Raw genomic sequence first — 72,089 nt, 5'->3', positions numbered from 1 at the left:
GCGACCCGTGCCGAGGATCTGTCAGGCTGGGGGCCCTTTTCAAAAATAACTCAGTCGTAAACGGAGCTTACGGATACCTGGCGCCCTCCGTAATAGCTAGCCTTACCTACGTACCTGGAGCTATGCGTAGGCGGACTTCTCCTTCTCCAACACTCGTGGGTCCAAAATGAATATTGGCAATTTTAAAAATAAAAATCTTATGGAGACCGGTTCCTCCGCTAAAGGACCGGAAGGAGCTTCCAGCTCTGCAAAAAGGGCAGCGTCCTTGACGAGCCTCTCTTCAGCCCCAGTTGCGACTGAGGCCAAGCCTAGTCAAAACTCGGTGGCTAACAAATCTACGGCTGGTAATTTGGTCCAGCCAAACAAACAATTGTTGCGACAGCCGAAAGTTGGTCGTCAAGCTGAGGTGACTGCGACCTCAGTCAGCGCTAAAAGCAGTTCTCAGGTCCAGAAATGGCCAACAATAAAAATTTCCGACCCGTCAAAAGCTGGGTACCAGGAAAGGCGCAATGCGGCCAGGTTACTCACTAGGGTACACTCAACGCCACCAGCTGGGGAAGAACTCACTAAGGAGTTGCAAGAGGCGATCGATTGGGCGAAGGCGGTACTACCCAATTTCCAAATTGAGCGTCCGGTGCATCCGGACATATCTAAGCGTCAGAGGTCAGCCGAGGGGGACAGCTCGCAGGCAAAGAAAATAAGGTTGCACAATGTCACGCCACACAAGTCTTTTGCGGAGGTTGCAAAAAACCGCATCATAATAGGCGTTGTAGACGAAAACGACCCTGAAGGAAAAATCCCCAAGAACCAGTGGAAATGGGTGAATGCTGCGCTGACGAAAGTAGCGATGGAGGTTATGACCAGCAACCCTGGGCCTCCTCCTTCCTGTACAGATGCAGGGTGGTATCAGGGTCAAATAAAGATAGTTGCTTGCGACGACGAAAGGTCGGTGCAGCTTTACAAGATTGCCATCTCCAAAGTTGGCGAAGTATATCCCGGTGCCAAGCTGGCGGTGGTCGAGAAGAAGGATATTCCGTCTCGTCCAAGAGCAAGAGTTTGGTTACCAACTACTCCATCAGAGCCTGAGGATATCATGCAGCTGTTAAGGGCATGCAATCCTAACCTTCCAGCTGACAAATGGAAATTTGTCAAGTCTTTTGAGGAGAAGTCAACCACCGAGGTGGAGTCGAAAAGAGCCACTATGCAAGTCATGTTACTGCTGACTGAGGACTCACTAGAGCCATTGGCGAAGAGCGATGGCGAAGTCAATTATGGCTTCGGTAAGATTAGAATAAGGACATACAGAAGCGACACGTTAGGCCAGCTTGCTGACGATGAAGATTCGTCTAGCGAGATGGACGTTCACGAAAAGGAATCTATAGGCGATGTCGACAGTATTGGACACGCTTCTTCTGGGGCGGATTTGACAGAAGACTTTGCCAACCTATTGTCGGAGAAAGAGCTCTTGGGTGAGGTAGACGCAGATGTAACCAATGAGGCTCCTTCAAATAAATCTGCACCACAGTAAAGCAGCTACAGCAGCCCTTGTTGAACTAATGGCGGCGGAAGATCCTGATATTGTCCTCATTCAGGAGCCATGGGTGAGACAAGGGCGCATATGCGGATTGAGGGCTCCGCACTATAAGCTTTACGCTGCCAGCTGTACAGGTAAAAGTAGGACATGCGTATTAGCTAAATCTAAACTTAACGTTTTCTTAATCCCAAAATATAGCAATGAAGACTTCACGACGGTAAGCTGGGAAGCAGGTGACATCGAATTTCGTATGGCATCGATGTACTTGGCCCACGAAGAGCCCGTACCACCACAACTGTTAGTGGATTTGATATCGGACAGCGAAGCCTCCAAAAGCAGAGTAATACTGGGTGGTGACGTGAATGCACACCACACAGTATGGGGAAGCTCGGATATCAACGAACGTGGTGAGTTACTTTTCAATTACATTTTATGTACTAAATTGCTGTTATGTAATCGTGGGAACGATCCTACTTTTATAATCAGGAATCGTCAGGAAGTTCTTGACATCACCCTAGTCTCAGATTGTTTAATAGATAAGGTGGTTCAATGGCGAGTATTAGAGAAGCACTCCTTCTCAGACCATCGCTACATTGAATTAATATTAGAAGAAGAAATCCCTCAACCAACTAGTTTTAGGAACTACAGGAGGACCAACTGGCAGCTGTATAATTACGAGTTGGAGAGTAATCTTCCTGAAATTCCCCCTTATTATCCAGAAAACGAGGAAGAATTAGATAAGCTAGTCAATTTGTTTGCCGGAACATGTTGTAAAGCGCTAAATAAGTCTTGCCCTCTTGTCAGGCACAAGGGGAAGACAAAACCCCCATGGTGGTCCTCAGAACTTAGCCTTCATAAGACTGTATGTAGAACACTATTTAATAAGGCGAAATACTCTAAGTCGGAAGACGATTGGGACTTCTATTATGAGCAACTCAAAGTCTATAAAAAAGAGCTGAGGAAAGCAAAAAGATCTTCATGGAGGTCGTTCTGTGAGGATATAGAAACTACAGCGGAAGCTTCTCGCTTAAGAAAGGTCTTGGCCAGATCAACGACATCTATTGGCTTTTTACAGAAGCCAGACAACGGCTGGACGACTTCTACCAAGGAGTCGCTAAGTTTACTACTAGATACCCACTTTCCGGGGAGCTCTGAAGTCTATAACTCGGGTCCTACCCGAACTTGCAACCCCAGAGTATCAGAATTTGAGATCAGCTCAGATATCTCAGACATAATCAATGAAACTAATATTACTTGGGCTATAGGAAATTTTAAGCCGTATAAATCGCCAGGCCCTGATGGGATAATACCGGCACAACTTCAGCAGCCTCTGGCTCATATCACAAGGTGGTTAGTTACCATTTTCAAAAGTACTCTTCAGTTAAATCACATTCCCTCGGCATGGAGGGAGGTTAAGGTCATCTTTATCCCGAAGGCAGGTAGAAGCTCGCATACCAAACCTAAGGACTTCAGACCGATTAGTCTATCATCTTTTCTACTGAAAACATTAGAAAAGCTGATTGACTCGGTCATCAGGAACAGCATACCCCAATCACGTATGTCCCAATCCCAGCATGCCTACTGTAAAGGAAAATCTACAGAGACGGCCCTAAACTCACTGGTCACATCAATTGAAAGCTCATTTGAAGTTAAAGATTATTCACTGGCAGCCTTTTTAGATATCGAAGGAGCTTTTAACAATATCCTGCCTAGGGTCATAACGAACACGCTGTCAGACCTGCGCATTTCCGGAACCTTTGTGAATTTAATTGAGCAGTTGCTTACAAGCAGGTTCGTGAATTCGACGTTGGGCTCTTCGGTGATGCGCAGATCTGTCTGTAGAGGTACTCCTCAAGGCGGGGTACTTTCTCCTCTTCTGTGGAATCTAGCAATGAACAAGTTGTTGTTGGATCTGGAGGAGAGGAGAATTAAGGTTGTGGCCTACGCGGACGATGTTGCTATATTAATAAGGGGGAAGTTTCCAGACACCCTCTGCAGTCTAATGCAAAGAACCTTAAAATATGTGGATACTTGGGCCAAAACATGTGGTTTGAGCCTGAATGCGGCCAAAACAGAACTAGTGTTGTTTACAAGGAAATATAAAATTCCCGACTGTCGGCCTCTGACACTCAACGGAACTCTTTTGCTGGTCGGTGAAAAGGCCAGGTACTTAGGTTTAACCCTTGACAGGAAACTTTCATGGAAGCTGAATGTTCAGGAAAGAATAAAGAAGGCTGCTACGGCGCTTTATTCCTGTAAGAGAACTGTAGGCTTAAAATGGGGATTAGCCCCCAAAATAGTTCACTGGCTATATACGGCCATTGTCAGACCAATTATGACCTACGGAGTCCTGGTCTGGTGGCCATCCCTGGATAAGAAAACTTCCATTAAGCAACTAGATAGTATTCAGAGGGCGGCAAGCCTCAGTATTACTGGGGCGCTCAAAACAACGCCAACCTCGGCTCTAAGCGTTATGTTGCATCTACTACCAATTGACCTATATTGTAGACAACTGGCCGCCAAAGCGGCCCTAAGATTGAGGGAATCATCGATGCTCAAGACAAACAATTGGGGACACTCGCGCATACTTGGGATGTTCCCAGGTATTCCTAATACCACCGACTTTTGTGACTCGGTGAATACATACCTAGACAGGCCTTATACAGTCCATTTTCCATCCAGAGACGACTGGGTGAATGGGTTAACAAACAACGAAAGCGGGGTTAGTATATATACGGACGGCTCAAAACTCAATGATCAAGTGGGAGGTGGTGTTTATTCGGAAACTATTTTCGCCAATTTATCCTTTCGCTTGCCTGATCATTGTAGCGTATTCCAGGCCGAAATCCTGGCAATCTCAGAAAGCCTTTTAATGCTAAATAAAAGTGTGGTCACTGTTAGAGATATCTTCATTTATTCCGATAGTCAGGCAGCTCTGAAATCGCTTCTATCAAGCAAACACTCGTCTAAGACAGTAAAGGAGTGTTACAAATTATTAACAACACTTGCACAGTACTTTTCTATTAATCTACTCTGGGTGCCGGGACACAGTAACATTACAGGTAACTGTAAGGCAGATGAGTTAGCCAGATTAGGCTCCTCGCTCCAAATTAGTCAGGACAGGCTTGACATACCTATGCCCTTGGCAACATGTAAACTTTTGATAGACAGATACACCATCAGTGCTGCTAACTCCAACTGGAGGCAGTTAAACACCTGCGCTATAAGTAGGCTAGCGTGGCCCGAATGGAACATGGGTCGCACTAAGAGTCTACTTAAGTTAGGCAGGAGGGATCTAAGGATTGTAGTAGGTGTCCTATCTGGGCACTGTCTAATAGGAAGACATGCCAGTAGATTAGGGGCACCATCTAATGACTACTGTAGAAGCTGTCAGGATATAGAGGAGGTAGAGTCAATCGAACACCTACTATGCGGGTGCATGGCTCTGTGTAGTAGGCGGTGGAGATTGCTCGGTTTCCCTTTTCTGGACAGCATTGCAGAGGTTGCAAATCTCAAACTATCTAGTATAGCTAGCTTTTTAAAGGCCACACAATGGTTTAGAGAGGACCAAGTTGAGTAGGATAGGACAGTTCCGGTGGTATCACAAGGGGCCTCTAACTGGCCTAGGTGCGTCGTAGGACAGCCACTTCACCTAACCTAACCTAGCCTAACTGTTAAGATCGCTGTCAACTGTCACAGATAAATTGGCATATGTATTCATTATAGTTTACTATTTCATGATGAAAAGACTCACTTGTCACCTTAGTTTTAGAATTATTAAAAGTCGTCAAAAAAAATTAATATGAAAATATTAAATTTTATTTCGAAAATATTTTCTTTCGATTTGGTACGACTAACTGGCCTGCTGGATTATGTGAATTAACCCTTGGGTTAGTGTAATCATAGGCCTTAGCTTTTTCTACGATATTCCTCCGGGTCTCTCTGTATCTTGCTAGATATTTCCAGTTGGCTATTTCGAGCGTTAGTAAGTATTCTTCTATGCAGTCCATTAGTCGCCTAAGCAGGCGCTCTTACTTCTCGTTAGCTCTGCATTCTTAGAACATGTCCATTCCACTTTAGCCTTTGCACTTTGATGAATTTGACAACATCCTCGCGGACCATAAATTGGTGTAACTCTTCGTTGGTTCGTATTATGTAATCACCTATTTCGTTTATCCTGGGGATTCAAGACCTTTCTGAAGGACTCTATAGAGAATTCAGCACAGATGTGACTTAATACCAACGAATTATTTCCTGTGTCCATTCCGCACTGCCAATTGCTGTTAAATGCTTTTTGCGTCTTTGGGGCGCTGATCAATGCATTGATTTCATCCGATTTAATTTTCATCACCTTTGAGCACCATGGTGTTGGACTGTCGGACGCTGTAGGCACATGCTTGTAAAGAAAACACGTAAAAATTGAGATTCTTTTATGTCTCACTACTTTTATTCAAAATATGCCTCTTAACAACATTATGTGAAAAAATATATGTCACAACATTTAAATGTCCACCATGCGCACGTCTTGTATAGTCGATGTTGAAGGTTGTACCGCCACACTTTGTGCAACAACACAATATTCTCAACAGATGGTCCAGTTTTTTTTCTGCCAGTTCTTTTCATATCCTCGGGAGATCCAGTTTTTTGAAATCTCTTCACCAATCTTTGAGTTAACGACTCATTTGAATGATTATTTACATTAAGAGAATCATGAATTTTGCGATAAGGTTTTCTGAAAGATCGATCATTTTCATAATCAGTTTCAAACATTTTAACGCGTTGCCCTGTCGTGTAAGATTGTGCAACTGACTACTTGAAAAATGTCAAAGATAGCAATAGAAAAGGTACGGTCTAGGAACTATACGCTACTAACATCTGAGCGTCGCTTTCGAAATACCCTTCATATTAAAGTTATGATTTTTTGGTTAAGCAAATTTCACTTAAAATTTCTTTGAAGAAAAATTATGATAGCGCACTAACGAATTAAGGCCTTGAGCTTTACTGAAGGTCATTTATATCATACATAAGAAAGTAAAACCCACTACCGATACTATCAGCGATATTTTGACAGCTTCACTAGGTACTAGACACAGCTGAACAGAAAAATTTTTCGGAATTTACTTTTTCAAAAGCTTTGCATTATATTTAACCCTTGTCTAGAATTTTAGAGTTCAAGTAGTTTTCTGTTGTATTTGTTATCCGCTAAATCGATTGATAGAGATCAAAATATATTTATTTTCATTTTATATTCAAATTTTATTTCAGCCATAAAAAGAAACCACTTTCAAATAACGGTATCTTATTACGTTCAGGGCAGAAATAATTGCTGTCGAAAGTGTTCTGCTCTGACATAAATATTTATTTTACCATGCGTGGTCTTGTTTGTTTTCTGCTGATATTGTTTGTTTTGGTCAATAGTAGCAATCGTACAGTGTTTGACGCACTGACGATAAGGTGAAAAGAAGACATGCTATGTAAAAGTTATGACAGAGGCAGAACTGTTTAATATTCTCGAAGGCATTCATGCATTTTATTCAAATGCTTGATTAACAAGCAGTTCTTTTATAAGAAAAAAATAATATCTTCTAATAGCGGTCGCGCTTCGGCAGGCAATGACAAACTTACGAGTGCATTTCGCATGAAAAAGTCCTCATAGAAAATCATTTGCCGTTCGGAGTCGGCCACGCTGCAAATAAGAACTCGACCAAACACCCAAAAAAGGATGCAAGCGCCATATATTTTTTATAAAATTGACTAGGTGGATATCAACAACTCTACTCCATTAGTTTTATAAATATTTTCGAGATCCTACATTCACTAGCTTTTTGAGATAAAAACTCTTAATCCGTATTTGCTCTACTTGTCATAAGGAGCCAAATATAAGTACTTTATTTTATCAAGTAATTTTTTCTGCGTTACTATTTAATTCATGTTCTGGCACACTCGTCCATGCCAAATTTGGCAAAATGTAGGACATCCCCGCGACACCGACTTGCTTTTACGGCAACAAACATTACCAATGCCGAAGTTAAGTGGAAATTATGCCACCAAATGAGGCAGTATGCTAATAATGTCGACTAATGCGTACCGGGATGAATCGGCAACAAAGGGAAAAAGCACTGTTGACAGCATTTTCCTGTTTATTAGGCTACATATATGCGCACGTACGTATGTAAATTCAGGTATGTTTGTGAATCTTTTTGCATAAACACATACACACACACATACATATGCCCATTCGAAAGTATGAAAATAGTAAATGAGTGCGCATATCTACATTCACACGAACAAATAATGCGTATTGTAGTAGACGCTTATGCTCTGCTATGCAAACAAACGTCCCCTTCTGTTCACACTACAGCCAGAGCTGAAGCTCCTGCCAATGCTTAGTGGCAAACTGTGAGTTCAGTGCATACGAATGGGGTATAAAATCCAAAGCAAACAAAAAACATTCGCGAATGTCTATCTGTGTATGTGTGTGCATACTTGTAAATATATTTGTACGTATGTGGTAGTGATAAATTTAACAAGAAAGTGCCTCATCTTATTATTCAAATTTGATTCATTTGAATGCAGACTGTTTTTTATTTGTGTGCACTCCGCTGGTGCTTATGAATGTGAATGGCACTTGATTGGCTAACCACGCGCCTCTCACATCCGGTCGAAGGATCCTAACCACTTATCACTGAATTTTCGCAACCGTTGTGCGTACTTAGCACTTCCTTTCCTACAAAATCTACACCGCACAATTTCGTTTATCTTTTTAGATCGTCCTTGCGCATTGAGTGCTGAGCGTACATACACAAATGAACAGGGTGATTCAAAAAGACCGCAGATCTTCTTTTGTAAATAAAACACAACAATATTTGTCGAAATGATTTTATTTTTGTTCATAATGTTTTTTATTGCGTACTTGGCCGAGCTCCTCCTCGTATTTGCCATTGCCTGCCGAGGCTCGACGGCTATTAGAAAACAATTTTTCTATCATTTTGGTGTTTCATGCTCGGAGAATCGAATTTAAGCACTTCCAACTGGTAGTCACGCAGGATCCCATTAGACTACAGTGGCTGCGTTACCTTGCAGTGGCATGATTCGTGTTCATTAAATTTGAGATTCGCTCTATGCGACGCAGACGTCCAAGACAAATCATATGCCATTTAAGTATAGGGTGGGCCATGTAAAATTTGCTTTTTGAATCGGCTATAAAAAAAACTAATCAATATTATTTCAAATTTTTGTTTTTATTTTGAAGATTGAACATTGTCATTTATGAATGAAAAATAATATCGTTCAAATGACTGCCACGACTGGCTTTACACTAGGCCATTCGATCAACCCAATTTTTAAGCACATTTTCGATTGCTTGGGCTCCAATTTCATAATGGCAACTTCGATTTCGTGTTTTAAAGCATCAATTGTGTCTGGATGGTTTGCATAGCATTTGTCCTTAACGGCTCCCCACAAAAAATAGTCCAACGGGCTTAAACCGATGTGAAAATGAGCTTCATCAGAAAAGAGGATTTTTCGGTAAAAATGTTCATCTTCGGTCAAACGATTTTCTGCCCAATGAGCGAATCTAAAACGCATTGGATGGTCATTAGGCTTCAGTTCTTGCACCAATTGAACTTTGTAAGCCTTCATACCGAGGTCTTTATGCAAAATTCTCCCCAAAGAAGTGCGTGAAATGTTCAATTCTTGAGAGCGATGACGAGTTTAGGTTGTTGGATGTTCACGCACATTTTCGGCTACAGCAGCAATGTTTTCGGGTGTACGCACTGTAGGAGCACGTTCACGTGTTGTTTTATCCATTAACGATGCACTTTCACGAACACGATTAACAAATTTATCCACAAACTGTCTTGTTGGCAAATCTTTTTTTGTAATTTTTTTTTCGAATTTCTCACAGTTTGAGTAGAAGACTCAACACTTTGGAAATAGGTTTTCAATATTTGCCAATTTTGTTCAAGCGTATAGCGTCCCATTTCGTAAATGTCGAACCTTTAAGTAAATTATAAACACATTTGACATGTCCTTTGTGTTACCATTCTCAAAAATATAGGTAGTTCAAAAAGCAAACGCTATATGGCCCACCCTGTATGAAACATAAAGTCTGTTGAATGCCATAACGACTCCTCTGGGAACACAGAATGCGTGTATGCAAATTTCCCATGTCTTTTTAGCATAGTTCAGGCTGTACATCATTTCTTAGAACTAGAATAGTCTCGGGCTTATTTATGGCTTATTTATACAGACTCTACTTCTGGTATTGTCTCAGAGATAGTAGTCCAATGGCAACGAATCGCAAGATCTCGGCGGTCATTCTACCTCGTTGTTTTGTGAAATAATGCCTGCTGGGAGCTTCGTACGCCATTCGTTCGGGCCTTTGTTTCTTTCGCTGTATGGCAAGTGGTGTCATGTCGTTGAAATCACTTATTATTCAACTCCATGACATCAAATTCAGGCCGTCAAAAGTGTTTTATCATATCACCATATTTTATCATTTACCGTAACATACTTACTGGCTTCATTTTTGAAGAAGGATTGTATCAGCTAAGACTCCAATAGTCCGAAAAGCACAGTGACTTGACTTGTGGAATTTCTCTACTAGAAACATGGAAGTTTGCTTGTTGGTGCTAAATATACAGAGATTAACTTAGGCAGGAACTTCCGGAATGAGCGAATTGCTATTCTGAGCGATAGTCAGGCGGCACTCAAGGCTCTGTCTATGAGCTTAAGTCCGCGCTGGTTCTGGAGTGTTTCCAGAAACGGAATTTAATAAGAACGCTCAAACGCGTCCGACTAATTTGGGCCACCATAACACATTGATACAACTGGGAACGAAGTAGTGAACACATTGGCAATAGAGACGGCGGCCTCGTTATTAAGAGGACTCAAACCCTTTCTGGGTGTGACACAACACAGCGTAAATAAGAAGCTTAGGAGTGAAGAGCTAAGGCTATGGAGCTACGCTAACCGAAATCAGAAAAACAAGTGATGTTTATAAACTTATAACTCTCCCCAAGTGTAAGCAGAAAATGCTCGCTGTCAATCTCACAGATCTTTGCAGACTGCGCAGTCATTTGCACATGATCGGGATATGGCCCACTGATTCTTGTCGTTTCTGTGACCAATCCCAGCAGACTCCAATATACCTTCTCCTTGAAGCCGGCGCTATAGCGCGGAGAGGGTTGAGACATCTCGGCTATTTGCAGCCAGAAGAAAGGCACATAAACTCAGTCCAACCCAGCTCTAATTTTAATAAGAGAAGTGGGTCTGGATGAGGTATTGTGATGAATATAGGGCACACAAGACAATTAAAGCGAAGTACAAACCTCAAATGTATCAAAATCTAAAACCTGTTTAGATGAAAATGTGCCTCATCGTTGGACCATTTCTATAAAATGTTTGGATCAGTTTTTCGCGTTGCTCAACCGTTCATCATTCCATGACTAAATTTGCCAAGCTTGTGTCATGAGCTGTCTCAAAAAACCATAAGCAATTAACACATCACAATTGCCGTCGAATATCTGCATCACAATTGAATCACCCTGTACGTGCGTATGTCTGCGTTCGCAAGCCTGTCTGCGCGTGTGTCGGCGGCCAATGAGTGAGCGCTGCGAATGTGTTGGCATTTTAAAGTTCGCCATAAATTATGCTTATTAGCTAATTTATTTTGGCTGACATCTTTATGTCCTATTTGCACAATGAATTTCATTTCACTCCATTTCATTTGCTTGGCCGCGTTCATTTGATCCTCAACCCAACTATGCGCCTAGCCAAATGTGCGTACATATGCTTGCACGTTGTGTATGTGGTATACTTAATTAATACATTTTGCCGAATTGGTAAAGCGGTTGCATTTGATTTCCGTTCTTTGCGGCATTCATCCATTCGTTCATTCAATTTAAAATATATTATTTCATTTCCGGTGTGGGCAACTTTGCTGGGCTATGAATTTTGATGACATATTTTGTTTGCATAAATTATTTGATTAATTATACAATGCACGAAACCCGTTATTTATTACACGAAAATATAAGAGCGACGAAAGAGTTATTTTGCTAAGTGAAGGTATGGGGGTGGGGAGATAAGGAGAACGTACCCATGAGGATGGTTGCTATGAATTGTATGCTATTTTATTATTGGAGAAAGATTCGCAGATTTTTTCATTGTCCCTGTATATTCTGAACTTATGAGCCTCGTCTATAGCCAAAATACACTTACCAATTAATACAGTTTATTTCTAAAACAACAATAACTGTGATACATTTGTTTTCGTGTCCACTTACCTAAAAAAGAGAAGAGAAAAGAAATACTTTTAGAAGCGTATTTTTATTAATTTGTTTTCCAATCTATAAATTACATTACAGACTAGTCAGAAACATAAAATATTGAAATACCTTATCAGTCAGAAACATAAAATATTGAAATACCCACAGTTTTATCTGGATAAAACAAAATCAAGCAGGTGTGAATTTAATAAAACATTAATTTCCTGAAGTGCGCGAGCGATAAGTGTGTACTCGCAAGCTTAGTCTTAGCTTATGGTATCGTTTATGGGGTAACATTGCAAACACTTTTTTGTGGAATATTAAAGCTTATCCGCTCAAGTGAAACGTGTCCCGGAGTATCATTCGCCGTAAGTGAAGGGATCGCCCGCTTCATTTCTAGAGGATATGTGCAGGTCAATTAACTTTCGGTAGACACACCCATATTTTTTTTTACACGTAAATGACACCCTGGGCTAAGTTTCACCCTAAATCATAAACTTTTTCCCACAAAGTTAAAGTTTTTCTTTACACCTTTTTTTTACAAACCTTTCTTTCTCGTGCTTATTGGCACCAATTAGACATACCAAGTGATCTTTTGAGCGCAGTTATTCCAGCTGGGACCACGTCCCATACTCTCAGAGTCGAATTGTTTGTATCTATCCGGATGGTATGACCCACACAAGGGGGCCGCTTGTACTTTATTCATTTTTTATTTTATCACGATACTCGCCGCAACCAATTCCGGGATTGTAGGTAATAATAAACACAGACAAAGCCTCGGATGAGAACTTCCAACATTGATGACTACCCCTGCAAACGAGCTAAGGACTTTGATTTGAGGGCATGCACCTGGAATGTCCGGTCCCTTAATGGGGAAGGAGCCTCTACCCAGCTGGTTGATGTCCTCGTGAGAGTAAAGGCTGACATCACTGCCACCCAAGAGATGCGATGGACGGGGCAAGGCATGAAAACCATAGGACCTTGCGACGTCTACTACAGCTGCCATGAAAAGGAGCGCAAATTCGGGGTCGGGTTTGTTGTGGGAGAGATACTTCGTTGCCAAGTACTGGCGTTCAGTCCGGTGGACGAGCGTTTCGCAATAATCCGCATTAAAGCGCGATTTTTTTACATCTCGCTAATTTGCGCCCACGCCCCGACGGAAGAGAAGGACGATGCGACCAAATATTCCTTCTATGAGCGCTTGGAACGTTCCTATTAGCGGTGCCCCCGCCACGACATAAAAATCGTGCTTGGCAACTTCAACGCCAGGGTGGGCAAGGAGGGAATTTTTGGTCCCACAGTCGGAAAATTCAGCCTGCACAACGAAACATCCGGTAACGGACAGAGGCTGATCGACTTCGCCGGGGCCCGAAATATGGAAGTCTGTACAAAGTCTAAAGATACACCAAGCTACCTGGCTATCTCATGATCGGAAAACGCGAAGCCAAATCGATCATGTTGTGATAAATGGAAGACACGCTTCCAGTGTTTTAGATTCGACTCGGATCATTGCCTTGTTGCAGCCAAACTACGCACACGCCTCTGTGCAGTAAAAAACGTACATCTACCTCCGCAAATAATGTTCAACATCGAAAAGCTGCAATCACAATAGACAGCCAGAAGATTCGCCACTCGACTCTCACTTCTGCTTTCGGATAGTTCTGCCCAACAAACCGGCATGCACGAGCAATGAAGCAACACTTCTCGTTCTTTATTTACCGCCGCCGAGAAAGAAATCGGATTCCTGCGAGCCCGAAAAAACAGTTGGTACGACCCACCGTCAACCAACTGATTGGACCCTATTAGTTGGACTTTAGACCTAGAAAGTCTACCATCGACCAAATATTCACAAAACGCCAAATCTTGAAAAATACCCATGTACCATCTTTTCGTCGACTTCAAAGCTGCATTCGACAGTACGAAAAGGAGTTTCTTATATGCCGCGATGTCTGAATTTGGTATCCCCGCAAAAATAATACGGCTATGCAAGATTACGTGGCTCTACACCAGCAGCGCCGTCAGAATTGCAGCGCAGCAGCGCCGTTTGATACCAAACGAGGTCTCAGACAGGGTGACTCGCTGTCGTGTGACTTTTTTAACCTAATGTTGGAGAGGATCGTGCGAGCGTACAATTGTTGGCGTATGCCGATGATATTGACATCATCGGCCTTAACAACTGCGCTGTTAGTTCTGCCTTCTCCAAAGCGAATGGTTCTGTGGGTGAACGAGGAGAAAACGAAGTATCGCGTATCGGCACCCACGTCACTGTTGATAGTTATGATTTCGAGGTTGTAAAAGCCGCCTTAATACAGATAACAATGTTAGCCTTGAAATCCAAATAGAATCTCGAATGTCGAATGTAGGTAGCCCGTGAAATTTTAAACCTTCACCTTATTTTTTGAACATACCTCGTATATTTGCTTTCTTATACTCGTATATAAAAGTAAAGATTTGTTTGTTTGTACGAATTTTCAAAGCTGCCAAACCAATCATCGGATTGAAGTGAAACTTCATTAAGCTATTGCCTGTAATTGCCGGAAGGATATAGGCATAGTAAAATTTATTTAAAATAAGGGAGCGTAGCACCGTCCATACAAACCAATTTTTAAATATTGTATTCAATAATAATGTCTTGATATTACCGAAAAGCCATCGAAAATTGATAAAGTGAGCACCACAAACAAAAAGTAAGTACTGAAAGAATATAACCCAACAATATTTAGTTTCAACATGCACGCTACCCTACCGATATGCGATTTCAAACGACGTCCCCTTTCGACTTGCGTTTTCTTCTTGCGTTCACTAGAAATAGTTTTTCTACGACAGCGACGCGTCGTATAATATGTAAGCCAATGGCCCTTTCCAACATACGAGCTATTAATTTTTTAGAAGTTTGTTAGTATAGCGAACGATAGGTGGCGTATCGCACGCATCTACGGAATCACCAGACAATTGCCGCCATATATACCATATTGCCATAATATTCAGAATTATGATAACTTTTGCAACCAGTTAAATGATTTATAGACAATTTCATAGTTCATAAGGGAGAAAATTTAATTTTAATAAAAAATCTTGTGGCTGACACTTTCTCATGACTGTTTGTGCAAACGAATACAAAGTATTTTGCTTCCCGTTAAAACCACAATTTTGAACACTTTCAAAGAAAGTATACCAATGTGTATTCAGGCCCGCAATATCGTGATCATCATCAAGTCAACAATTTATTAAAAATAAATAAATAAAAATTGGCGTGTACACTAGTTAGGTGTTTGACCGAAGTGATCCTCCAATTTGCGGCGTGCATCTCTCTGATGTTCCACAAATGGAGGGACAGTTTTAAGCCGACTCCCAGCGCCAAATGGTTTTTTAGGAGGAGCTTTTTCATGGAAGAGGTTTGCTATCGCCTGCCAAGAGGTTACAGCTATTAGTAAAACTGTTTTCTATAATTTTGCGGTTTCATGCACAGAGGTTTCAACCCACGTACCCCCGATTGTTAGTCGCGCACCAACCCAATCGGCTAAGGCGGCCGCAATTTACTAGTGCTTATGAAATGATGTCACAGAAAAAATTATATAGACAACATTTTTTAATATATTTTGTAGTTTTTATATCTAACATAGAAAATAAGCCTTTTCAGTCAAACTAAATGAAATGTTGGTAGGCTAAAAAAAATGTTTTTTTTTGATATTTGCGCGACCTTTCGACCATCGTCCTTGAAATAACCCAACTTTGTCAACACTTTTTTTTAGGAGACAGGCGACTTAAATTTCTTTACCCACATCTCTGTCAAACTGAGCTGATTAACTTTCAAAGAGAGTTGTATGCTTAAAATTCATGTTTAAAATTTATTTAAAATTCACTAATAAAAGCAACCCTTTTCATGGTGTTCGTTAAAAGGGTTTATGAGTAAATAATGTAATATTTTTTAAATGAAAGCAGTGACTTAATAAAATAAGTACGCAATTTAAAAGAAAGAAAGTGCCCTTGAATACTGATTCCTGTGGCGTCTGCACAGAAATGAATTTGTCTAGCCTCTTTATCAATGAGTGGAAAAATAACCAGTAGTAGTCATAATATGCGAGTAAAAATACAGGAAAAATATTTATTTATTTATTCATATGCAAGATAACCAGCACCAAAGGCTATCGGCTCACGAATATAGTTTCTCCATCACAAACAAACAAATACCGCCATAATTGCTGACCGGAATATTTATTGCTGTCTTAGCCTTTCCGGCACCCAGACGCAACACACCACCAATTGCTACATATTTATTTATGAAAACCTGTGTCTATTTAAGTTTCTTTAATATGAAAACGATTTAGATTTAAATCTCATTGAAATAGATTAAGGATTAGCAGAAAATGGTACACAAATCAAAATATTCTATTTTCGGGTTATGGGTTATGACCGGCAGCCCCCCTTTGGTGCGTATTTGTATCTATCTACCTACACATATAAATATACAAATACATATACAGCCACAAGAATGAACCTAAAATAAATAGCAAATATAAATTTGGCTCCATCAACGATAACGTATCGCTCAACTACGTGTTGCTGCTGAACAATCAATACTAGCCACAATCACACTCGCCCATATGCACTTATCTGTGTATGTATATGTGAGCTTACACACCCAAGCTTCCAGCATCTCTGAACAACGAAAAAAGCAAAAACCAAACTGAATGCTTACGCCCCACTGCGCTGCTCACAAAAGAGTACAACTGCAACTCCTCCCAACACCCCCCGCACACGACAAGTGCAAACACTTAAAATAATATTTGTCACTGGACTATTTGACCCCTTGCACAGTGAGGCAAGGAAATTGAATTTTGAATTGAATTTAAAATTAAAATTAAAATAAAGAAGAAAATGTTGTACAAAATCCCTTGCCTGGGAAAACTCGGTACTATTTATCGCCACGAAAAAATATAAGACCAAGGTGTTACAGGTGAATGGATTGCGCTATCGTGAGACGATTTTTATGGCCGGAATTGGATGGTATTGATCTAGACAACATTTATTTTAACATTGATCTTTTCACGGGAAAAGTTTTTCTCGAATAGGTGATCACAATTGACCACCGAGATCTTGTGACTTGTGATTTAACACCTTGTGACTTTTTTCTATGGGGCCACGTGAAAGAGAAGGTCTACGCCAACAGCCCAGGGTCGATTCAAGACCTCAAAGATGGAATTCGTGAGGCTATCGAGGACGTAGGGCAGCCACTTTGCTATTCGGTTATAGAAAATTTCATGAAAAGGTTATTGTCCTGTAAGCGTGGTCGTGGTGGTCATTTGCCTGATGTTATTTTCCACTATCAATGGCATACCTTCCCTTTATAATGAAATAAACATCCGATCATTTATATTAAGAAAATAGTATTTTTCTTTGAATAACAAAATAACTCCTCTTTTTGGAAAACCCTTTATTTTTATTATCGGTTTAGGCCAAACAATTTTTGTTTTTAATATTTAAACTAAATGTTTTCAAAATATCCCCAAATTACCACACATTTCACGAAACTTAAACTAATTATTAATAGGACTATGAATAAGTTCGTGCGGTTTTTTTTCGAAATTTGAAACTTTATTGACGTAAAATGGTTACAAATTTAATATTCAAAGTATTGTCCATCGCTTACTACTACTTTTTCCCATCTTTCTGGCAATTCACGGATTCCCTTTGTGAAAAATTCGGTCGGTTTTGCCGCAATCCACGAATCGATCCATTTTTTGACTTCATCGTAATTACGGAAGTGCTGGTCAGCCAGGCCATGTTGCATCGATCGGAAGAGATAGTAATCGGATGGCGCAAGGTCTGGACTATACGGCGGGTGGGGTAGGACATCCCATTTGAGCGTTTCTAAGTATGTTTTGACCACTTGTGCAACATGTGGCCGAGCATTGTCATGTTGCAAAATAACTTTGTCGTGTCTATCGGCGTATTGCGGCCGTTTTTCTCGCAGTGCTCGGCTCAAACGCATCAATTGTCGTCGGTAGACATCCCCCGTAATCGTTTCATTCGGTTTCAGTAGCTCATAATACACAACACCCAGCTGGTCCCACCAGATACACAGCATAACCTTCAGGCCATGAATATTCTGCGCCGACGTCGATGTTGAAGCATGGCCAGGGTATCCATACGTTGCCCGACGTTTTGGATTGTCGTAATGGATCCACTTTTCATCGCCAGTCACAATTCGATGCAAAAAACCCTTTCTTTTGTGCCGTTGAAGCAGTTGTTCGCATGCCATAAAACGGCGTTCAACGTCTCTTGGCTTCAATTCATACGGCACCCAATGGCCTACCTTTCGGATCATTCCCATGGCTTTTAAACGTTTGGAAATGGTTGATTGATCAACTCCCAAAGTTTTTGCAACCTCTTCTTGCGTTTGAGCCGGATCTTGATCGAGCAATTCCTCCAATTCGGTATCCATGAACTTTGGCGGCGCACCCTCGCGTTCTTCGTCTTCCAAGCCAAAATCACCACTTTTAAAGCGTGCAAACCACTTCTGGCACGTTCGCTCAGCTAGAGCATGCTCACCATAATATTCCACCAAGATACGATGACTTTCGGCTGCTTTTTTCTTCATATTAAAATAATGAAGAAGAATTCCCCGCAAAAACACATTATTTGGCACGAAGTTCGACATTTTCAAGTGTGGTAAAAATATTGTTGTTTACGCTTCAAATAAAAAACTTATACTGACGTTTGTGCCTTACGACAGTAGCTCTCCAATGAATGTTTGGAAATGTGGATCGATGGAATAATAATCAAGTGACGCCATCTGTTGTAAAACCGCACGAACTTATTCATAGTCCTATTAACAAAAGTAAAATCTATATAATAAGAAAAGTATGCCAATACATTTGGGAACCATCTGGTCCGTCCAGATTGAATATTTTTCCATCAGAAAAAATTATTCTTTCTCATTAATATTTTCCATCAAAATCACAGTTTTTTTCTTCTTAATTTTGAAGCAATATTTCGCTTCTACCTCTTCAGTCACATGAACATTTCGAAAACGAAGAAGTTTTCTTAACTTTTAATAATTGAAGAATTCCATGCTGCTGACGCTGAACAAACATACTTCCAATGCATGCGTTGGGAACAAGAAAGTCGAACGCTGGAGAATGCGGTCGGTCAAGTAACCACCGAAAATGTAATCGATAAGATGCTACGTCGCGAGGAAGCGTGGGATACCATCAGGAAAATGGAAAACCATCCTGAAGTATTGTGAAAGCGGTTTCATGGCAATTCACAACGAGGGGCACTTTTTAGTCTCCGAACATACCATTGTTGCGACGGCGGCTTTGATGATGCATTAGGCATTTTAAACCCCTTCATCACACAAAAAAATTTATTCGGCTATGGTGATCTCTTAGGTTAATAGGAACCTAAAACTATTGTTGGCAACTAAGCAATTTCGGATTTCACTCATACATGGCTCCAGTTGAGTTTTAGGTTCGCAGACGTAGTACAAATGTAAAACACATTTTGTTATTTGATAGTTGGCAATTCAGCTGTCAATCAGTTTTTGATCGGTTGCGTACTTTTCGTTTGGCGTTCGTTGGAAAATGGAAAATCAAAAGGAAAATTTTCGTCATATTTTGCTTTTTTATTTCCGCAAAGGGACAACCGCATCGCAAGCTCATAAAAAGTTGTGTGCTGTTTATGGTGATGAAGCCTTAAAAGAACGGCAGAGTAAAAAAATTTGGTTTGCCAAATTTTTTTCTGGTGATTTTTCACTCAAAGATGAAAAACTCTCTGGTCGTCCAGTTGAAGTTGATGACGCCCTAATCAAAGCAATAATCGATTCGGATTCGTGAGATTGCAGAGAAGCTTCATGTATTACATACAAGCATTGAAAATCACTTAAAAATACTTGGCTATGTTCAAAAACTCGATACATGGGTTTCTCTCGAACTGAAAGAAACGCATTAACAGCTGCGATTTGCTAAAGAAACTTAATGAATATGATCCTTTTTTAAAACGACTGTTAACTGGCGATGAAAAATGGGTTGTTTACAACGATATCAAGTGGAAAAAATCGTGGATCAGGCCAGGTGAATCAACTCAAACAACATCAAAAGCTGAAATTCATCAGAAGAAGGTTTAGTTCTCCGGTTTGTGGGATTAAAAATTGTCTACTTTGAACTCCTACCACCCAACCGAACGATCAATTCTGATGTCTGCATTGAACAACTAATGAAATTAAAAAATGCAGTTGAAGAAAAGCGGCTCGAATTGACAAATTGATTGACAAAAAGTATTATATGGAAAAATGTCAATAATGATGATGATCTCAAATTCAGTTTTTGCTAATAAAAACTAGAAGTTTTATGAACGTGGGATTATGATGCTGCCTGAAAGATGGCAAGCGGTCATTGATCAAAATGGGCAATACATTACAGAATAAAGTTATTTAGTTCCATGAAAAAATTGTCTTTGATTTTCTAAAAAAATCCGTAATACAATATACGTAAAATTTACTTACGTATTTGGACTGAAAGTACGATTGAAGCAAACATCCAAACAAAAGATTAATTTTAATGTGACCGAAACACTGTGGCAACCAGCCGGTATGCCGTGCATATGCGATTACTAGCCAACCAATTTCCTTTTTATCAGATTCGCACGTGTTGTGGCACAAGCTCTTAGTAAGCGAACGATGAATCCAGTTGCATGCTCATTTTATTTCATTTTGCAATTTCCATCCTAATGACACAAAAATGGCAAATGCTTAAACGCCGCCACAAAATACTTGTCGAGTATCACCTTCACATACAAATACATTCTTTTCGCAGAATAGCGTTTAACTACCCAGTAGAAAAAACACCTGAAATTGCGATACACTTACACATACTTATGTGACCAGTAGAGATATTTCAGTTCGGAGTGTTTTTTTTTTGGCCTGAAGGAGGTTTAAATCAAAACGTCAGAAACATTTCAACGGTGCCGTCACACAAATAGCCTGTGGGTCACGCTCCCACTAATACTATAATAATCCTGCCACTTCGGTTAAATTCTACCCTGGGACCTCAAAAGTATAACATCTGGGTGGAGCCGCGCTTTTGTCGGAAGACACAACATGTAACTGCTGTGAAAGTTCTTCTTCTGCTGACTTATAAAGGCTACATGCCTTCGATAGTCCCAATTACTCCCACTGTGTTCATGGGTTGTTGTAAAGTAAAACAAACGTCGGAAAAGTTGCAATATTGTTTTATTAACCCCCTACCGTCTTATCTTCTGTGCGATATTGCAGTTAGTGTTTCACTCATAAGTCTGTGATTATCGTCGGTTGGCTATAAACCGTTCGCCTTCACTACTGCTGCCATTTCCACGACAGTCGGTTCTACGTTACCGAAACGATCCGGATTTATATCCAGCCAAGGAGTGTCATGATTTAACTGCGAATGTTTGGGCTGCCTTCCGCTTACAGCTGGTTGCGCACAAATCTCGTATAAGGGCGCTGGGGGATGGTTCATGACCCAGAACTTGTTCGAGAATAGCTCGTTCCTCTCTGAAGCGGTCGCAATGAAAAATCAAGTGCCTGCCAGTTTAAAACGTTGCAAATATTCCCGAAAACAGCCATGCCCGCTGATCAAATGCAAAAAGGGAAAGCCGGTGTATCCATATTTTCTTCCTAACCACTAATGAACAAGTGAAGTGTAGTCTCAAAAAGAATGTAAACTTAAAAATTGCATTAAAAATTAGTTTTTCATATTTGGAGGCAATAAATATTAAAATTCGCAAAGGTCATATTAAACACATGGGCATAATCTTCGATTCAGGACAGACGTTCTCAAAACATGTTGATTACATTGTCTCCAATTTCTCCCTTTTTATGATTGGACTTTTTCGTCGTAAAACGAAAGATGAAATTCTGATCCATTGTCCTGGAGAGCACTCAACGTCTCCTTACTTCGCAGCCGACTATACAATGTAATCATTTAGAACAAGACTACAACTAACTATGCCTTCAATGAAGCAATGGTGAGATGCATTAGATTCTGAAACAACTATTCTAACCCCGATTTTAGTCTAGGTGGTGGGGGTGCTGGAGTTGTTGTCTGAGTGACACAGCATACACCCAATTAGCACAAAAGATGCCATTTTGATACATCACCTGTAGAGCCACTGCTTTTTATTATTGGCACCATCTTGATTGGACTATAAACCTGCCTGTGTCGACTATTTTATTTTCTACAATTCCTTTCAAGTTAACCGCCGAGAATTCCCCAGCATTCTTGGGCACTCACTCACAGATAGTGAAATACTGTTTCCTTAGTTTCTGCTTGATTACATCTTCTACATCTATCGCTCTACGGTCATCCCATCTTCCTGGAATGGCTTCCCAAAGGCCGATTATTGTTGACGTAATTCTAACCCTCGTGTCTTAACCAACAACTACCAGAATGTGCGCCAATGCTCCATTCTATCCATTATAATGATAGCGAAGACAGCGGCACTTCTCCTAGAAGTTAAGTGTCCAATTTATTACTGGTTTAAAGCTATCGCGAAAATAATGAAATACCTGCTAAATCTTATCTGTAGAATTTAGGGCGAGATGTAGTTCACAAATTACCAAAGAATGGCACACAGCGGTGGACTATTCACGTCTCCTTTAACATCACAATGAAAATTTCGAGTGGAATTCCCTGCAGGGCGATAAAGAACGGAGACCTATCCATATATATATATATATATATGTGTGTGTGTGTCTGCTTACCCCATTGTTGGTGACATTGCGGTGTAAAATGCTCATTTATTATTTTACGCTGTAGAATTCGTTACTTCAATGCATTGAAATATTTTTGGTTCTGACCCTTTGGTGATAAATTTATTGTTGGCCATTAAGTTATTTTGCTGCTTTCACGAGTTTGCTGAGTTTGTGCATTGTTGCTTGTTACGAGTAGAACAGAGAATGGAAGAGGGCTTAGAAAATTGCTTTTACTTGCTTTTACTTACCTCGCAAATTTGCTATTTACACTTGCAAGTTATTATTTCATTTATCCCTTTTTGTGGCATGCGAGTATTATTGCGGTTGCACGTAGCTTTCGACTAAATTACACACACACTTGTATGCGTGTATCTGTGCGTGAAGGATTTATTCGTGTTTATTTTCGCAATCAGCAATTTAATTGAGTAATAGGCGAAATTTAGTTTTACAAAACGTATTAACCAAAACCACAAAAAACAAAGAATGGTAAATATTGGGTGGTGCGAGCGGCGAACAGGAGCTGCTTAACATTCTACTCTACCTCTTTAAAAAAGTTGTTGTTATACGAATTAGAGATATGGGTGAGTTATCACTTGCTTCAGGGATGTTTGTCTTTGAGCGACAGATGAAGAATTAGTTTTATGCATTCATAGAGAAAAAAATGTGGATAATTAAAATCAAAAACAAAACATTTTTATGAAGCTTCATAGGTAGCGAACCGTACGATAGCTTTACCACTTTATTAAAACGGTACAACACAAAAACAAAATAAAAAGAAAAAAGAACACAAAAAGGTTCCGACAATGGATTCAGGATAGAGAAGACCAGAAATAGAAATGTGTTGGTGACTTGAAGGTTTGACTTACTTAAGACGTTAAAGAAGTTTTGAGCTTACAAATAGACAAATAGACTAACAACTGAATTTTATGGCAAATATTTGTACATTTTAGCTTATTATAATTCTCTCTATTAGTATTTTTACCCTTGAACATAAAAGAGACAAAAAATGCTCATATAATGTGAAGTTAGAGAGTTAAAATGTTCAACAAAAATGTTCTTCGTGTTCTGCTTCATAGTTTCGAGCGTCGATTTACCATAAAAATGTGCTTAAGGATGAAAACTGAGCTAAGAATCATAGTAAACTGTCAAGTACTTTTGCTTTATTGTATTAATAATCGAACGTGAATGCAGTGCAGCTGATCCGCATACACTGGTTCATCTAGTCAGTAATAACGCAGATTGCTAATCAACAAAGCAAATGTCATCAACATGGCTAACTCCAGTGCGAAAATCTTCATCCTCCCCTAAAACTCCCCTTACGACTGCATCAGCGGTATTTGATAGGTTGGAGAAGAAATAGGAGCAGCAGAGAAACTTGATAATTGAACAGTTGACTGTAGTAATGAAAAATACAGAAGAGAGGGTTATGTTTGAGATTGATGAGCTACCTGCTGAAGAGTTACAGCCATTAAGAAGAGAGTCACTGTAGTTGAGAATGCGTGTACTGCTGTTCTCACTATTCGCAGTGAATTGCTCGCTGCTAAGGCTCAGCTCGGCGCTCTCGAAAGCAGCGCAGTTTCGACTGATATGATTATCCAAGAGACTCCTCAAGTAGCTGGTGAGGCTTTGCCTGAGATTTTTCCAAAGGTTTGGAGTGCAGCTCAGTACAAATCTCCGCCCTTGCGTAATGCTTTCCTTTGGAGAGGACAGAATATCCTTGAAATTTGTGAAACTTGTGCTACCATTTATTCTAGGTGCTCGAACACATATTATTAATCACTGCTTCACAACTTCATGTTTTCCAATTGAGTGAGAAAAGGTTATCATCACTACTAGCCGAAAAGAGTTTTGCTACTAGCCTTAGTAAATTTCATCATGTATTTGTAGTTTATATTCATAATATTAATAATTTTTATTTATAATTTATTTATTCATAATTTATTGTTCCCACTTCAGTCTGGATTTAGACCTATGCATATCTGCCTTACGGCTATGATATGATCTCTTCTTTGCCATCCTGAATTTCTCTAAGGCATTTGATTCGGGAAATCTTGACGTCTGTTGGAAAAAGCTTAAACACTTGTTTGGATTTTTTGATAGCTTATGGTCAGCTACCTTTCAAAAAGAACTCAATAGGTAATGTGCAAAGCTGACTCTTCTACGTCCTGTTTTTTAGCTCCGGTGTGCCGCAGTGTTCTGTTCTTAATCCCTTTTACCAAATATATACGTATGAAATGAGACTTGCCACTATTAGTCCATATATGTCGCTAGAAGTATTTTTAAACCTTCCCAAGTGACTTGTTTTTTTCGTCAGTCATCTGTTAACAATATTCAGTTCATTGTTTCTTACGTTTCATACAACAATGCATTTTTGTCGCTCTTAAAAATGTCGAATTTCGTGCCTTCAAACTACAATTTGCGGACATCGTTGATTTTCTGTTATCAATTGAAGAAAAACGCTTCTCAAGCTCATCAAATGCTTATAGAAGCTTATGGTGGACATGCTCTAAGTAGAGCACAGTGCTTCGGGTGGTATGAAAAATTCCGAAGTGGTGATTTTAGCGTGGAGAACGAGGACCGTGGTCGGCCACCGAAAAAGTTTGAGGACGCCGAAGTGAAAGCATTGCTTGCGACCCGGGAATTGGTGGAGACGTACGATTGGGAGCCGCTGGTGCATGCGGCTTACTCATTAGACTTGGCGCCTTCCGATTATCATTTGTTTGCATCGATTGGCCATGCACTTTGCGAGCAGCGCTTCAATTCTCGAAGCCAAAAAATAGCTCGATGACTGGTTTGCGGCCAAAGACGGCCAATTTGTAGTTTAGTCTTTTGTGAGTGATGTATTTTCTATGTGTCAGTAAACCAATGCCTATGCTTATACTGTTGATATTCAGTATTTGTTCTGTAAAATTGGTCTATTTAGGGATTTGTGTTGTAAAACTAATAGTAACCTGTCCTCAATATCAGTATTTATTTATTTTTTCACTGCTTTGTATTTATTTTTTTCATTTTAAAACCTGTAGAATAGCGGTCAAGCAAATAGCACTTTGCTCTCTTTATTTCACCAATTTGTATAATTATTTGCTGTATATTTTCATATTTTTAATTAACAAAAATTCACTCGTTTTTACAAAAAACAATGTAACAGTGAGTGCCAAATGCTATCGCGCCTTGATAAATGACATTTTGATGCCGGGAATGGAAGTCCGTGATCGAGCAGCTTCGATTTAGGAATTCGATCTAACATTACTAAGGTTGTTTACGAGACTCCAGCGAGTCATTCAAAATTGGAATTTACGGATGGCGGAGTTATAGTGCAGTTACGGTCAACATTTGAGAGGAATCATCTTTAAGAAATAAGTGTCACGAATGGTTCAACACAAAATTAATAAAGATTCAATATGAGTCTGGGTTATTTTATTCCAATATAAAATACGATACCTCTAAATTGATCGCTCTTTGTAATGTATTTTATATACAACCAGGGTCAAAAGAAAGTAACGTTAAGTATATGGGTGGAAAGTGACTCCAATATATAAAGGAAAACACCTAAAACCATCAACAGAATAATTTTATAAAAATCAATGTAATTTGTGTGCCTCTTGAAATTTGCACTTTGCAATGGACTACGAAATTGCATACACGGAATTTTTCCAAAAATCCTGATTAAAAAGTTTGGAAATTTAATGAAAACTCGCCTAATTTTTATAAATTTTGTACAAAGTTGGCAACTTTACACGTTAAATGATGTAATGAGTGTTGTAAAATAAATCACAGCTTCTTTAAAAAAAAAAAATGGAAATTAAAAAAAAAATAAATAAATAGTCAAAACTTGTCAAGATGTGTTGCACATTTTCTGTCGCTAGCATTATATTATAATATAAATATATATTATATTACATACATAAAGGATGGTTAAATTTCAAAGGCCGATATTGAATGTGAACCACATCTAAACGTCAAACTCTTTTCTGCATTTCATTTGACATTTTTCAAAATTGCCGCATTTGGACGAATGATAATCCAAGAGTGATTGCCGAAAAACCAATGCACCCACAAAGAGTGACTGTTTGGTGCGGTTTATGGGCCGACGTCATCATTGGGCCGTATTTTTTTTCCAAAATGAGGCCGGTCAGGCAGTTACTGTGAATGGTGTTCGCTATGGTGAGATGATAATGAACTTTTTATGACCCGAATTGGAAGATATGGATGTGGACGATATGTGGTTTCAACAGGACAGTTCCACTTGTCACACAGCTAACGAAACAATGGCTCTTTTGCGCGAAAAGTTTGATGGCCGAATAATCTCACGTCGCGGCGATGTCAATTGGTCGCCAAGATCATGTGATTTTACACCGTTGGACTTCTTTCTTCGGGATTATTTGAAAGAAAAGGTGTACGTCGATAAGCCAGCAACAATTCAAGAGCTAAAGGATGAGATAATTCGGCACATTAACGGCATAGAACCTCAATTATGCGTCAGCGTCATTTGGACCATCGGGTGGAGGTGTTCCGCCGTGGCCATTTGGCGGCACCTATTGGTCGATATTTTATTCTATGCGTAATTGAGCCATACCAGTATTATCATAATAAAGAGAAATGATAATATTTTTCAAAAAAAATTGTATTTTATTCAAAATCAACATCGGCCCTTAAAACTTAACCACCCTTTATATAATATATATTTGAATGCACACATATAGAGGCTACCAATTCAGCAGCATTTATTCCCCTAAAATTCGTGAGAAATATTTTACGCTGTTACAAAAGCAACCTTCGTTCTCATGACATGTTTTAATGTTTCACAGATGCAATTTTTTAAGCTAAGAAACCAATTTGTCAATATCATAATTCGATGGAAAGGACGCATGCAAAAGTATGAATAGTACTTTTTTCCAGTTCAAAAACTCCCAATTATTTTTATATTTCATGATTTTTCATATTTTCCAAATATAGTTTAAATATTTGCAAAACAAAAGTAAATCAAACTATTCAAACTCAACCTTTTTTCTTTGCAATCGGAATTATTTCACATGCATTTATGCACTAATATGGACCCGCCACAAGCTACACACACACACACACACACATGCACAGTTCAGATACATTCAAATGCATATTTATTTTTTAGTTTTCATCTGAAGAAGCATTTTCCAAGCGAATGCACCACAAAATGGTTTCCGCGAATGAACTTCTACTAACAACTTTTTCATCAGTTAAATAGACAAATATAATAGATGCAACAGGACTTTCACCCTCACCAACACAACCCCGCAGCTCGTATGTACGCTTATGTGAACACGCTTTTGAAATGCAATTGCGCATGCGAATCGAGACTATGCAAACAGAAGCCTTGTAAGCTTTGCAGCAATGAAGTTAACTTTAAAGCATACAACCATTCAAGTGTGTATGCGTGTACATATGTGTATGTAGTTGTATTTTTGCATATTCGCGCGCTTGTTAACTTCCAACTTGGCGGAAGCATTGCGAGAATATCATGTCCGTGGTTGCCTCATTTGTGTGTTCACCTATTTAGTGGAGTGGCAGACATTGATGAAGCAGCTTGCGAACGTGCGAGTGGAAAGCAGAGCTGAAAGCATAGCTGTGTAACATGCAGAAAACTATGTACCTGCATCATTGAAGCACCGGTTGCATCGACACTAGCAATGATAGCGGAGCCAACAGAGTATGACGACGAAAAACTTTATGCTGCACCAACAATGAGAACGCAGAAAAAATGCTTAGCAACAGCAAGCATCTTTCTAAGTCTCTGCCATGCTTGAACGCTTCAATGTCGTCGGTCGTCGGTCGACCGTCGGCAGCCGCCAGCGCCCTATATTGCTCAAGATCTGCTTGAAGTGTTATAGCGTATATCCTGTGGCAAGTGCCAAAGGCTGCGAGCTGCGCGCTGCCAACTAACTATTTGGCTACCACTTGTTTGAAGTTTATGGCCCTTGCGTAAATGCTGGCATTGTGTGGATGTGTGTTCACGTATAGAATAGTGTACGGGAGGCGGCAGATAAGTTCACGGCCTCGGGTACTCAGTGTATGGATTTATATTTTTTTATATTTGAAAGCTACCCGCTTCAAGTGACTATAAAATAAGCAAATATGATTCATTTAGGTCACTGAACGATATTCTTTTCATTTCTTTTCAAAAAGGTTTTTTATGGTCAGGTTCGGACCCAGGGTGGATGGAAATTAGTAAGTAAATTACCATAATAATGCACTTTTTATTAATCCTCATGAGGTCAGCAATCAATTAGAAAAATTGCCACGCTATCCCATGACCTTCGAGTTCGGCTTTTCACTTTTCCTTTATTCGGTGGCCTTTCACCCCCTTTTAAATACTGCACCGATTCTTGCCTGGACTCTGAATTATACTGAAAAGTCCAAGTTTCATTAGTGAGAAAAATTAGCACGAGTATTATTCTGAGTCCACTTTGACACAACAATTCTGTACAAGAACACCCCATAGAATTCCTGTGAGGTGAATATTCGTGGTACCCAACACCCTTTATTATTATTTTTATTTATTTAGGTGGATGTGTGCCCAATGTAAGTAGGAATCTCATCAATTCATTCTGAGATAGTCTATAAATATTCCACTATTCAATCCAAACTAATTTTTCCATAGACTAGCATTCGTTTTTTGAGGTTTTTGTCATTTTCTTCGGTCACTACCACCACTGAACGATCTGGCCGATGGTCGTCTGCCCAGGCATACCTTCCTGCAAACAATTTTATTTGACACTGCTCCCGGAGAGGGCTTCGCGCCAACTCAGCGAGCGCTGGGCAAGTGAACAACCTTGTATCGTCACGAAATTTTTCTAACCATGTGTGGATCGGAGGCGCTCGAGGGATCTTATGAGGCTAACAATTTCTCAGCTCCCGAAGTTCGTGCGTGTGCTTACAGGACATTGTCCGCGAGGTATGCATTACTGCATGAGACTCTGCATTACTTCGAGTTCTTTTTGCATCAGCTGTATGAAGAATGAGGTGGAATCATCTCCGCACGGGATTTAGATACCTTGACTCTCATTTCTTTGTTGTGCCTACTGATATAGCAGGCCTTGATATTCAAAAAGGGGCGTGCTGTCAACATACAAATAGTCCTAGTGCCTTGGACAACAAATCAGTCTTGGCAACCGCGAATTTGAAGTGGTGAAGGAATTCGTTTATCTAGGTGCCAGTGTGAAAAGACAGAACGACGCCAGCCTAGAGATTAAATGTAGGATAAGTCGTGCCAACAAGTATTACTTCGGGCCCAGTAGGCAATTGAGAAGTAGAGCCCTCTCTCGATAAACGAAAACAGCGCTGTACAAAAGCCTTACTATCCCCGTCCTTGTGTATGGCACTGGGAGCCTTCGATAAAAAAATTCTCCGAGAAATCTTTCGCTCTCTTCGCGTAGACGAGAATGAGTTCTGTATCCGATAGAACAACGAACTGTATGAGCTATACCGAGATGTGAACATAGTGAAGCGTATTAAAATACAGAGTCTGCGCTGGCTTAGCCAAGACTCGAGGATGAACAGTAGTTCTTTGGCACGACAGTTCTTCGCGAGGGAACCCACTGGTGGACGACGAGGAAGACTTAAAGTTAGATGGATCAAATGAAGCATCCCTTGACAGTACTCGGTGTCAACTAGCAGCGAAACGAGCTATATGGCGCAATGTTTCAGATTCGGCCTAACCGACATTCGGTCGTAGTGCCATCTAAGTAAGTAAGTAAATGATATTAATATACACTTTATTAGAGAAGAATTCAAGCACAGGGCTTTGCTCCATTAGAAATATTTCCACATCTCGTTGAAGTGGTCTTGTTGGTGTTTCTGGGGTTACAAGAAAGGGGATACCAAACAGTCAGGTAAGTAGTGTTACCAGCATCGAATTCATATGCCTTCTCTATGCACCTAAGTTCCCAGCTTTATCAGTCGCTCCTCGTATGTACAAGTATGTATGTATGTATGCATGTATGAATGTATGCATGTGTGTGTCGTTATTGGTGTGCCATATCAATTTAAGTGCACTCAAAAGGAAATTTGTTGCGCTGTCCGGTTCAAAAATACATCAGAAATGCTACTTACTTACAAGCACACAAAGACCACCAACATATTTTTTTATTTGTGGCAGTTAACTCTATTGCTTGCGTCTATGTGGGTTGGACAGTTCGCCTCGTTCTTGTCAGCACAATTCCCGCATTTTGTGCCAAGTGCCACATAAATTTACTTCCTTTGCGCGACAAGTGATTTTTTATTATTTTTTACTTTGTTAGTTCAATGTTCCACGCGTATGAGTGTAACGGCAAGTATAAGAATGTTAAAATTTGTTTTTTGTTGCATTCCACTTGTGTGAGAACTGATTGACTTCGAAATTCGTCAACTCATGCTTGTAAGCGAGGCCCATTTTAAAGTTTGGAAATTACAATATTTATTTATATAAAAAGTAAATTGGACTGCCGGAATGTGAGCCAATTAAGGGATTTATGAATTTTTGAGTTTGAAAAATTGTAAGAGCATTCGCACTCTGTGGACTTTGTACTTTGCACGAAAACGTATGGAGGGACGCACTGGTACTTAGTTGTTTAAAAATTTGAAGTAATCTATACTTGAATGCAGATTTCACTCGCGTGGAACCATGTCAGTTCCATTGCAATTAGAAAAAGCTTCTCTAAAATTACAAGCAGTTAAAAGGTTAAATTTATTTCGTGCATTTCTAACATGTCTTGGCGAGTTTTAATAAACCGTTAAAACTTTTTCTTGCAAGAATCAGAAGAAAAATGTACCGATCCCAAGTACTTGTAACGAGTTCTGCTTAAAGCAGGGCGGTGGCAAAGGCGATATTCCAACATACCCGTTTCTTCTTCGCATAAGTTACACACCTTGCTCAGGACTAACCTCTTTTAGCTGCGTGATATGGAGAAAGACAATGTCTCGTCAGTACTCCAATCAGTATTTTACATTCCTTCCTTGGGCGTGGTAAAGTGAAGTTGGTTGTTTCCATATTGCAATTTTGTAGCATTATTTCGGAAATCTAGAGGGAGGTTGAGGCTTCGCATTTAGACTGTCCTATCAGTGTTAGTTCATCGTCTAGTTCCGTATAAAAACTAAGAGTGAGGGATATATGCTCGACCTACTTATTCTAGGCAAGCGTATACCTGCCTTGGCAAGCTCGCCAACTCTCAAACTTCTCCCTATTCCCTTCTGCCCTGGTACCCAGTAAATTGTGACCTGTTTATTCTCACAGAGGATAGATCCATTTTGGGTCTACAGTGTTGCAAGCACTCCGGGTTAGTCATTACAGCTCAACCCAACTCTAAAAGGCAACTCAGTTTGAATGAGGTACTGTGATGAGTAGAGGGCACAGAAAACCATGATGTCGTAGTGCATAAAAATCAACGATATTGCCTGTGTTGCCTGGACCATGCAAGTTGTGCGAGCAACTAGGTTCCAATAGAAAAACTCTTTCTTCGGTCACTTTGCAGTAGGCGGATAACACAAGTGAGAGCGCTTGCGAATACAATGAGGAAGCAACCTCTGAATGAACTACATGCGCTTAGTAATAAGTGGCACAACTTCGGAATGGGGTAAAGCTACTGGTGTTCTTTTTATCTCGGCTCAAACCGCCAAATACTTGTAAAGTCACATGGGAAGAAAAAACTGTTAGAGTTTCTGCTTTTCTTGTTATGTGTTTTCCACTGGATTGTGGTTCAAGTTTCTAGGGACGTGCATACGTGCGTACGTGTAAGTATATACGTGCATGCATACGCATACGTTTGCATGACTGATATTTACTTATAAAATTTCATTTATTTGCACATGTGCTCACTTTTTCTCACTCCGCCCTTCTCTATTGACTTATCTTACTGGCCATGTATCTCTGAAATCTAATGCAGTGAAAGTCTTCCATCCATCCAAGTTCGATATTAAATTAAATTTACTAAATTCTTTGGGTCGCTTTTTTTCAGAAACTTTTCAAACTTTGACATTCCAAAAGTTTTCCTCTGTTCTCGCTACCATTTTACAGTCAAGGCATGACAGCTTTTAAATGAGATAAACAAATAAACGTGGTGAAGGCAGCAACCATAAAAATCTTGAAAGACTTCACACATTTTGTGGAAACGGAAGTCTGTTCCGAAAGAGTTTGCGAAGAAATTCAACAAATTAAAAGGGGGTGGAGTGACGAATTTTTTTTCTTTTTGGTATGTATTTAATTTGGTTTTATTTAAATGGATATTTACTTAAATTAATTGGTCCACTTTTGTATAAAAAAAACTTCGGCTTGCTAAAATAAGATTTTAATTATTTTAGAGGAGCCCAACCAGTTTTGTATGCGCGTGCGTTGCTGTGCAGGAACAAGATTTTTACTTGCCCTTTGTGCCTCCACTTGTCTCCTTTTTTTGTGTGTAGTTTCGGCTTCTTGCAAATATCGAATCATTATAACTCCACCGGCGTACGAAAAACATACGCCAAAATCGTTGCCATACAGCTTGAAGCTTTGAACTTTTTGAGGGTTTGTAAGAAACATTTCTTCTACGCTTGACGGACTGTTGATCCGTCTCAGGATCGTAGTGATGTTCCAAAATTTCACCCATGGTTGTAAATCGAGTAAAAAGAACCTGTGAAACACCTTTAAGTGTTGCTCGATACCTCCGCTTATGACTTGTGCTTTTATGTTCTTTTGTTCTTCGTTTAACATTCTCGGTAGCCACCGCGTGGAAACTTTTGTGTATGGATACTCCGAAAAATTTTCAATGGCCACTTGCCGATCAAATAGAACAATCTTTACGATTTTTTTTATGCCCAGAGCGACATTTGACTTTAGTTGATGCTCTACTCGGCTTAAAGTCCTTAAATAAATTTACGTAGACTTCATCCTCGTTTATAGCGACTCAGCGCATTACTTGTCGATCGATAGATTTGGTGGCTAATTTGAAAAGAACTTTTGATTCGTTTGCTTACCAAATTTTCAACATCGGTAATAATTTGCTTTTATGCATTTTTACGTTGGTCAATCAAAAGAAAACCAGTTTTTGCACACAAAAAGTGTTCAGAGGCTCCGAGTTATAGTTTTCGTAGAAACAGGAGCCATAAACAAATTATTATACTCGAAAAAGGAATTTATTCAAAAACGTCACAATATCTAAGATTTTTTCATAGGTTGCTACTTGTGCATACGAGATATCGATAGACTTAATTCCTTATATTGTAAAAAAAATTTTAAATTTTTCCATGAAAAATATTCCTCGAAAAAGGAAGTTTAAAAAAATAATAGGAGCTAGAAAGATTTTACAATTAAAAATTTCTAGACAGAATTTTTAAGTAATTTTATAATGCATTTTTTTAAATCTTAATTTTTTCTTGAATATAATATATTCTTAAAAAAAAAAGTTTTACAAAAATAATAAAAATAGCTAAACAGACTTAGAAGTTAAAATTTATAGGACTGCAGTTTGTAAGTAATCGTGTAATGCATTTTTTAGTTTCATTATTTGTCTTGAAAAATATTCTTCAAAAGAACCAAGCAAAAGGCCTTAAAATAATAATAATAAAATTGAACTAGACAAATTTTCGAATTTAAAATTCATAGATTAAATTTTTAGGTATTTTCATAAAGAATTTCTTTCATAACTTAAATTTTGTCTTGAAAATATTCTTAAATGAAAGTTAAAAAAGAAATATAATAATAATAGGTAGGCATTTCTAATTAAATATTTCTGGGATCAATTTATAAGTAATTTGATGGAAACATTTTTCTTAAGCCTTACATTTTTTCTTGATAAATATGTTCTTAAAAAAATTTTTTAAAATATTTCTTCAAAATTTTCGATCTTCAGGGTTCCAGACTGGACCCTGTAAGTAATTTTATAATACATTGTTTTTCAAATTTATTTTATGAAAAATATTCTATAAAAAAAAAAAATCAGTTTCAAAAAATTTTAGAATTTAAAACTTCTAGACTGAATTTTTCAATAATTTTACAATTGTTTTAAGTCTTAATACTCTTCAAGAAAAATATTCTTAAGGGGGCAGATTTTTTTTTCATAAAAAAAGAATATGTCAAAAAATGTTTAGAACGTAAATTTAAGTATTTCTTATAAAGAGTGGTTAAATTTCAAGGGCCGATGTTGAATGTGAACCACACTTAAACGCCAACGACACCGTTGGACTTCTTTCTTTGAGGTTATTTGAAAGAAAAGGTGTACGTCGATAAGTCAGCAACAATTCAAGAGCTAAAGGATGAGATAATTCGGCACATTAACGGCATAGAACCTCAATTATGCCTCAGCGTCATCGAAAATTTGGACCATCGGCTGGAAGTGTGCCGCCGAGGCCGCGGCGGCCATTTGACCAATATTTTGTTCCATACATAATTTAACCATACCAATATAATCATAATAAAGAGAAATGGCAATAATTTCCTAAAAAAATTGTATTTATTCAAAATCAACACCGGCCCTTAAAACTTAACCGCCCTTTATTATAGATCGTCAACCGTGACGACTCTATTCTTTGCGTTCGAGCGCTGGGAGAGTTATAGTTACGTTGCCGACTTTAGACGTGTGGTTCTCAAAACTATATTTTTCGAATTGGCGTACACGATAACTCGAAAAGTTATTGACCGATCACACTTAAATATTGCACACATCTGTTTTATGATATTACTTTCTATGTGAATTTACTTTTTCAAAAAAATAATTTTTTCGAAGCAGAAATAGGTAGTACGAGAATTCGCCCCAAAATTCAATTTTTGTTTTTCAAGCATTTTACTCCGCGAATTTTGTTTTTCCATTTGGTTTTAATTCATATAGAAATTATGTCATTATTAAAAAAAAATGGTTGGTTTTTTGTATTCAGGTCACTGACAGCGATGCTACAATGCCCGTCGATTGAGAAACCCCGCTGGGACCTTCCTGGAAGAATTGAGTGAACATCCGCCATTTTAAATGATTAAAATAAAAAAAAATTGTATATTATTTTAATGTATAAATAAACTGTGTGCCAATTTTGAAAAAAATGTATTAACTTCTTAATTTTAAATAATTTTAATGAAAATCAAGGCAAATGTGGCCGTTTACAGGTATTTGCCCCCTTAAACCATTTTTTCTAACTATTATAATGCATTTATTTAACGTCTTAGCTTCTTAATTGAAAAACTTTCTTGACAGAAAAAAAATTATTTTAAAAACAATTATAATAATGACTATACAAATTTTTTATTTTCAATTTTCAATCAAAATTTTAAACAACAGCGAACGCGCGCTTGAAGGGTATGGCTGGTATGCAATTTTCAATAAATGTAATTATTTTTTATAACAAATTAAAGTGGTTGTTTTAGCGCTGCCTCTTCGGATACGACATTTCACTTCATTTCGCAATAAATGTTAGCAATCACTAATATTATCGCGTTTCCCATAATTAACCCTGCACCCATTAACTACGGCAATTTTCACACGCTTATCAATTTGATTAGCGATTGACGCTCAATTAGCTCATTAGTCACAAGGTTCGAAAGTTCAGCAATGGAATAAAAATAGAAATTCTAGAAAATGTCTCCTGAGGACATACACACAGTTTTATGTAATTAGATAAATACTACAGTTGCACAGTTACTGAATAACCAGATGAGCATTTGTGCACAACTAAATTAGCCTGTCAGCAGCAATCAATAACCAACAGAAAATTCAATTCTAAAACGAGCACTTCAACGTGTTGGTAGCGCAATAACGGAAAAGCGAGCGATGCAGGAGCAATAGAAAAGTGATAGAAAAGCGATAGAACAGCAAATAGAATGGAATGCATGGAATTGAATGGGACCAGCGCTTGGGATGTAAGCGGATGAGTGGAAATCGATCAAAATGTCTACGGAGTGTAATTAAGAGCGCACTTCCGTTGCAGCAGGTTGGTGGCGCGTTAGCAGCGCAGCAACAACAACTAGCTGTAGCAGTGGCTGGAATTGCTATGATTGTATTGCCACACCGCAGCAGCAGTTGCAACATCAAATGTCAAGCGAAAATTGCGCTGTCACACAGATAGAAATGCGCCGATAAAGGCGGCAAAAACAGTTACTGTCACTGCTGCCGCTGTTGCCGCTGTGCATTATGTGTGTATGTCGATGCTGCCACATCAACAGACCACAGCCAGTAGCAAAGACAGGCGATGAAGGAATTTAAAACAGCAATTGCAGCGCCAACAACCATCTGGGTGGTAGTAAAGTTGCAAAGTTAATTGCACTGCTGCTGAGGCCACTGGTTGCTGTGAGACGTGTGGCCCTTTGCTTATATGAAGTGAGATAAATGAATGTGATGAAGTTTTATATATGCAAGAATGTGTTAGGATGGCCTTTAAAAATGGTAGAAATTTTTGTGCCCACGCAACTGTACACAAGGCATTATATTTTTATTGACAAGAGCATAAAGGAATAAAGATCGTTAAAGAGATGCGCATATCAAAATGCTCAGAATGATGAGAGGAGTGGATTTAGTCATGTCTATCTCTCCGTCCATCTATCTGCTTGACTGACAAAGTAATTCAAGTTTGGTATGAAATGACGCAAATAAAATTTTGAAAAAGTGGGTGATTCCACGCTCACTTCTCGTAAATGCTTGTATTTCGATAATGACTCGACAGGTTGGATTTTTTTTTTTTACATTTTGTGCAAGAATTCGTAGAAAATTAGAGAAAACCATACGGAGATTATAACTTTAACCGAAGGAGTTCAGTTCATGCGGGTCTCAAACAGGCAACAATTTATGAGGTTACAGACAGAGTGAAAGCGTACACTTCAAATCGCCGCACACACCGACAATCGATTGCAAGGAAAACCGAAAAAAAAAAATCAGTTATGATTGATTTTCTATTTGTGGCGCGCGTCAGGGCACTTTATACTAAGGAAGGCTTAAGAAAATGTTTCTGATATATTTTCTAAAATTCGTTTTCTTTTTTTGCATATTGCAAAGTAAAATATTTTCTAAGGTTAGCTTAGGTTACGTTGACCTGCATGGCTGAAAGCCAACACATAGACCTACCCATTGATCCTTAGTCTTACCAGACGCAGCTAGACCGTTTCGTTTCTTTGTAGTAGACATTTGGTAATACGTCCGCGTCTTTTGCGAATCTAAGTAATCTTTGGAGCTCTATCCACCAGAGGTTTTCTAGCTTCTAGCTAGTAAAGCTCCTAAGCATTTTAACCTGGTTCTAGCTAATGCAGGACAGGAACATAGAAGGTGTTCTAGCGTTTCCCTCTCTTCTAGTTCATTGCGAAATCTGCAGCTATCGTTGTTTGTGTTTCCTATGTTGTATGCATGCGCCGCTAGCAAATTTTGGCTTGTCAGCATACCCTCGATAGTGCCGCTTTCACTGCTTTTCGCGGTTTTGCAAGTGGCTAGATTATTCCACCTCCTATCTATCCGTATTTTCATGTCCGCAGCGATGTCTTTGTATACCGCATTTAAAGGTTTCAGTATGACGTTTTCTTGTTCGAATTGTCTGTAAACAGCGCTTTTGGCAATCTCATCTACAATTTCGTTTCCTGCAATGCCCTTATGTCCGGGTACCCAATAGATATGCAACCGTCTGTCTGCGGCTAATCTCTCTATGGCTTCCCTGCTTCTTAGAACATTTTTAGATGACATTTCAAATGAGTTTATTGGTTTTATAGCAGCTTGGCTGTCAACGTATATATTTAATTTGGAGTTGCTTGATGTCTTTGCGATTGCTATATAGGAAAGGCTGCACCTACTGCAAAGACTTCTGCTTGAAAGATACTACAGTGGTCAGGAAGCATAAATGACTGCCTGATGCCTAGCTCTGCGCAATAGATCCCTGCGGAGTAGGCTACGATTTTCGAGCCATCAGTAAATATATTAAGAGTATTTGGGTTAGGTTACATTCCTTTTCCGTCTTTCCATCCTTCTTTTTCTGTTGTTAAATATTTTCTAAATGTTGGGTATAAATTTCTTTAGTAGGAGAAACTTTAAAATGCTGCATTTTTCTTAAAATTATTTCTGATCTATCTTTGCTGGTATCTTTTGAGTAGTAGTTAATTAAAGTAGTAGTTAATGAAGCTCTGATACATTTTTTTCCAGAAAATCATTATCTAAAATTATTATTATTATTTATTAAGCTTATAATAAATTAAATGCTTAATAGGATTTACATGAGCAGGGTTCAGTTCGAGTTAATTTTGTTAATAATTAAAAATTATTCTGATGCAATTTTGCTGATTTCCTTGAGAAATATTCTGGGAATTTTTCACTAACATACATAAACATAGGCGCCACTCATCAGATCTAAATTAATCCAAAAGTGAAAGTTGAAGTAGGATTGATACAACTGATATTTAATTTCTCTCGAATGATCCTAATAAGTTAGATTTTTCAGCAACTTTTAAACTCTGTGGCTGTATGTCAGTATGAAGGCAGTCACCGAATACGCAGTGTAGCTTTGATTGATTTGATGATACTATTCCAACTTTTAACTTAAAGGAGAGAATATCGAAATATTACAATAATGTAGTTGAATAGACCCAGAAGTTAGTCCAACATAACGAAAAGTAGATCCTAATTTAATATCTGGCATAATTTAAAGAGTCAAAAACCTATCGAAAACAAATTATGTTAGGCAAAGGAATAGTAGTTTGAATCATGAATAGGGGTGATCATACCGAGAACAAGTAATAATGAATAAAAATGTTTAAATCATTAAGGGGGCTCATATCAGTGGCTTCAAAAAAAGGTGTTTTTCTCAATTTTTTTTCGAGGCGAAAAAGCGACACACAGGAATAAAGTTTTGCATTTATTTAAAGGCATGATCGAAGAGTAAGAAACAATTTTTTAACATAAATAAATAAAACAAAATGGCGGACATATGGGGGATCTCGCACAGCTTCTCGTTGCGCGCTAGTAAAACGGCGTGTAAGATTGCGGTCGTAGTTTTCGCCTGAAACGCAAAAGGAATTGTCTTATTCAGAAAGCTTTCCCCACCAAACTACTCTTGTATATATATGAAAAAATGAACACACAATTAATTATTGAAAACATTTTTTTTTTCCCTATTTTTTTTCAAAAAAGTTATTAAATAACATAAAAAAATGTTTTTTTTTTTTGTGTTTTGTTAGTTAATTAGTTGCGCCTTTTAATTATATTTATATAGATTATCGGTTTGAAACGCTAACTTTCGTCGTTTTTTTTTTAAATCTTACACGCCATTTTCAAAAACGTGGTTTTGAGAAAACGTGTTTCAAAGTTTCCAGGAGGTAGACAGTATGCTCACACGAGGGAGCACGAGTACAAAGGCCTGTAACTCTGAAATCACTTTGAATTCCGCTATAAAATTTTGAGGGCATATTCTCCTATAATATAAATATGGATTGCAGTAAAAAAAAACGATTTTTTGAAGCCGACTGATAAGAGGCCCGTTAAGTATTTTGTTTTAGTTACGTAAGAAGATATTATTGATATGTAGTATGTTGTATATAATCGTGCCCGCCTTAGCTGGGAAACTATTTAACTAATTCGATTCTAACAAACTGCCTTGTATGGGCTTTTAATATTTATTATACGCAATGCATTCAATGAAATCTATGATCATCTCCATTAGGCTTCACATCTTTGAGTCATATATATATATATAATTGGCGACCCTTTTGGGTGTTAGGCCGAGCTCCTCCCGCTATTTGTGGTCTGCGACTTGATTTTGTTCCACAAATGGAGGGACCTACAGTTTCAAGCCGACTCCGATTGGCAGATATTTTTATGAGGAGCTTTTTCATGGCAGAAATACACTCGGAGGCTTGCCGTTACCTGACGAGACTCGACCGCTATTAGAAAAATGTTTTTCTTCATTTCGGAGTTCCACCGCAATTCGGACCTACGTTCTCTCTGAACTCCGAATGGGAGTCACGCATCAACCCCTTCGGACATAGCGGACGCCTTTGAGTATGCGAAGGTTATCGATATTTGATTTCCTTTGAGTTTTTGCTTATCTACTGCCAAAACCTGTATCAATAGGGCTTATATCAGGCGACTGTGTAATTCAACATTTCAATCCCATCGTTGCCTTTTTGTAAAGTCCAACGGTGTCTAGTTCTTCCATACAACTTCACCGCTGATGGTATTCATACTTTTTGGTAAATTTTATTCATCAAAGCTGCATTCCAATTGGTGGTAAACAAAAAAAAAAAAACAGCCAAATCCTTTTTCGGCAAAGCAGCCGCAAACATGAACCTTAACTAGATGCTTAAGGGTTCATTGAAGTTGTCGATTATCAGCAGTACACAAGGACTGACGTATGCAACTATTCGCCTAGTACGAAGATTCCTCTGTCAATATTGCGTTTGCCCAATTCCGTTCTGAATTTTTTTCAACATTCCGTAATGAGAATGAGAACAGTAGTTTTTTCAATGTGCTGCGGAATTTGAGGTTTGGGGCAGTCGTCAACGTTTTTAACTTCAGTATACCACTGCACCCATTTATTTATGAACGTTTTGGGCTTCTTTAAATATTTTGCTGCAGCTGTACGCGTGCTTTAGGGTGCGAGCATAGGAACATTGCTTTGAAACGTTTTTTATGCTCGAAACTCATTTTATAAAAAACTAGCAAACCCGGCCCCCTTCGCTGGGTACACTAAAATAGAATAGATATGGTTTAGAACAGAAAATATATGATTTTCATATTATTTCTTTCTTTATTCTTTATTCAAGCGCTTTGGCATAAACAATATTTTTTGTTTTTCTATTTGTTTTTGAGTAAATATAAAATATAAATTGAAAATCAGGAAAAAAGAAGATTGTTTTTAAATTTCAAATCAACGCATATGAATAAACAATCGTCTTTTTTCCTGATCATCCATGAATTTTTCGTTTCAATTTATATATTTTATTAAGCATTGGAGCTTTTTTAACCATTATCCATTTATATTTTTCAAAAAAAAAACGAAAAAAATTGTTTTTTCTACGAACACATAATTTCATTCGGATTTCACATTAAATTCTCAAATTTCGTAAGAAATTATTCACTGTTCCAAAATCCACTCCAAAAAAATTCACAAACAATTTTTACATGTTGCACTTACGTTTTTTCCTTATGGCATCCAAATCAGAAAGAAATATTGACACATTGTAACTCACACTGTCAATTTGACAGTTCAGTTCCGCCCCAAGCGTTAAAAAAGTAAGCGACATTATGGCTGGTTCAAAAGAACGCTGTACCCGTTGCCAGTGCTCCGAATTACAACCAAACTTTACGAAACCCATTTTCAATACTTACTTAACAATGTGCGTAAGTTTGGTTTAATTCGGTGCAAAGACACGGCGGGTCCACGTTTTGGCATATATTTCGAGATCCTAGTCATCAATAGGTATGAAAATTACCCCGTATTAAAGCACTTATCAACAGCTTTCATTTGTTACCCATATTGTACATACACAACCAAAGGTTACCCGGGTCCACGTTTTGACCTATATCTCGAGCCGTATTTCCAAAATAAAATATGATTTATGTTACTCGTGGATGATGTAGCTTTCGAATGGTGAAATAATTTTTAAAATCGGTCCAGTAGTTTTTGAGCCTATTTATTACAACCAAACAAACAAAGTTTTCCTCTTTATAATATTAGTATAGACAACGTACGCTTTCTAAATTTCTCACGAAACTAACAAATTGCACAACGGATATTGTGCAAAGGATGTGTAGCATTTACATTTTTTTTATAACGGAAATCTAAGTTTGAATTTTGCCAGTTATGCTTCTTATAGACGGACAGAGCTTAGAGCTAAACATGCATTGCTGTTTTCAAAAAGAATCCCTTCCCTAATTTTTTTTGCTCAATGACGAGTAGTTGGAAGCACTTAGCGAAAAATCGTAAACTCAAAACTTTATCAAGCAATAATTTTGAACTGACAGGGCTTGGCTCAAACTCTATTGATGCATTTTAATTAAAAATGGACAAAAATTGGTCCGTCGAACTAACATTTAAAAAAAAGTGGACATGCAAGCAAACAAACTTTTTTTTAAACAATCTTGAAAATTTAATATCTCGAAAATGATTAAATTTTGGTCATGAAACCAAATTAATCAGAAATGAACTAAGTAATAGTTGCCTTAAATACCTGGGACAACTGTGCGGGCAGTCCGGTATGTATTACATATAGATATAATACATACTATGTATATGTATGTACGCATAATCATATAAGAGTTGCAATTCATCACTTCATAGTTAAGTTTTTGTAACTTTTTCGAAACAAAGTGATAAAGCTACTTTGGCAAAGTTTTGTGCTGAAATACAACAGACTTAAGTAAAGTAAAGATTTAATGCGTTGCTAATACATACATACACATACATACATAAGTACATATGCTTCCTATTATGGCAATGTAATGTATGGGCGTGCTACTTAGTGGGATGGGCAAATGGAACTTATCTAATTTTCTTAAAGCTTTCTTCCCCAACTTTCTCTTTCCGCAGCAACTGTGCGAAATTAAGCAAACGTGTTGAGTTAAGCAGCCCGAGTGCGAAGACCTGCCAAAAGTATGCAATGAATGACACAAAAACTGCTCAGAGCAATCACAATTAATTTAATAAATAAACAACTAACATAAAAACTTTTCATTTCACTTCAACGTCCTTTCGATTGTGTCAGTCTGATGTTATTCTCTCTATCTCCCTCCACAAACTATTTTTTATTTTTCTCTTCATCCACTGTTTTGGTTGCACAAATATGCCAAAAGCAGATAAGTGAAGGCAACTTTTTCCATTGGATACTATCAAACTGGGATATGGAGCAGAGACGGAGGCGGAGGCGGCGTCATCAGCCGACAGGCATCAGCAAACAACAGCCGACAGATAGGGCGATGGAGCGACAAAGCGGCAATAGGCAAGCGGCATTGAAAGTTGTGTGAGTAGTAATAGTGAGTGATAGCAGTGAAAGCACTGAAAAAAGAGAAGCTTCAGATGGTTGAAAGCGATAAGTTGATAGTTTGGGCCTGCAAGGCAAATTTCTGTTGCCACAGCAAAGCATGGGAAAGCAGCAGAAAGGGTTTGACGATAAATGATGATATGTAATATGGTTAAAAAAATAAAACAAAAACAACGAGCGACTTAAATTTATCTCTATTTAAAGGATATGGTCGAATTCTTATCAGCTTTTTAATTTTGAAATAAATTCTGTTTAAAGTAAAAGTTTTGCCCTACTTATAAATATTTTTTTAGCAACGAATATATGGGAAAATGCATGAAAATTATTTTTAATATAACAAACAAAAGTTTGCAAAAGCCTTGGGAGACAGAGGAGACAGCTAAAGGCACATATATATCAGCACACACACACACCTACATTTTCGCACGCAACTTTCAATACTTAAGCAGCTACTTATGAACTTCTCCGGCGAAAAAACATTTTTGGATTTAAGTTAAATTCGGAAGTCAAACGGAATTGAGCAAAATGAATATTTTTCTGGAATCCGTATATTCATACGCTTACATGTAAATGTATATGCCTTCATTCAAATTCAAAGGATTGCATATTCGCCTTTGACAGCACAGCTGTGGCTATACATAAATATACATATATATTCTCACATATATGCACACACTTAAGTAAGTCATCGGAGCTCGAATTAAGAGCGTCTGCAGTGCACGCCGCACAGTGGTGCGGCACATCTTTTGGTTAAGAACAATTCTAGTTAAGAAAAATTCATTATCACTAAGTCGTCAGCTTTTCAGTGTTTTAACTATGCGCCTACTGCATTAATTATTTAGTGCACTATGGCCATGGTAATCCCATGGTGTTAAAATTTATGCAAAAGTATTGACTGGCCCACATATTCGAAGGCCTTCGAAAAGCCTGTATAAACGATACTAAAGATTGGTTAAGTTTTAAGGGCCAGTGTTGATTTTGAATAAAATACAATTTTTTTAAGAAATTATTGTCATTTCTCTTTACTATGATAATATTGATAAAGCTCAATTACGTATAAAAGAAAATATTTATAAATTTTCGATCACGCTGAGGCATAATTGAGGTTCTATGCCGTTAATGTGTTGAATTATCTCATCCTTTAGCTCTTGAATTGTTGCTGGCTTATCGACGTACATCTTTTCTTTCAAATAACCCCAAAGAAGGAAGTTCAACGGTGTCAAATCATATGATCTTGGCAGCCAATTGACATCGCCGTGACGTGAGGTTATTCGGCCATCAAATTTTTCGCGCAAAAGAGCCATTTTTTCGTTAGCCGTGTGGCAAGTGGCACCGTCCTGTTGAAACCACATATCGTCCACATCCATATCTTTCAATTCGGGCCATAAAAAGTTCGTTATCATCTCACTATAGCGAACACTATTCACAGTAACTGCCTGATCGGCCCCATTTTGGAAAAAATACGGCCCAATGATGCCGCCGGTCCATAAACCGCAGTCACTCTTTGTGAGTGCATTGGTTTTTCGGCAATCACTCTGGAATTATCATTTGCCCAAATGCGGCAGTTCTGCTTATTGACAAATCCACTGAGGGGAAATCCAAGGTCAAAACCATGATGATCATCTTTTTCGACTCTCGAGGTATTGTCCACAGGAGTTTGTACCTCCAGGAAGCACCGTAAACGCAGCATTTTACAAAGAAGTGCTCCTTCGGCCGAAAAACCGCGTCGTCCGGGTTCGGCCCGACCTCGTCAACAATTGGACCCTTCATCACGACAATGCGCCGGCGCACACCGCCTTCCTCTGCACCTCTGCATTGGCCAAGATGGGGGTTTCGGTGCTTCCCTACCCTCCCTACAGCCCAGACCTGTCACCTCCGGACTTCTTCTTGTGCCCGCGCCTGAAAAGAAAGCTGAAGGGGAGGCGTTTCGACTCCATCGAGGCGATCCAAAAAACTGTGACAGCCGAATTGAACGCGATTCCGGCGGATGAGTTTAAAAAATGTTTCCTGCAGTGGAAGGACCGCTACCAGCGGTGTATTGACGCTCAAGGATCCTATTTTGAAAAATATTAGTTGTATAAACCAAAAGGTTTAATAAAACTGCTTAAAAAAAAATAAGGCAATCAAACCCTGTAGTATATAACAGTTGAAAAGCGAAAAAGTTATTATCCAATGGGAAAGAAGAGTACTATATATCGACTCTATGAAAATACTTTTTTTTGACAAAAAGTATTTACGTTTTACTTTGTTATCTTTTTTGAAATTGAATCCCTCGCATTGCAATTCTGCTTTTCCACCCACTTGAACAAAATTTTGGTTATTTCGAAATATCATGACATCACAGACAATTTTTTTGCGTTTTATTATTGCTAAATAATATACATATTTGAGGGATTAAAATAATTTGAATTATTTTATAATACTTAATTTGGAAATATATCAAAACAAATAAAAGAAATGTATCAAAACTGCCATACCATATATAGGCTCATGTGCGGTAAAGGGTTAAACACTTTTTGAAAATCAATAATAATGCCAATAGCAACGAGTTAGTAAGTCGGCTCAAGATTTAAACAGATTTGGTGAGGACCCCTCATTATCTGATCTATGGGCGGGCTTAATTTGAGAAATCGCTAGGAGCACATCATCAGTATCACCCTCAAAGGAGTTGATAGTCAGCAAGGGTGAAGCTGGTAGGCTAGGGAATAATTTGGTGTCATTTTATACACTTTCTAAAACAAAAATCACATGAACGTTGTGCATCATCAGAAGCATTTCCATCACAATCTAAACTAGCAGAAGAACTAGTTCTTTTCGTGTCAATATTCTACAATGCCAGAAACTAGAAGAATTGAACTTTAGCTTCATTTCAATAAGTATATTAGCAAAAATTGTGTGAATAAAAATTTCAGTAATTAGAAAAGAGAAGTTGTTCGAATTGGATATTTGGATTGATTACCGAGGTTTCTATATGTGCATGCATGGTTAGTTTACGGTAATAAAAAGATCCCGCTTGTTTCTACAGTAAATATAACTAAACTAAGGGGACCCGGTGGTCTAGAGCTCGAAAATGTAGGGTATTTTCAGGATTTTTTTTTACAATAAAAAACTGAAAAACGATATTTAAATTTTTTAGGCCGAAGTTCCACTGTCCGCCATGTAATTGCATAAATAAACATATACGTACAATACACACACACACACACAAACACACTAACATATGTACTCGTGCATGCCCTTAAACTCGTGAACAGTTTGAAAGCAAACAGACAATCAGCATATAGCGCCATAAATTGTCTACTTTACGCACACACACTCACACACGCAAATACCGTTACCAAAGGAGACATAAAAGACGGTAAGGAAATGTAATTGAAGGCAAGAAATTTCGCACTTATCTGCTTTCAGTGTTCGCTAAGTACAGGTGTGTGTATGTATATGCGCATACATATATATGGGATAACGGTATAATCTGCAAAACCCAATAATACAATAAAGTATGTGAACAAACAAGAGTAAATAAAGCAACAACTCAAATCACAGACGAAAAAATGTCTCTGGTGAGATTTGCGTTCAATAAATGTAAATTCCCGCAGAAACAAATTGGCGCACGAACATGAAAAATAAGAAATAAAGCGAATACCTACTTATTAGGGCGGGTCGATTTAAAAATCGCTCATTGCACTGTGAAAATCGTATTCTAGGGATCAAAATGAGAAACTTTGCCGAAGGAACCATACCTCTAAAACGAATTCTGATGTTCCCCAATTTGGGTCGAACTTTTTAATTTCTTTTCTCTTGTAAAGGCCAAAAATGGTGATATTTTGAAATGATTGTATGAGGAACCCCCCAGGGGAGTTCCAGAGGGTGTGCCAATGGCATGGATGGATCGGCCGTCCAAAGTTAGTGGGGGTCGGTCATACATTTGGATTCGATTGGAGCACTCTAAATGGGTCAAAGTGGGATTTTTCGTTCGACCCAAATTGGGGGACATCAGAATTCGTTATAGAGGTATGATTCCTTCGGCAAAGTTTCTTATTTTTATCCCTAGAATATGATTTTCACAGAGCAATGGGCGATTTTTTTGCCTCCCCACAAATCGACCCGGTCTACTACTTATATATTCCATGTATGTAAATTTAGAAATTACGTACGCGTGTGTTTATTTGATAATAAGAACGCCATCATAAATGTTTGCTTCTATAAGCAAATTCTTTAGCAGAAATTTAAAGACTTGTTTAAAAATATGTGTACATACATGTCTATGCTTATAAGCTTAAGGAAGCATGAATTCTAATTTTCATGTTTTCTAGACTGGTTTTTGGCTGGTTTATTATTAAATTAAGTGAAATTTTGATTTGTACTGATTGCTATTTTAATTTCTAAAGTGTGATAAAAATTTAATATCATTTCTACAGTTCTACAGCTAGAGCCATGTGGTCAGATACTACGCATTTACTCAAAACATATCTTGGACGAGGCACATTTTGCTCGGCGGTTACGTTAACAAAAAAAAATTGCCGAATCTGGTGATCGTTTCTCGTGTTAACCGGCTCGAGTTGGGCACACCAAGTGAAACTTAGGCTTCTTCCACCTGATATTTTCAATCCCTTCCTCTTTTTCTACTAGCACCAGCTGGTATCGCATAGAATACTTTCAGAAATGGAGCACTTGGCCAACTAGATCCAGCCAACGAAGCCGCTGGATCTTTATCCGTTGCACTATATTTATGTCTCCATAAAGCGCATATAGCTCATCGTTCCATCGCCTGCGATATTCGCCGTCACCAAGTCGTCCAGAAACCTTCCGCAGAATCTTTGTCTTAAACACTCCAACGTTGCTTCATCGGAAGTTGTCATCGTTCAAGCCCCTGCGCCACTACGTTAGGTCAGGCATGATGCGAGCCCTACAAATTGCTAGTTTTGGTCGTCAAGAGAGAACTTTACCACTCAATTGCCTCCTTAGCCCAAAGTAGCACTTGTTGGAACGAGGGATCCTCCATTGGATTTCAAGGCTGGCATTGTTGTCGGTGTTAGTGCTGGTTCTTAAATAAATGAACTCTCTTACAACTTCAAAATTATAACTGTCAACAGTGACGTGGGTACCGATACGTGAGTACGCCGACCATTTTATTGGTAGTACCTGGGATACTTCACCCTGCCCTCGTCCAACCGCCCGTTTAGAATGATGGTTGCGTGTGTAGAAGTCCACGTAAGTGGGGAAAGTGTCTGATCGTCATACACCTGGGCAGGACGATTCAAGCTGTCCCCAATTTCCAGGCTTCTCCTAATTATCCTTTGGGTAGCTTCTAAACACCCGATTGGGACCCGTCATGTAAAAAGCCTTCCCCAGTGAAAAAACAAGCTAAGTCTTATAATAATACAGATAGACTTCAAAAATGTATGTTACCTTTGACATCGCTCCTACAAATTTTTCTTACATGTACCCCTTTTTGACAGAGGGGTAACTGTTTGTTGATGTATTTTCTGAGTGTATCATAAAAGGGGTCGAAAGTATTTCCATCAACGCACTGAATTCACTCTCAGCGGGGGACTTCCATTGTTATGGTTGCACCCATGCATATAAGCCGATGAAATTTATTTAATTCTATTCTTTCTATACTTTGCCTTGTGAAATGTAATCCTCTCTTCGCTCCAATATGACTATCTCTATAATCGGATCTCTCACTACATAATTGTACACACACAATATAATTTACATCTTTACCTTTTGCGCGTTTTTACAAGTTAGTATGTAAGTTAGTAAGTAAGTAAAGTTAAGGAGAATGGAAGAGAAGGACGATGCGACCAAATATTCCTTCGACCAAATATTCCTTCTAGGAACGTTCCTATTAGCGGTGCCCCCGCCACGACATAAAAATAGTGCTTGGCGACTTCATGGTAGTCTGCAGCATCAGATTCCATTATAAAAAATCCACCAAGCTACCTGGCTGTCCCCTGATCGAAAAACGTACATCTACCTACGCAAAGAATGTTGGACATCGAAAAGCTGAAATCACAACAGACAGCCAGAAGATTCGCCACTTGACTCTCACTCCTGCTCTCAGAGAGCACTGTCCAACAAACCGGCATGCACGAGCAATGGAACAAAATTTCTCGTTCCCTACGTACCGCCGCTGAAAAAGAAATCGGATTCCGGCGAGCCCATCGGATTCCGGCGAGCCCGAAAAAACAATTGGTACGACGAGGAATGTCATGCTGCTTCAGAAAGAAACGATGCCGCATATAAAGCCACTCTGCGACCGGGCGCAACGCGAGCCATGTGGGATCACTACAGAGAGCTAAGAAAAGGAGCGAGACGAGAGGCCGAAATACGTGAGTGCGAGGAGCTTGAGATGCTGGCCAATAGGAACAACGCCCAAAACTTCTACCAGAAAGTTCGGCGGCTTACAGAAGGTTTTAAGACCGGGACGTTTTCCTGTAAGAACAAAGACGACAATCTGGTGACCGACATCCAGAGCATTCTTAAATTATGGAGGAAACACTTCTCGAACCTACTTAATAGTGATAGCTGCGCATGTCACAGAGAATGTGAAGATCCCGATACCCCAATCGTTGACGACGGAATTGACGTTCCGTTACCCGACCATGACGAGGTGAGAATAGCGATAACGCGGCTAAAGAACAACAAAGCCCCGGGCGCCGACGGACTGCCGGCTGAGCTATTCAAACATGGCGGCGAGGAAGCATGCCTGCCGATTGGAATTTAAATGTGCTCTGCCCAATCCATGAGAAGGGTGGTCCTGCGATCTATGCCAATTACCGCGATTTTAGTTTTCGAAATATCGCATCGTTGGAGAGCATCGTACGAGCCGCAGAACTTAATCGCTCAGGCACAATATTTTATAAGAGCGTACAATTGTTGGCGTATGCCGATGATGTCGACATCATCGGCCTTAACAAACGCGCTGTTAGTTCTGCCTTTTCTAAACTGAACAAAGAGGCAAAGCGCATGGGTCTGGTAGGCAACGAGGACCAAAGGAAGTACCTCCCGTCATCAACAAAACAGTCGGCGCACTCGCGTATCGGCACCCACGTCACTGTTGACAGTTATAATTTCGAGGTTGTAAAAGACTTCGTTTATTTAGGAACCAGCATTAACACCGATAACAATGTCAGCCTTGAAATCCAACGAAGAATCTCTATTGCCAACAAGTGTTACTTTGGACTAAGTAGGCAACTGAGCAGTAAAGTCCTCTCTCGACGAACAAAACTAACACTCTACAAGACTCTCATCATGCCCGTCCTAACATATGGCGCAGAAGCTTGGACGATGACAACATCCGATGAAGCGACGCTTGGAGTGTTCGAGAGAAAGATTCTGCGGAAGGTGTTTTAACCTTTGCACGTTGGCAGCTGCAAATATCGCAGGCGATAGAACGATGACCTGTATGAGCTTTGCGACGACATGAACATAGCGCAGCGGATAAAGATCCAGCGGCTATGTTGGCTGGGTCATGTCGTCCGAATGGATACAAAGTATTCTATGCGGTACCAGTTGGTGGTAGCAGAGTAAGAGGAAGGCCTCCTCTGCGTTGGAAAGATCAGGTGGAGAAGGACTATACTTTACTTGGTGTGTCCAATTTTCGGCGGTTAGCACGAGAAAGAAACGACTGGCACGCTTTGTTAAACTCGGCCAAAATCGCGTAAGCGGTTATCGCGCCAACTAAGAAGAAGGGCATCTTGTGAGCAAAGCAAAAATAAATTATTTTTGAATCTTCTATTATAGCCTTTTAACAAAACTAATTAAGTCCTAAGAGATGAGATGATTGAGCCTTTATTAGATTTTTATTTTACATTTTTCTTATTTTTTTCTAAATTTTTGTTTGTATCGAAAAAATATACCGCTAAAAATGGCGAACTCCATTGATTGTGGAACTAGAAACAGTGAGATTTGGCTAGTGGGGTTTGGCCACCATTATGTCGTCTGTCCTTTACTGCCTGATCTTTTCTCTCCCACTCCGTATAAATTTTTCCCCTAAAATTTTTGATTTGTGTGCACACATATTTTGCAAATAATAAATGCCACGAATTGATAACAAAACGATTTGTCGCTCGCTTTAGATGTCATGTCCGCTCAAACTTCACCTCCGTTGCCATTCAACCAGCGCACCAGACATGACAGATGACAGCGAGTTGCCTTTACACATGCAAATTTATACATACAGTGGCACATAAATGATTACAAGAGTTATCGTACTTAAGTATATACATGTAAACTTGTGCGTGTGTGTGTGAGTGAGTGTGTGAAATGCGTGCTTGTAAACATGCGTACACCAACTGGTGTCAGCACGCACATTGCGTGAGTTGTATAGTTGATGAAATTGCAAAAATATTTCGGGCGTGCCAATCTCGCTTTTCAACATTCACTCATCCACTGGAACACTCATCCACACGTACGCTATCGTGTGCACTGCCACATTTTCAGTCAATCAATATGGCTGTGTCAAATCAATACAAATGCGTGTGGATGTGCATTCAATTAACTTGCGATATTGGGCTGACACACAAACAACCACTCGGTAGACAAACAGTCGGCAGTCAATCAGACATGGCTGCTGTATGGAGCTCTCACCAGTGGTAAGCGTAGATGTTTGGATCTATGCTTGGATGTGTGTTTGTGTGAGAGTGGTGGCAAATATATACATTTTCATATGGTGGCATTAAGAATTACGCTTTTTCACACTTACCATTTGAGGTTGATAGAAAATTTATATATTTCTTAAACATAAATTACCTCTTCAATGAAAGGCATATGAAATAATTTTTTATTGGTAATTGGACGGTTAGGTTAGATTAGGTTAGGATAAACGGCTACCCTCGCAAGGGCCTTATTTGGTCCATTGTGTGCTTTGTATCAGCAAGTGGCTTTGGATTGCCCGATGATGACCAATAGTGGCTATTGATGACACTTCAAATTCATGGCTACTGATGAAATTTTCAGGGTGTGTGAAAGGAGCAGGCGGCTGAGAAGAACGTGCTGAAATGGTTCTATCTCATCCTGAATTCAGCATCTGCAGTAAGGACTTGAAGCAACCCCAAGCCTCACCGCATGGATACGTGACGGACAATGCCCGGTAAGGAAATCCACCCAATAAGAGAGCTGTGATTTTTTCAGCTTCAGAAGTTCACTTGAGTACCCCCGATCTACCGTGGCCACAAGCATCTCGCGACTTTGCATATTTGCGCACTCACCAGCGCTCGCTGGGATGAGGGAGATACCCATCTTTCCAGGAGTAGATCACAGGGGATCCCTAATCCTCTCATTTTGCGGTTAAACCGTCTCGACGACCCCCTGTATAGCTAGCTCATCAGTCCAGCAATTTTCTGCTATGCTACTGTGACCGATGACCCCAATGAGCCACATATCGAAGTATTCGGAGGCAGTTGGGAGAGAAGTCTGGTATTTCCTAACTAATTTCGTGCCCAGGCCCTTAATTTTAACCTGGCTGTCCGAGAATATATTTATCTCTCTTACGTTATTGCACAGATAAGCAATCAATCCACTGATTCTTTAATTGCGGCTATCTCCATTTGGAAAACACTACAGTGGTCCTATAGTCAAAATTTGAGAAACTCCTTATCAAGTTTCTCGCAGTATACTCCCCTACCAAACCTTCCGTCCAATTTCGAACCATTATTTGGAAGGTTAAAGAAGCAAATTTTGCTTATTTCATTAATACTCTTATTGACTAAGAAACTTTTCTTGAAGTCACTCCAAATCCATCCACTCACTCACTCAATTTTAATCAGCTCACGTCAGCACTTATCCACTTAGCTTAAATTCAGCGGCACATGTGTGGCTTGTCGCCCGATAATAATTGGATAGTAATGCCTCCTTTTAAGTATAATTGAAAAGAAAATAGAGAAGCTCGAACATTTACAAATACGAAAATGGACATCCTTGAAATGTCTCTAAATAGCAGTGACCTTGCAGAAAATATTTATAAGCACTCGAACAGAGTCCACGGCTAAAGTTCAAAAAAAAAAAAAAAATAAAGGAGTTGGTGACACATAAGGAAAAATAAAGCCAAAAAAGAGCTGCACAAACAAGTAGTAATGCAGTGGGGAAAAAGTTTTGAAAATAATGCTTTTAGCAGCTTCTAAATGGTAAACACTCAAAGCACGCGCACGAAGAGGATGAAGGCAAAAAATTAATGAAAGAAGAGTTTAAGAAATGATGGTAAAATAAATAAGAAAAAGAAAGAGTGTAACATAGAGATAATGAGAAAATGTGTTGATGACATTAAACTTCTGACAAAGTGAGGATAAATGGCCGCAAAATAGCAAACACGAAAAAAAATTATTTTAGCAAAATAGACGAAAATGTAAATTAATAATATAAAAAAATTGCATTCAAGTTGTGCGTTAAATATAATAGCGGATTAATTTTAAAAGAAACTACTAAATTTGTATGTTAAAGCTGAATAGAGGAATAAATAACTTTGGGGGGCATAACGGATCGTTAACAGTGACGCCTGGCAGTGAATAATTCCTGATAATTTGTGGTAGCTTTGTTTTATGTCATCTTGGACATCTTTTAAGTAGGCAGATATACAGTGCCGCTCAACTGAATAGGTTTGACTTCTTTTTTAGACTTAGAACATAATATCTTCATAACAAGCACTCGGATTTAAGCCAAATAAATTTTAGCCTTCCACTCCTTGTTCCATGTCATGTGATCGCGCGCAAATCGAAGTCGCGCTTCCTTCAGTGCATCATTGAGAGGAGGTTTTTTTTATTTTTAATCTGTTTAAGTGTTTAGCACTCCGAATAACTCGTTTTACCGTTGCCAAACTAGCATTTGCATCGCATTCATTAGTCACCTCTCTGATGCCGTTGTAGCATATTTTTTTCCTCCTTTCATTTTTTTCCCGAAATCGGCTTCATTGCGAAGAAAATTGCTTACCACGTTTTGGCTTCGACCAATCTTCTTTACTATTTCATTATGTTTTAGGCCAGATTCAATATAGCCTTTAATTTGATCTTTTTCAAGATCGGTTAAAGATTCCCCCGACCCATATTAAAAAAAAAGATAAATTTAAGTAGACCAAAGAAATTATATGTTTTCAATCACGCAGTCAATCAAAAAGTGAAGTCAAAGTTGTCAAACCTAATCAGATGAGCCAAAAATAGGCCACACATTTAGCGAATTTCACGACGAAAGCCAAATTCTGATTTACCATTGCATAGAACCCGTTACGTTTTTATGTCATATTATGAGTAAACAAATGAATTTTCGAAACAAACAAGAAAGAAGAAAAAAATGCCATTGGAACAAAGAGAGAAGAAAAAATAGAAGAAATAATTTTCAAACCTATTCAGTTGAGCGGCACTGTACAATTTGATATGACAGAGCAACGCGTTAATATTACAGAAACTTATTGTGAAAATTAGCAATCTTTAAGTAGCACAAATCGCAAAATTGGTAATTTTTTTGGTGGCTCGGCTCTTCAAAGATCGGTGAAATAATTTCAAAAAAAGTGTTTCTGTGGAGAATATAGATGTTGTAGCGCGAAGTTTTGCTGAACAACTTTCCACATCGATATCTCGACAATCTCAACAATTAGGCCTTCATTAATCGACTGTTTGGCGCATTTTACTGGTAGATGTGCGCATGGTGGATATTTAAATGGTGTGATATATTTTTTCACATATAGTTGTTAAGAACCGTATTTTTAACGAAAATTGTGAAACCTGAAAGAATCACAATTTTTACATGTTTTATTTCAAATCAATATCTAGATGCGTCTTTTGAAATACTCTTTATAACTTTTTCAAAAAAGAGCCTGTCTTACACATCATCTATATTAACATTTCTGCTAAGTAGGCACACCTTTTGTCCAAGGTGAAAATTGTAAGCCTCGCATAACACAAGTATTAATGTTTAACTCAGCATAACGTACTTATCCCTCTGCGACTGACGTGACTTCATTTTCACAATTCCACAGACATGGTATTGTAGTATATCAGACACCATTTCGACGACTTGCCTTTACCAAGATCCGGCTTGTAAAATTGGTGAAACTATTAAATTTTTTGCTTATGGACTTATATTTTTATTTATTAACATATTAATCGAATTTAAAATGGCAGTTTACGTTGAACAGGTTGTGTTCTCATTTCACAAATTAAACCTTAAAACTTATATCTATGCAAACACAACGAAAAATATTCCATTTGTTATTATTTTTTTCAACAAATGTTTTACATTTACTTTTGTTTAAACTTAAACTCAAGGTCAAATTAAGAAAAAATATAAATTCAGTGGTGAAGTTAGAAATTATTTCATGTTGAACATTACTTAAAAATTCGTACTCCAAAAGTTATGTATTTAAAAGAAAAATACAATATTCCATAGTATAATTCTTTAAAAAGAAAATTTTGCATTCTAAATTAAGCTTAAGCTTATCAGTCTAGTGAAAAGAGATCATATGAATCGTGTAATAAAAAGTTAATTTTGTTAGCAGGTGTCATAAAGTATCTTAGAGCATAGGAGGCAAATTGGCTTTAAGAATTGCAGCAACAATATCTAGTTACTCTTTTTATTTTTTGCGAACATATAGAGCATAGTTTTCTTCCACTCGCTGAGTTAGATCGAATGTGATCTAACGAGAATCCCCTTGCCAGATTGAGTAAAAAAGTTTTTCTTCTCATTTTAGCATCACTGTCTGAACACATCTGATACAAAACAATACCAATCATATCTATTAGTCTTTGGAAAACTGCCATAGACCACGACGAGTTTTATGGCTGCTTGAATATATCGAACATTTTTTGTCAACTTCGTCGACTCCTCCTTTGGAATGGTTGTAATCTACTATCATAACTGTTTTTTTTGTGCCGACATCCATTCTTGATTGTGTTGACAAGAAGAAATCAGCAGAACGGCTTTATTCTTCTTGGGTACACAGGATAAAAGAGTGCACTCTTTCGTGAAATCATAGATGGGACTCAGCACTTCCCTATTTTTGTTCGGTGAAAAAATTGCCTGGAACCTCAGCTTTATTCTTTTTCTGTGGACCAGATATTCCATTATAGACCTGTCAAAAAGTTTGAACCAAAGCTCCAAATATCCTTCAAAGTTAAACGTGTTTACACGGCGAGGTATCCTGATGCACTGCTTCATAAGTACGTTGTTGTTCAGCGATGGACTGGACTTGACTTGAACAATAAGTTCTTCATCTGTTTCATTATTTGAAACTTCATCGTTTTCTAAAAGTTCAGTTTCTGGCTGAAAATTGGGGTCAGTGCTCAGTTTCTTCATCCAACCACTGTTGTATCTTCTCGTCACGGCTTTCGAAAGTTCCAGATGATGTTCTCTTGGAAGAATGTATCCTCGGATTTGTACTTAACTGCTCCATCAAATCAAAATTAAAAAAAATATAAGGTAATGAAACAATTTCACTGATACGTTGTTCAGGAGACACTATGAAAATAGAACAAAAATACGGAGGTGATTCTTTCTCAGACACCTACGTCAATACTGATTGACTTGTAGATACTTTTTCACTCACACCGACGCATGTGCTCACTTCAACTGCCTTTTATCATTAACGTACTCATAAAAACGTAATAAAAAGTTACTAAGAATTCGAGAGTATCTGGTAATAAAAGAACGAAGCAAAATAGTATTTTGTAGTATTTGGTTTCTGTTATACTACCACGTCAGTTGCAGAGGGTTATACATATATGTATTATCCACTTGTTAAATTATTTTAAGTATACTGATATTTGAGAAAAAACACCTATGGGATTTGGTGAGCTTGAATCTTTTGTAAAATTTGTTTTTTAATTTATTTCTGTTTTTTATTTATTTTTAGTTTTGTGTGCCAACCTCTGCTTAAGAGGAATGTTTGAAAATACTTATCCAGCATCTCTCAATGACATTTGTGTGGCATCTAAATGAGGAGGTGATGAAAAAAAAGTGTTTGTAGTTGTGCTCGCTTTAGTTGTATTCGTGGCAGCCAAAACGACCGCCTCAGAATTATTGGTTGAAATTGTTTTGCTGGATTCCATAATTTTCTCGAGCTACTAAAAAAGTGGTGTCAATGCCAAATACAAACAGAAATGAGGAATTTGTAATTAACGGAACGTTGAATATCATTTAACAAAGCAAGACAAGTCAGCTAACTGGCAGTGTAATGCGGACAGCGGAGCGTATGAGTAATATTGCTCGAGATTTGCTTTTTTTCATTCAGAGAAATAATGTTTATTTTTAGCCTTTTATAAAAGTGAATTTTAAAAATAAATAGACTGCAATGGCAATGACACTCAATAAATTCTCAATTAACAGTGCCGTGTGTATTGCATTCTTGCTTTATCATATTTTTAAAATTGTGAGACTGACGCAAAAGCCAATTGGAAGTATATCCGAATGGGTGGGGCGCTTTATCAAATCCTTTTTTGTTTAATAAGTCAAATACTACCCAAGTGATTTTGTGCACCCAATTTTACATTATTCATTACCTTTGTTATATATGCACGCATTTCATTATTATTAGGCTACTGCGCACTGTGACCAAAAGAGATTTATTGTGCAAAGCCTGTTAAGCTGACTACCTTAAGACTGTTTTAAGACTTTTTAAATTTTTATCTCGAGTTGGGGTTTATTGCTTCCCGCTTTATATAAATGCACGGCAATACCATCAAGGCGGTATAGCCTCTTATTGTCTAGTGCAGAATATTCAAAAAACATTCTGCATGCCTTCAGGATCGGAGAGACTTCGGCCTGAAAAGCGTTAGCAGTATTCGGCAGTTTCAAAGAAATAGATAAATTGACTGATTTAGAGAAATTTATTGATTCCTTCTTGGAGGTGTCCGTGAAGACAGAGTTACCAGCATCGGTACAGATTTTTCCCTCGATCCGACCATGTCTACTTCCAAAGATTGCCCTCGCACGACCTCAAAATCCAGTTTGCGGGGAGAGAAATCTGAACAAAGTTCAGTGAAGTGCAATGTTAACTGCCTGAGGATTTCTTATCACTTTTCAACTGCAGTGGCTTACATTTTATACACAACCTAAGCTACAAATATTTTACTTGTAATACTTGAATATAAAATATTTACTTGCTGCACTTCTAGCGGAAAATATTTCCGTTTTACATTTTCCCATTTTCTCTTGTATCTCATAATTCCCTGACTGTAAGACGCCAGTTGAAGTGCAGCAGTAATAACAGTTTTTTATGAGCAAAAGTGACACAACCGAACCCTCAGACTTACGCGCAGTTGCGATTGTAACCTTGCGAAGGGCAAGTTCAGTAGCTTCTTACTTGTACATTGAGTGCGTTCCAATGCATGCAAACATACACCAGTAGATTGTGGAAATTATATGCTTTATGAGCATGAAAACAATAACAACTTGCTGGCTGATGATACTCAACTACAACTATATATAAGTATAATTGTGTGTAAGTAGTCAACTGGCAACTCAAAAGTTTTGCCAGCAAGTGTATGGGGAAGCCAGCGAATCTGCCAGCATTTGTTGTTTTTGCTATTTCGGTAGTTCTATGTTAGCGTATAGTAGTGTGCGCCCGCATTCATTTGATGTCCGGCACGTATTTAGTTTGTACTTCCGTTAGTACTTTAAATGATCTGCTGCTTTTAATTTCCTGTACATTTCCTTAATGCGAGCGAGGAAGGATAGTTGGAATGGAGGTTGGTTTCTGGGTAATTTCGCAAAGTAACGAAACAGTGCTCGTGCAGCAAAAGTTTAGGTTGAAAATTGCAAAAGTACTAACATTCCAAAAATGCTTTGAAATTCAACTAATTTAAGATTTCGAGGTTCATATTTCTTAAATAATGCAAGTTTTCTCAAATTATTTCGGACTTTAAAGAAATTTCGTACCTTTCAAAATACTAAAATTTTCCATTCGAGGCAGTTATTGCAACTAGATTGTGCTGATATATTATTTCCATTTTATTCACATTTTTATAAACTGTAGTTCTCATCAAGTTGTTTAAATTATGTTATCAAATCTATTAATTATGTACTAGCTGATGGCCACGCAGGATGGCCAACAGGACCTCATCAATAAAAAGTATTTCAATGTATATAAATATGTGAACCGAAAGAACGAGAGCGGATTTTAAGTAGATTATTATACATTTTCTGTTGTTTTCATTATTTATTGCTTCTGTTAAATGATATTTACTTTTTTTAAAGTTAAATTTCAAGGGCCGATGTTGAATGTGAACCAAACCTAAGCGTCAACGACACCGTTGGACTTCCTTCTTTGGGGTTATTTGAAAGAAAAGTTGTACGTCAATAAGGCAGCAACAATTTAAGAGCTAAAGGATGAGATAATTCGGCACATTAACAGCATAGAACCTCAATTATGCCTCAGCGTCATCGAAAATTTGGACCATCGGATGGAGGTGAGCCGCCGAGGCCGCGGCGGCTATTTGGTCGATAATTTGTTCCATGCGTAATTGAGCTATACTAATATTATCATAACAAAGAAAAACGATAATAATTTCTTAAAACACTTATTTTTTATACAAAATCAACACCGACCCTTAAAACCTAACCACCCTTTATTTGACACTTGTAAACTAGACAGCTGCAGTATGCAAACGAACAAGAAATGGAGTGCGTAAAGGTCAAAGCAAGATTTTCATTGCTCATTTTTATTTAGTAAAGAAGTTTTTCAAAAAGAAAATTGAAAAAACACATTTTTGCGCCATTTCGTAATTACTTAGTTTTGCTTAATAATCTCAATACTTAAGTGTCAATTCTCATTTACTTATTGACTCGATTTAAATTGAATAAAATCTATGGAATAAGTTTTGTAAAAAATCTATTCTATTTATCTTTTTTTTTTTAAATAATCATGTTTATGTTATCTAATCTTTAACCTTTTAGTAGCGTTCTAGGGTTATTTAACCTATTTCTGCTTACTCATCTGGTCACACTGTTCACCTTCTAGCAGTTCATCTGAATCTCAGCAGTTTTGCATAAGAGCTCTATGCCGGAGCTATCATTTTGCTCTTAGCTAATAAAATTTATGTACTCAAAAAATTAGTTTATTCAAAAGTAGAGATAAACACACACTTTCACACAACTCATTTCTATTTATTTAGCTTTATTGCTAATAAGGGAGAGAGCTAAAAGGATTTAAGATATTTCCTTGGCCATTTCCTATGCACATTTAGCTGGAAATTGCGCAAATATCTGCTTAAGTGAATTTTTCGACTATTCATCTCATTTACCAATCTGGCTTATCAATTCTGACAGCCGCAATCTTCAAACAGAGATGTTCAAAAAATTGCACTCCATAATATTTTAATGTTTCAATGTTTTTAATTTTTTTAGTTGTAGTATACGCGAAGCATTATTCATTAAAATGTGCCTTCCTGCATTTCCAGCTTATATTTGTTTATATTTCCGCTTTTTGTTTTATGGACCTTCAAAAGTGAGTAAACTTTTCCGTCTCGCTATAAAGCCAGCGCTTATTTTTCAAACACCCACGCTAGCTTTCGTTGGCTAAAGCGTTTCATTACCGTCACATTATCATGGCTTAATGCCAACTTTAATGAGGCGTACGGATGATGGTATCAGCTTCGCTTGTGTGGGTGTGCGCAAGCAACCGTCCATTTAAGATACGTGGGCGCTTCGGAAAAATATTTTAAAATTGTGCAATTTTCCGGCATTTGCATACATACAAAGCAATAAAAATATTATGAAAGTCCATTGTCGGCGCGATAAGTACGTTTATTGGCAACATTCACGAAAATTGGATGAATACATCTTGGATGGTGCGAGCGTTGTTCGCCTCCCATTATCTAATTACTAAATTATCCCAATTCATTTTGCTTGAGCCACTGTGATAATCATTTATCAAATCAGTGTCAAACAATCTATTCAAATGACTTGCCTTTTTCGCTGTAATTTGATGTAGTTGGACTGCTGGGGCCAAGAGGATGGAATGTGATAGCGTATGTACAAGTATGTGTGTTTATTGTACAAGAACAAGACATATGCGTGTACAAAATAATATTTAAGTCGATGGTGAACGAAATTTCAATTTAATTTTTTGTACAAATTTGTTTTGAGTACAGAGAAATCGGTGCGTTCTTTTTCATTCGAACCTTTTCCCATCGTTAGCCCTGATTTTATTTATATATCAGGCAGCATACGGATTCGATACTGGAAAAATTACTTTTTTTGAGGGATTCCACGAGTCTGCTTAATTTTTGGCATATCCGTAGGAAGTGAATTTCTGCTTTGTCAGGCCATGATTCACTATCGTAAAAGTAGAAGTCAGAAGGAGTCATGGCTGGTAAACGCTATGGTTTGTGAAGAAAGATAACCGTTTGGAAATATAAGGGAGTTTGAACTTCAACTTCCACACCCCAACCCAGCATTTCAGTACTTTTTTAGTCGGTTTATTTAATTTCTGTTAATAATATTAAATACTACAAAAACAATAATATGTAATTGTGTGTTGTAAAATCTCTCTAGAGCTCTCAAGTACCTACTTATATAATGTTGAGTAACTTTTTCTCCAATAATGAAATTAATTTCCCTTTAACTTAGAAGTTTTTAGAATATTTTATGTCGTTGGAAAAAAAGGAACAAAAACGATGCTACTGATAACTGATTGTAATAAAAGCTTTAAAAGGAATAAAAGGAAATAGTCAGACTAGATAGATGGTGCGAGTTAGTGTTACATGCCATTTGTTAACCACCAGCTTTTCTGAATATGTGATATATTATTGGCGTTTTCACTTTGTATGATATATGTTTAGCCGTTTTTGTCAAGGGGTGGGAAGGGCTCTGTAGGTACAAGTCCATTAGAGGAAAGAAGCTGCCGTTGCGGGGAATGATGAGCATTGCCGTGACGTGTTGACTCAATTTTTGCTTCTAAGTATTACATTAATCAGTTAAACATCGGCGACATTTGGTTCCAACAAGATGGCGCAACTTTTCATGCAGCGTTTTGCAATCGATTTATTGCAGCACCGAAAAATCCACTGACGCCATGAGGCCACATTTGTTGGAAGAAGTAGTCAAAAATTGAACTGGTCGAATGGACCATGTAACTCATATTTTCCAAATTTTGTCTCGAACATTTTTTTTTGGACTAAAAAATCGAAAATTTTTGTATGGCATATTCTAAACCTACATCATCTTAAAAATATTAATTCAAAAAATCATAAAGATCGGAGCACTAGATCGAAAGTTACAAACCGTGGAAGCGCGCAAATTATCCATAAATGAAGTACACGCAAAACTTTAGACGCGATTATCTCCAAGTCGTGTATTTTGAAAATTACCGTCGCGGTGATAATTATTTATCAAAAACTCTTTGACTGATTTGCATAAACGTTTTTCGTAATTATTCGAAGTTACAACCTGGTGAATCTGAACGGTTCACTTTTTATAAATATTTGCATAGTTCGCTGGAATTAATTTTTTTTTAATTTTTCAACCCCTCAAAAATCGTTTTTTTGGTGCAAAGCGGTTTTCATATCGAGAAAAATTTGTTTTGGGTAAGTAAACCGTTGATATTCACTAAAAAACATTTTTCTACAATAATCATTTAGTTTTTTGATTTCAGTTGAGCTGCTCATGCGCTACCGTGATCACCGCAAGCCGCTTCTAAAAAACGGCGTTTCGGGGGAGGGACGATATTAACAATAAATAATAACATTTTTTAAAATAAAAACACCAAAATGTATTCTTCGAGAGTTACCCTTCAGTATGATATATGCCTCATTTGAATAAAAGTTCTAAAACATGACCCCTTCAATATGGGACGACCATATTTTCCCGACTACAAATCATCATTCAGTGTCACATATAATTATCAAATCATCTCTTTTTGACCTAATAAGCAACGCAACCACAAAGAAATAGAAACTATCTTGTACCAAAATTAAAATACCTGCATTTGTTCTATGCCTGAAATAGATTCGAGTGAAATTTCCCCTTATACATATATTATTTTAGCAAAAGCATTCGTTTGTTTTAGAACAGTATTTTGATGTACATGGTGGGGAAAAAAATACTCAAACGCTTGTACGGTGTGGCACAAAATTTATCACCCTATCGGAGGATTCTTAACTTTTGCAAATGTTATCGTATGCCAAAGATATTTGTTGCTGCTTGCGAACTAGACAGCTGCAGTATACAAACAGGCAAGCAATGTACCTCGTAATGGTCAAAATAAAGATTTCCATCACTCAAAATTAGGGTTGAGCAAAATGCACTAAAAAATAGATGCATTAGCGGATCACTACCATCACTTCTTCAGTGCTAGTTAAAGCAGAAGTTTCATTATAACCTCGTCGATCGATTTATAATTGCGGCAAAGTAAAGAAGTCTTTCCGCTGGCACAGAGGAAGGGAAAAAAGTGATGCAAACTATTATCGTCATTTAATTACAAAATTACTTCGGCCGCTATGGATCCCCAGGGAGTCGTTATATTAATTTCCGTCTGAAAGAAGGAAGTTATTTAAAAAATTTCGCAAGTTGCTTTCTTCTAATCGAATACCTCATCGAATTCGAGAAATTATATATTAGCACTTATGGAAGAGTGCAAATTACTTCCTTCTCCTATCGGTTGTCTCCTAAACTTCCACGCATATTCTTCGAATTGTTTTCGGACATCATCTAGAGTTTATGAGTCTTTCCAAGACTATTTGATATCGGGAATGATGATTGTTCCAATAACTGCAGCCAAGCAGTCAAAATGCAAACGATAATAGTTTTCAACCTCTTACAGTAATTTGATTGCATTTGAATATTAATTTCCGTAAGAAATTTAAAGTTTTCGGAGACTACATGTCGGTTTTTTATTTTGATGGACACTAAAGCGGATGGCACAGTTCAGCTAACCGTTTTTTGGCTTCTAGAATTTCGAGAGTACCAAATAAATAAATCTGCTGTTGACACCAAGAAATTGTAATTGGCTAACTTATTGATAACTAATTTCGGCCCTGAAGCATAAATTCAAATGTATTTTGTTAAACTTTATGTTTCACTGAAAATTTAGTGGTAGTGAAAGAAAAATTAAATATCATTAAGGGGTTAGTGATATTGCAACTTTTTATATCAGTCAATAAATTTTCAGTAAAAATGAGTTTCGTATTTAAACTGCTACTGACGTCTATTCAGTATTTAGTACTATTGCAATTTAGGGGTAGTGCAAAAATCCCCAACCCTGCTCAAAATCATTTTTTTACTTGTTAAAAAAGTTATCTATACTAATATTATAAAGAGGAAAACTTTGTTTGTTTGGTTGTAATGAATAGGCTCAAAAACTACTGGACCGATTTTAAAAATTCTTTCACCATTCGAAAGCTACATCATCCACGAGTAACATGGATTATATTTTATTTTGGAAATAGGGCTCGAGATATAGGTCAAAACGTGGACGCGGGTAACCTTCGGATGTGTATGTACAATATGGGTATCAAATGAAAGCTGTTGGTGAATGCTTTAGTCCAGAGTATTTTTCATGCCGCTCCGTGACTGGGGTCTCGAGATATAGGTCAAAACGTGGACCCGGGTAACCTTTGGTTGTGTATGTACAATATGGGTATCAAATGAAAGCTGTTGATAAGTGCTTTAATACGGGGTAATTTTCATACCTATTGATGACTAGGATCTCGAAATATATGCCAAAACGTGGACCCGCCGTGTCTTTGCACCGAATTAAACCAAACTTACGCACATTGTTAAGTAAGTATTGAAAATGGGTTTCGTAAAGTTTGGTTGTAATTCGGAGCACTGGCAACGGGTACAGCGTTCTTTTGAACCAGCCATAATGTCGCTTATTTTTTTAACGCTTGGGGCGGAACTGAACTGTCAAATTGACAGTGTGAGTTACAATGTGTCAATATTTCTTTCTGATTTGGATGCCATAAGGAAAAAACGTAAGTGCAACATGTAAAAATTGTTTGTGAATTTTTTTGGAGTGGATTTTGGAACAGTGAATAATTTCTTACGAAATTTGAGAATTTAATGTGAAATCCGAATGAAATTATGTGTTCGTGGAAAAAAATTTTTTTTCGTTTTTTTTTTGAAAAATATAAATAGATAATGGTTAAAAAAGCTCGAATGCTTAATAAAACATATAAATTGAAACGAAAAATTCATGGATGATCAGGAAAAAAGACGATTGTTTATTCATATGCGTTGATTTGAAATTTAAAAACAATCTTCTTTTTTCCTGATTTTCAATTTATATTTTATATTTACTCAAAAACAAATAGAAAAACAAAAAATATTGTTTATGCCAAAGCGCTTGAATAAAGAATAAAGAAAGAAATAATATGAAATTCATATATTTTCTGTTCTAAACCATATCTATTCTATTTTAGTGTGCCCAGCGAAGGGGGTCGGGTTTGCTAGTTCAAAAATAAAGTTGGATGCCAAAATTTTGCGCCATCTTGGACAATATTCTCAGGGCAAACTTTTGCATATCTTGTAGAACCAGGAAAAGAAAAAATTCGCTTTCGAAAGATTCGTAAGCTGAAAATGAGTCTACCGCATAATTACTATACACTTCTAAAATCGTACCTCAATTGTAGACACCTTCTTGTCAAAGTAAACTGAAACGATGAAACTACCAACCTCCACGAAATTAAAGCAGGTGTATCACAAGAAGGTGTCCTAGGACCCGTTTTGTACACTTTGTCCACAGCCTACCTATCCTTAACGAAAAGCACATTTACAGCTACTTATGCCGACGATATGGTCATAATGTCCAAAAGTAGCAGTGTCTCAATTTCTTCTACCTACAAGAAAACCTCAACAGCGCCCCAAAATGTGGCGCATAAAAGCTAACTAAGCTAAATCTATGCAGATTACTTTCACGCTTCGCTACGGCTCATGACCTGCTCTATTTCTAAACGCCCTAATACATCAGACAGATAACACCAACTATGTAGGTATTCTGCTAGACAGGCGTCTCACGATCCACAAGAGTTGATCAATGAGATGGCGCGTTATCATGCAATAAGCGCCAACCTCCTCCTTCGCGGTATTCAGGGCGAATTCGCCGAATTCCATGTAGCAAACGCTTCAAAACGTTTAATGATGTTTGATTGTTAAAAGCGGGGTACCTAAAAAGTTTTCCAAATAAAATTTTACCAATCTCCCATTTTAAATTTGTTCCCCATAACCAATTCAATACCAATCAAATGAAATTCCTCAAAGTCAGCAACATTTTTCCTCCTCAATTTTTCTATTTTTCAGTTTTGCATGCATGAGAGTTTCGTGAGCTGCATACTATGCATGCAGTTGAAGTGGTTACTCTTTTTAAAATTTTATTTTTTTGCGCTCTTGAAAAATACTCCAAACGTTTATCAGCTACAGTAGCCATCAGAGGTTCTTCAACCAGTGGGGCAAATGCTTGAGTGTGATACGCACACATGCAAAGTGGCCTTGTATACGTGTGTGCTTGTGCAACTATGTACTATGTTGCATGCAAATATGCACGGGTATGCGTGCAGCAACAATTTAGAGACCATCATGTTTTGGCCACACTGAAATGATGCGCAGCGAATAATAGTAGAAGTGTTTGCATGTGTGGGTGAAGGTGGCGGCGATTTGTATGCATTGCAAATTGTCACGTATTTTCGCCACATGCCACTAGAACCACATAAACAAAGCATACAAGAAATAAAAAACTACAAAATAGAGATGAGAGAAAGATTTGAATACATTTGTGTGCCTGTATGCGTCTGTATGTGAGTGTGAATATGTAGGTGGCACCGCACACGAAACTCGTTTTGTTTAGAAAATATGTTTGTCACTACAAATTGTGCAGTAAAAACATTGCCGTTTGTAACATACACTCACATGCACACATTCATACACATTCTTAGGCATTTACCCAGTAGTAAAAGGAAGGTATACAGAAGATAAGTAATCGCGATGACAAAGTAACCAGAAGGCTCTTTCAACCCGTTTCCATTTCTGGTTTGTATATAAGTTATTACTCTATACATTATTTTTAAATTTTCTAGTATTTTTCATAGGCAACAGAGTTGCAAAGAACGGTAGTAGTGGCACGTAAATGCGTAAAGTATTGACAGAGCGGGCTGACTGCTTACTTGGTAGTTAATTCTTTAAAGCGGCTACTCGAAGTGAATTCACTTTTCTCGGCTCGGTTTGTTCGTATCATGCGTACATGCATACCTATACATACATACATAAACTCGAGCCATCTTTCTTTATTGTCTATATCTGCTGTATTTGCTGGTAGACCACACCCGCACTCTGTTGCCAACAATTTGTTATGGCTATAATTTACGCGAAAGCGCACTGCTATGCTGGTTTACGTACGTATAAATTAGGGCGGGCCAATTATTTGTTTCGACATAATTCGTGGCAGATTCTATTTAACATTCTAAGAAAAAAGAGCCCACTAGGCATAGCTCTACAGTCCACTTCGAGTACCTCCAATTTTAAAATCTTAGTTAAGTTATCTTAAACTAATGTGAAGTTAATGTAGCGTTTAATATTGACCAAAGTGTTGTGGATGTAATTTTTATAGAACCGGGTGAGCTTAAGAGCTTAAAATGATGATACAAAATAGAAATATGGTTCGAATGATTTTTTTTTATAATCTTGAATATGGTATCCGACATATGTCCGCAGCGGATACGAGTTATATTGCCCATTCGATCAGTCCAATTTTTAACTACTTTTTCCAATAAATCTGAATAATAAATCTAAATGAGCCTAATCGACAAAAATGCGACGCAAACGATGGTCATTTGGCTTCAACAAACTGCAAGGCGTACAAAAGATCAAAGATCCTTACGTAAAATTTTTCACGTAGTCAAAGGACAGAGGCCAACAAGTTGAGAACGAAGACAAAGCGACAGTCCGGCGTCCTTTCCAACAGCAGCAATATTCACTTCGCTACGCACATTTCTTTGTCTTGTTGATGGTTTTGAATCGAAAAGAGTCAAACTAATGCGAAAACGATAAATAAATGCACAAATTGCTTGCTCACTAGGCTGATTGACCATAAAATGAACGAAGGACTCTAAGAAATTTGCGAAAAAAATTTTTTTTTTGTCGAAGTAAATTTACAGAATTTGGAACTTGTTGTTGTTGAAGTGGTTGCGGATGTATACCGAAATAATCCTATATAGGGACTAACGCCATTTTACTACCACTATTTCTCGCGTAATGTCTTGTTGTTGTTTTTAAAGTAACATTGTTTTTTAATCCTATCCAGTTTCTGAGATCCAAGTATAGCAGCAAACTTTTTATCTCTATATCAGAGATTTCATTACTTTGCTGTAAGAAAGGCTTACCGAAAGAACGAAGTCTTGTTGTAAACCTGGACATTCGCATAAATTGTGGAAAATACTTTTCTTCACCCTATCTGCCAGACAGCTTCTGCAGAGGAGATTGAAAGCAAGGTTAACACGTTCCCTGTCCCAATACAAAAATGCAAAATTGACCGACAAGTCCAACAGGGTTTTTTGAATAATTTGTTTTTTTTTGTAGTCATAGGATAGCTTTAGTAATAATAATAAAACAAAAAAAACGAATGTAGGGTATTTCTACCTGAAACACATATGGCCCATGAGCGTAGAGGGACATTTTTGCTTCTGCACGTTCTTGAAACACATGTGGTTCATATACCCCCTGACGCACATATGGCTCAGGAACGTATCAGTTCATATCAGGCGCACGTTGACTGAACCATATGTGGCTCAGCGGACAGGGAACGTGTTAAGTCTGGGTGCATGATCCCCTATCTTCCAATGACCTGTAAGAGTTACAGTGATACGTGAGATGCTTGGGCGGGAGCATCCTAACAGGTACATCCAGCGGACCTGTTTTTTTGTTGTAGTTCATGCAGCTAGTTGATTCCGTCTTCTTTCGGCTAAAGCATAATAGTGTGAGACAAAGGGTGGAGTGGTCCATATGTAGAAGTCCACGCAAGTGGAGAAAGTTACTGATCGCCATTCACTTGGGAGTGGCCAGACCGATTCTTCTGCATATGGTTCAAGCAGCTCACAACTCCCGGGATTAGCCCAAGTATCCTCTGGATAGCTTCCGAACACCCGTTCGGGAGTGAGCTAAAGTGAGAAGGCGAAACATTCCAGGATAGCTGGTTGTGCGCTGGGTTTGGGACCCGCCACTTAAAAACCTCCCCCAATGCAAGCATACACAAAGCCTCGGATGAGAACTTGCAACACTGATGACGACCCCTGCAAACGAACTAAGGACTTTGATTTGAGGGCATGCACCTGGAATGTCCGGTCCCTTAATGGGGAAGGTGCCTCTGCCCGGCTGGTTGATGTCCTCGTGAGAGTAAAGGCTGATATCATTGCCATCCAAGAGATGCGATGGACGGGGCAAGGAAAGAAAGCCATAGGACCTTGCGACGTCTACTACAGCTGCCATGTAAAGAAGCACAAATTCGGTGTCGGATTTGTTGTGGGAGAGAGACTTCGTCGCCAAGTACTGTCGTTCACTCCGGTGGACGAGCGTCTCGCAACAATCCGCATCAAAGCCCGTTTTTTTTACATATCGCTTATTTGCGCCCACGCCCCGACGGAAGAGAAGGACGATGTGACCAAAGATTCCTTCTATGAGCGCCTGGAATGTTCCTATGAGCGCTGCCCCCGCCACGACATAAAAATCGTGCTTGGCGACTTCAACGCCAGGGTGGGCAAGTAGGGAATTTTTGGTCCCACAGTCGGAAAATTCAGCCTGCACAACGAAACATCCGGTAACGGACAGAGGCTGATCGACTTCACCGGGGCCCGAAACATGGTAGTCTGCAGCACCAGATTCCAGCATAAAAATATACACCAAGCTACCTGGCTGTTTCCTGATCGGAAAACGCGAAACCAAATCGATCATGTTGTGATAGATGGAAGACACGCTTCTAGTGTATTAGATGTACGTACTATCCGAGGACCGAACATGGACTCGGATCATTACCTTGTTGCAGCCAAATTGCGCACACGCCTCTGTGCAGCGAAAAACGTAAATCTACCTATGCAAAGAATGTTCGACATCGAAAGGCTGCAATCACAACAGACAGCCAGAAGATTCGCCACTCGACTCTCACTACTGCTCTCAGAGAGCACTGCCCAACAAACCGGCATGCACGAGCAATGGAGCACTTAATAGTGACAGCTGCGCATGTCACAGAGAATGTGAAGATTTCGATACCCCAATCGTTGACGACGGAATTGACGTTCCGCTACCCGACCATGACGAGGTGAGAATAGCGATAACGCGGCTTAAGAACAACAAAGCCGCGGGCGCCGACGGACTGCCGGCTGAGCTATTCAAACATGGCGGCGAAGAGCTGGTAAGGTGCATGCATCAGCTCCTATGCAAAATATGGTCGGATGAAAGCATGCCTGCCGATTGGAATTTAAGTGTGCTCTGCCCAATCCATAAGAAGGGGGATTCTGCAATTTGAACCAATTACCGCGGGATTAGTCTTCTAAATATCGCCTATAAGGTTCTAGCGAGCGTATTGTGTGAAAGGCTGAAGCCCACCGTCAACCAACTGATTGGACCTTATCAGTGTGGCTTTAGACCTGGAAAGTCTGCCATCGACCAAATATTCACAATACGCCAAATCTTGGAAAAGACCCATGAAAGGAGAATCGACACACACCATATTTTCGTCGACTTCAAAGCTGCATTCGACAGTACGGAAAGGAGTTATTTGTATGCCGCGATGTCTGAATTTGGTATCCCCGCAAAACTAATACGGCTATGCAAGATGACGTTGCTCAACACCAGTAGCGCCATCAGAATTGGGAAGGACCTCTACGAGCCGTTTGATACCAAACGAGCTTTCAAACAAGGTGACTCGCTGTCGTGTGACCTCTTTAACCTGATGTTGGAGAGCATCGTACGAGCCGCAGAACTTAATCGCTCAGGCACAATTTTTTATAAAAGCGTACAATTGTTGGCGTATGCCGATGATATTGACATCATCGGCCTTAACAACCGCGCTGTTAGATCTGCCTTCTCCAAACTGGATAAAGAGGCAAAGCGAATGGGTCTGGTGGTGAACGAGGACAAAACGAAGTACCTCCTGTCTTCAAACAAACAGTCGGCGCACTCGCGTATCGGCACCCACGTCACTGTTGACAGTTATAATTTCGAGGTTGTAAAAGACTTCGTTTATTTAGGAACCAGAATTAACACCGATAACAATGTCAGCCTTGAAATCCAACGTAGAATCTGTCTTGCCAACAAGTGCTACTTTGGACTAAGTAGGCAATTGAGTAGTAGAGGACTTTACTAACACTCGACGAACAAAACTAACACTCTACAAGGCTCTCATCATGCCCGTCCTAACGTATGGCACAGAAGCTTGGACGATGACAACATCCGATGAAGCGACGCTTTGAATGTTTTAGAGAAAGATTCTGCGTAAGATTTTTGGACTTTTGCATGTTGGCAACGGCGAGTATCGCAGACGATAACGATGAGCTGTATGAGCTTTACGACGACATAGACATAGCGCAGCGAATAAAGATCCAGCGGCTTCGTTGGCTGGGTCATGTCGTCCGAATGGATACAAACGCTCCGGCTCTGAAAGTATTCGATGCCGTACCAGCTGGTGGTAATAGAGGAAGAGGGAGGCCTCCTCTGCGTTGG

Source organism: Anastrepha obliqua, chromosome 1 (genome assembly GCF_027943255.1).
Source record: "Anastrepha obliqua isolate idAnaObli1 chromosome 1, idAnaObli1_1.0, whole genome shotgun sequence".
NCBI classification, from domain to species: Eukaryota; Metazoa; Arthropoda; class Insecta; order Diptera; family Tephritidae; genus Anastrepha; species Anastrepha obliqua.
Note: the sequence above shows the minus strand (reverse complement) of the source record.